We start from the raw sequence: 72,089 nt of genomic DNA on the forward strand, positions 1-72,089 counted from the left end.
AAGTTATTTCGTGCCCCAGTAGAACTGAACCAAGGACTGAATTTGATGTTCGTGTATTCCGATGTGGTGGAGTATAACGTGGTGGGACACACCTCTGTGCCGTTACTGCGTGCCATTCCTTTCAAAGTGGATTCTGCCACGAACGCTGACGAGGAAGGTGGAAACACTGATCACGTCCACCGCGAATTTTTAAATCCTCACAATTTACCTGTCAGCAAGTCGTATTTGGACACGGTCAACATTGCTATAAAAGGAGATCTGGGACAAAATATTCCATTCACCAAAGGAAAAGTCACGGTGAAACTCCATTTTCGAAAACGGTTCTCTCACGATTCGTAAGTCATGTATCCAGTGTACCGAGGGGTTGCTAGACAGCGAGGACACGGTTTAGGAAATATGTTAAAATCGGCCTTTCGTTCGGTGGCTCCGGTGTTGAAACCGATGGTGACACGCGGATTGCACGCCTTGAAAGATGCGGCACTGACGCAAGGCAAAGAATTTCTCCAAAATGTCATCATCGACAAACAAAACCCTAAAGAAGCCTTCATGAGGGCAGGCAAAAATGTCTTGCTACAAACGGGCAAAGACCTTTTGGGCCGACGAGACACAACTATAAATGCCCTGCACGCTACCGAGTCAGGCATTCAGCAAGGACAAGGCCGAAAGAGACGACGAAGAAAACACCCTTTCACCAGACTTCACACGTCTAAAGCTAGAAAGACAAAGAAAAGAAGAACCGTTCGAGACTTAGACGTTTTCGATTATTGAGACACAGAGAAAAAAATGATGCACCGAGAGTCATGCGCCTGTTCCAAGTCGGAACTGGATCTGTTTGCCATGCCCCCCACCATGATGACCATGCAAGAATCCCAATGGGTGGAATTTCATCCCGTCTCCTCATTGACAGATTCCGCTCCCATCGAGTTTGAAATCAAGGGACAGCCCGAAGATTACATTGATATGAATAGCAGTTACTTGTACTTGAAAGTCAAAGTTCTAGATAAGAATGGAGGTGGTATAGACGGTGACGAGAAAGTGGCTCCCGTCAACAATTTCATGCATTTCTTGTTCAGCTCAGTGGACTTGTACTTGAATAACAAACTGGTCAGCAGCAGCATGGATACATACCCTTACCGTACCTACCTGGAAAATCTCTTGACGTACGGAATAGATGCCAAGAATACTCATCTCAGTGCTTGTGTGCTATGGGAACCTGACGAAGCGGACAAGTTTGACACAATAGATAAAAGCAATGACGGCTTTGAAGAAAGACGAAACAAAATCAAAGATGGAAAGCTTTTAGAACTGATGGATCGTTTGCATTTGGACATGTGGTTGCAAGAGAAATATTTGCTGAACGGGGTAAATGTCCGCTTGAGACTGAATCGTAGCAGTACCGCTTTCCATTTGTTGACTGATAGTGCTGACGTCAATCCCAAAAGCAAAATCAAGGAGGTCAAACTCTACGTACGACGCGTGGAAGTGTTACCTAAAGTAGGAAACGACATCAGTCAGACGTTGAGCAGAACGACCGCCAAGTATCCTATACGACGCGTGGAAGTGAAAACGTTCACCATTCCCCGTAACAATCAATCCATAACCGATGATCATCTGTTTCAAGGACAGTTGCCCAAGCGTTTAAGCCTTGGTATGGTCAACAATGAAGCCTTCAACGGAGCCTTCACTAGAAATCCTTTCAACTTTCAACACTTCGACGTGAAGAAAATCGAAGTCAGTCGCTATGGCAAGACCTTGTGTACCAGACCTTTCGAACCTGACTTTGAGAATAAGAATTACTTGAGATCGTACTTGTCCCTGTACGAAGCCACTGGACAGTTAGGGACCAACACCAGTCACGGTATTACGTACGAAGATTACGCAGGAGGTTATGCTTTGTGGGCTTTTGATTTCACTCCAGACCAAGGCAGCGACGAGGGACATTTCCACCCTATAAAATATGGCCAGATTCGTGTGGAACTTCAGTTTAAAGAACGACTGGTGGAGACAGTGAACGTCATCCTGTATGCAGAATTCGATAATACCATAGAAATCAACAGTCTGAGAGAAGTCATTCTAGATTATTAGAAGCTATGGAAGACTGTTATCCCTCTTTACCTAGTGGAGAAACTTTAGACATGGAATGTGAGGAGACTGTGGAAGAAGAAGAAGAAGAAGAATCCCAAGACGAAGAAGTTATCATGATGAAGTCGAGATGGCCAGAACAAGAAGCCCATTTAGTCTCCTGTTTTGCGACATTCCTGACAGATGTAATGAAAGAATTGATCAAGGAAGAGTGCTATGGATGTCACAACGATCATCCCAGTCAAATTCAACACGACAAATGTCTGATGTTGAGCCAAGAAGAAAAATTGGACGAATATCTGGACAAAGCTTGGGGTGTCATCGAGATAGAATTCGTGTTGAACGAGTGGTATAAAGGCTTGGATAAACATTCTTCTCCTCCATTAACGTCTCTGGAGCGCCGTCGCATCGAATCTTTCTTTGACCAGAATAAGAAGTCGGAGCCAAACGCCTTTTACTTGTCAGACATTTTCAAGCAAAAAATCAGGATCGAATTGATGATTTATCATTACCTGTGAAGAAAAAAAAACAACACAAATCAATGGATACCTGGGAACTTTATTACCTTTTGAACCACAGTTCGTACACGGCTTCTTGGAATCCTGTCGTCTGTGCTAAAGATGAACTCCCTCATCGCAAACCTCAAGACCATCTAGCTTACGTGATCAACACGGACGACAGTCATCTCCCAGGAACCCACTGGGTAGCCGTTTACTTTCCTCAAGAAGGATGTGTGGAATATTTCGATTCGTACGGATTGCCCCCTTTGGAAGACGATATCATTGACTTTATGAGAAGAAATGCTCAGACCACCCGATTCAATAATGTGAAATTACAAGGCACAGATTCCTTAGTGTGTGGACAATATTGTGTGTATTTTCTGCATCATCGCAGCCTGGGCTATTCCTTAGAACATTTAGTGACTCAGTTTGATCCTCGTTCTTCTTCAAGAAACGATGTGAATGTAGATCGATGGTTTTGTGACCATTATGCTTATCTTTTGTCTCAAGCTAGGAAACGTAGTGTCCATCAATGGCCTAATGACTTCCAACAGTGGAAATCACAATTTCATTCACAACGTTGTCAGCCCTGTTCAAAGTAGAGTGTGAATTAAAAAAAATGTTTGTCATTTGAAAAAAAATGTTTGATGTTATATTGTTGGATTATTTTTAAAAATGTTAGAGTTGTTGGTTAGTGTTAAGTGATTTTGAATAAAAAATGTTGTGTTTTGAAAAAAAATGCCTTTGTCTTTTGTTTGGCTATAGGAAGGTTGATTCATTCTCTTTGACTTCTTACTGTCCCTCTCATGACACTCAATGAACGTTGCGGCTCGAAAACCGTGGAGGGATGTTTTCCTTCACGTCCACGCTTTGACTTTAAGAACCGGGGCAGTTTCCAGTCAAACCATCCATTGTCGACTCATCCTCCTACGAAGATGTGCTCCAAACTATCTAAGCTCAACGAAGCCTACGTGAATTTGCATAGGGTCAGACACAGTCTGATACCGAAGCCAGAAGAGATAGAGAATGTGAGAATGCTAAAAGTCACTGAAGACCTGATAGAAGAGCTCTTCAGAGAAGAAGTGAACAGGGAGAAAGAAGAATGGACAGAGAAATACAGACTTCAGAGACAGCAGCAACAGCAACAACAACAGCAGCAGCAGCAGGAACCTGAACCTGACAGAGGCTTTGTCGATTGTCGTATCGACACCAAAGAGTTCTTCTTCTCTTTCCGAAGAAGCAGACCTATCGTCAGAAAATCTATCCTCAGAGGACGTCGCATTCTTAGAAACTAAAAGATTGCCATAGCGAACAAAAAAACCCCACCCCTTTTCAGGGCTACCCCAATACTCTAGAAAAGAAATAACAATCGATTTGCCAATGTGTGTAGGTAGAGTAGTGTGAATATAAACACTAGCTCTTTTTTATAGTGAGAGGGTATGTGTTTGTATATAGGATTGTGTGTTTGTAAGTGCTCACGTACGTTGGTGTGGATAGTAGATTAAGATCATGTCTTTTTTTTGCTGTTAGAGGTGTGGGGAGGGTAGATTTGGGGATGGATTGGATTGCTTTGCGTATGTGGATAGTATATTGAAGTGATTAATGAAAATTTTTTAGAATAGTGATGGGTAGTATAAAAAAGTGAGTGAGTGTTTCTTTTAGGTCCGCGCGTTGTTTGGTCATGATCTAGGTAAGATGAATTTTATGTTTTTAGGGGATGTTTTCCATCACGTCCGCGCTTTGACTATAAATTAAAAATCACTCGGCAGTCTAGCTACCCTTGTTGATTGATCAACACCAGAATGAACACCAGAACTGTGAAACTGCTAGAACTCCAGATGCACCTGGAATATGCCAGGCACATAGTAAATGAACTGGCCGCGGAGGCCATAGTAGAAGAGGCAAGGATAAAGAAAGAAGAGGAGGAGAGAAGACAAAAGGAAGAGGAGGAAAAGAAAATAGGAGAGAGGATGGCTTACAAGATACCAGAGACAGAGGATTGGGGTGATGAAGCTAATCATCCTCCCTCTGCGCTCCCAGTCAAACGAGTCAACTGGAAAGATTGGTGTAGAAGATGTGTGTGTGGTGCCAGGCCAGGAAGGTGCCAGCATTAGATAGGTGCATCTGGAGTTCAAAAAACAAACAGCCCTTTTCAGGGCTACCCAAACCTTTAGAAAAGAAATAACAATCGATTTGCCAATGTGTGTATGTAGAGTAGTGTGAATATAAACACTGACTCTTTTTTTATAGTGTTTGTGTTTGAGTTTGTAAGCGCTGATGTAGGTTGGTGTGGATAGTAAATTTGGGTCTCATTTTAATGCTTTGCGTGTGTAAATAGTAGATTAGGGGTTTGTTTATTGATGCTTCACGTATGTGGATAGTAGATCATATGAAATGAGAAAAGTAGGGGATGTTTTCCATCACGTCCGCGCGTTTTAAGTGATAATCTAGGTAATATCAATTTTGTTCTAGGGGATGTTTTCCATCACGTCCGCGCTTTTCGTATAAGAACCCACAGTATTCGTCGTTCAAACCATTCTACAGAGAAGATGGCTTCAAACCACCTCGATAAAATGCAAACATTGCAAGACGTACTGGACAATTTGGGCATGATGGAACAAATGCTAGTGAGGCGAAATGAAGATCACTATTCTTATAGCCCCCATCGAGTGAAGATGGAGATTAACAACTTAAGAAAAGTAAAGGAAATAATAAGTGGTGTGATGAAAGAAATAAAGGAGGAGAAGGAGGATGAAGAGGAAAGGATAAGGATAAGAGCATGGAATGAAAAAATTGAAAAAGAAGAAGAAAATGAGAAGAGGAAGAAAGAAGAGGAGGAGAAAAAAGGAAGAAAAGAAAGAAAAGAAAGAAAAGAAGAGAAAGAGTGTAGGAGAGAAAATAAGTTGGTGGAGAAATAGAAGAAATTAGAAGCAGAAGAAACCCAAAGGCCCTTTTCAGGGCCACTCATAGGTCTCGAAAAGAGAATGACTTTCCATTGTCTACCCCTTTTTTAATTTTTTTTAAAAAAAAAAATCCCATGTTAAATTCCCCTTGTCCCTAAAGTAGTAATTTTTTTTCTCCCATGTTAAATTCCCCTTGTCCCTATACAAGCCCAAACTCTATTCCCATGTTCAATTCCCCTTGTCCCTAGACAAGCCCAAGCTCTATTCTCCATGTTCAATTCCCCTTGTCCCTAGACAAGCCCAAACTCTATTCTCCATGTTCAATTCCCCTTGTCCCTAGACAAGCCCAAACTCTATTCCCCATGTTAATTCCCCTTGTCCCTAGAGTGGCCCAGCAATTTTTCCCATGTTAAATTTCCATTGTCCCTAGAGTGGCCCGGGGGGGGGTCTGTAATGCTAATTTCCATTGTCCCTAGGGTGGCCCCTTTCACTACTCACCAGGCCGACCAGTCCTAACACTATCCTCTTAATGCTGAGCGCCAAGCGAGGCAGCAGTTAGTACCATTTTATAAGTCTTTGGTATGACTCGGCCGGGGAACCCACGACCTCCCGCATCCGAGGCGGACGTTCTAACCACTAGGCCACCGGAGCGAGTTTTTCATTATGAAGGACATGGCCACGTTTGTCACTGATAATCCAAGTATTGTCTGTTTCTGCTAATACAAAAAAAACAAGGTTACTCTGAAAAAATATCTTTGATCGTCGAGATAATTAATAATTGTTGCCGCTCGTTTGTCGTTCATTGTAGCATCGACGACTGTGTCGACACCATAGGCGTTGCATAGGATTTTGAACATAGACCGAACATGAGATGCACCATTCTTGCTAGATTCTTTCTTGGTGTCATGAACAGTATTAATCAAACTTTTATTCGTCGGGTCAAGCATCGGTAAGTCGGGGGATATTCTGTCAAGATTAAATTTATTTTAGAGAAGGCTTAATTTTAATCATGGATAGTATCTCGTTAATATTATAAATAAGAAAAATATATATTTAAATTGAGTTCTGTTGAAATCATTCATAGAGTGTACGGAGAAGGAGTTTAGGAATTTTTGAGGAATGTTTGAAATTTGGTGTTAGGGTTAGAAAAAACACTCAGTTGTGTGTGCAAGATGGCGGTAAAAAATACAGAGAGTTCAAAAGATATTATGATTTTAAAAAACAATTGATAATAATGATAAAGTTATAAGAAACGCTGAAGACTATCTGGCTAGATTTTCAAAATAATAATTTAGAGAAACAATCATTAAACAAATGATATTATTATATACAACTGGAACAAAAAGAATGTGTGATACATCCTATCATTAAGAATTATGAAGCATCCCGTGATGGTGTAATATTCATTTAATTTGATTTATTTGTGTTAGTATACTCATTGTGATAACAGTTATTTTATCACTCTAATACTTCTATCGTTGATGTGGAAAGTCTACAATTATGTATATAATAATTATGTGCAGTTTCCACAGTCGCAGTGATGTAAGGTATTTTTGTGTTTAGTAAAATGTCATGATACAACTGCCAATTTATCAATCTGAATTTTCTATCATTGGTGAGAAATGTGGACAAGTGTCTATAATAATTTTTTTCCCGTTTCCTCAGTCGCAAAGTGTATAGGTAGTTTCGTGTGTCCAAAATGTCATAATACAACGATTATTATACTCATTGTGAGAGTTGTATTGTTGAAGGGAGGTATCTTTGTCAAGCTCAAACTCTCTCCGGCAGAGTAATTCAATAGTTACCTCGCTTGTTGCCACGTATTGATCTCAACAAGGGAGATAACTCTGTAGCATATCTTTCTCCGGTACAGCTTAATTTTTTTTATCATCTTAATTAATTATTAATCATCTGTATTATAATTAATATCAGTGGAGTAACATACTTTTATAATAGCTCAAATTAGTAGAAGGGCGTTTGTACTTTCTAAATTAAGGCAGAAAACAGGTCACACGCCCCGTTACATGTACAATACAGTTCAGTTATTTCTTTATCTTTCTGTTATACAGAAATATTTTAAATCTGACTCTGTCAAAGGCTGAAATATATACAATATACGATTATTTTAATGCGATGTGGAAAATAAATCAACGCCGTGGTTGTTTGTAGGAAAATCCAGCATAGGTAACTTTATTATAATTTCTGAAACATATACTAGTAACATTAAAACATAGCGCCCTGGTAGAGCGGCTGATTCTCATACTTGGGGGGGGGGGTCGGCGTTCGAAACCCGTGATTGGACATACTGTCTACGGTGGCAATAACCGCCGTTTATCTATATAAGTGGGTGCTCCACCCCTTTGAAATTTCATGTACACCTCCTCACCACGTCGAACAACATGGTGAGTGCGTTTTGCTCTCTCCCCTGTGATTGAAATGGGGGTGCATGAAATTGAACAGCATAGAGAACCTTCTGAATATTCTAAAATTTCGTTTCGTTTAGAAGATTCTCTGGGGATATATCTATGAAAGAATTTGTGGAGCCTCCAAAAATAAACCTTGGGTGATGTGAGCTCTCAATCTCACTGAAGGGTACCCCAAACAAAAACATTCAGGAAGAATGTCGGTCAAAAAGAAAAGCCTCGTGGGGTGCCGAGAACACCATAAGAAAGATCTCACAAAAGGACCCTAATGAAGGGAACCCATGAATGATAACTGCTCATTATGCTACGGTTTATTTTCTGTAAAAGAAAAATATTTTAAATATATTTACTATATAATAAATTATGAAATTATTAATTATTAATGATATTATTTCTGCAATAATTTTTTTAAAAAAGACGGCATAAAAATTCAACCTGATACACAAAAAAATTATTTGTGATTTTGAAGATAGATATACACTACCAACAGAGGACAGATTCATAAAGATTATCCAGCAAGCTATGTTCCAGTCTTTGGCTACTGTAAAAGACACGGAAGTTAAAAAATTCGTGTCTCTTTCGAAAAAGAGATAAATTCTGATCGAAAAAATTAGATCAGAATTAGCTCGCGAATAGGAAACGAAGAAAATTATTATCACGCGTGTGGGGCAGTTAAAGAAGTTTATGCCAGATCGTGAAAATGAAAATAGTAAAGTAGATTTTCAAAGTAGTGACGAAAGTGAAAATAGTAAAGATTTTGAAAATGAAGGTATTAATAACAACGTCACTGATGAAAATGAATGTTACGGGAATGTCGTGGTTAATTATTCCATAACTTTTATTCTACCTGAGAAATAAAACTTTTTATTTGACTTGACTTGTACAATTGTTTTTTATCCTAGTTTATAGTAATATCCCATCAATCTGAAGAATTAGACAATATTTTTAAGCTGATCTAATTCAATACAGGAATGTGCATAATTCATAATCTGATCTTTATCGCACGTAATAATAATACTATGTTCTCACTGCAGTTCATTTAACTGTTCCTGAGTCAGCAAAAAAAAAAAAAAATCATTGCCGTATTCGTCAATAATTATATTAACACTAAATTGTTCTGCATTGACTAGGGGTGGTGACATTATTGTTCTGATGGCGTTTTCACTGTGTCATTATTGTTCTGATGGCATTTTCAAGTACCTCTTTGTCGTGTATGAAAACTCTCACATGTTGGTACATTATATAATACCTCTTGATTAAATAATTAATTGTAAAACACTCTACATGATCAAAAATCGTTAACATCTTACATATAAATTTATATCCAAATTTACATTTCTTAAATCAATTAAGTGTCCGGATTGGTCAGTAAGTTTGAAATATATTCTTGAAAAAAATTATTATGACATCGTAGATAAACCGGATTGATTGGTTCTTGTACGATTAATTATCCAGTAGGCAATTGCGGTGTAAATGTATATAAAATATATCCTTGTTGAACTTGACTAGATTTTTCAAGATCTATTTGATAGCTGCCATCAATTGCATCACAAACAAGACTGACTGCAATCGTTGAAGTTATATTTACAATTCCTGGTGAAATATGTATGCTGCCACCGTATAGATCATTGTTATGTCTGAGAATATCTGCCAGTGGAGTTATTTTTCTCCATGCTTCAAGTATTTCAGGAAAGTTTTCGTTAATTAGATCGTCAATAGATATCTTTAGTTTATCGGTATTAAATCCTGGTAATACAAATTTTAATAAATCTGTTTCAGCTATTTTATAATGATTAATATATAGGTGCCTGATACTTTTTTATACATGTTTTCTACCTGCGCGACAATGACTCTCATTCGTCTGCCAACACCTTTAAATTGTATTGTTTTGTCGGACAACACTTACGAGATACATCTATACGTGTTAGCACCAGCTGGTAGTGCTCTCAAACGCGTTAGCACCAGCTGGTAGTGCTCTAAAACGAACTACGGTTTGTCTAAACAAATATAGATACTCCAACAAATACTAGTAAATCTTGAAACGTTATAAATACATGTCTTGGGGCTGAAACGATAGAATGTGATTTGCTATGTAAACAACCCAGAAGAGACCCCTTCAAGCGATACTCGCTATGTGTAGTTCAATCAGGAGTGTCTCAATAATCGCTATAAAAACTGTTAAAATCGTATGACACATCAAGCTCTGTTGAGACTGGATGCATGGGAAAGCGATGTGATTACAGAGACTTATATTCGCGTTTTAATTGGGATTATCAATGTGTTGTGACGTAATAAATACTAATTATACAGAAAACATTTAAAGGAAGTTTGAAATGCACAATGTGATGCTGATTCTTTCCTGATACCGACACTACAATCGGTATAATCTGCAAAGGTCTGACGTTTGCTATCAGTGGTTCACTGGAATCTTGGTGTTAATCTTCACTGACCATAGTCCTACATGTAAGACATAGCACATTTTGATTTTGTTGAGGTGCTATGTCTTACTGTCCAAATAACGGCATTGTATAGTGTGTTCCGATGTTGTTGACATCGGAATGAGTAATCAAAGTTTCAGGAACATCTCACACATTTGGCAGCCTATATCGACATTTTCCCACTAATTTATGTGTAATTAATATACTTAGTGTGCTGTCTTTATCCTGGTGGAATGAAAATATGACACTAGCAAATGGATGCATTTTCACGTTCCGTTGACATACATTTGAATTTGTTGCAATGCGACGGTAGTCGAGGTATGCCGAAGTAAGTTTAAGTAGGTTGATGTTTAGGATATGTTTCTTGAATGAAACGAAACGTTGCTTACAGTTGAAATAGACATAAAATATTTTTTATTCGTTTCGTTAAAAATAATGTTTCAACTTTATCCGATTTCGGCATTCTCGGCTTTCATTGCTTTCCAGCCCAATGAAATGTAGGCCAAAAAATCTTGAAAAACGGGCCCATTTCTTTTGTGAGAATTTGAATTTATTAGAGAAAAGGCATCATAGTAAGTAAAGTCTGACTAAAACAATATAACTTTACTTTGTAGAAAAGCGTCATTATTTTAGTTGTCAGTTGTGTGAAATATTCCTGAAAATTTTACTTTCGTAACGATGTTAGTTGACATCAAAAACACACTACACAGCGCCATTAGTTAGGCTGTAAGACCCTGACGCCCACAACATAAATATCAGCGTCGAGTCTTACAGGTAGGACTACACTGACCAGTGCTTCATTTTTTGCAGCTTAATGTTTTAGTAATATATGCAAATAATGCCATTGACAAAGAAGTGAATACATACGGGTATTTAAAAAAAGCTGTCATAAAAAGAAAATTGCGTGTACTTTTTTTCTTATTATTATTATCATTGAACAATAGATTTGGAAAGTGAAACTACTCTGAATCACGAGCCCAACATTTTTATTTTGATGTCAATTTCCAGATAAATACGGAAATGATTTGAGATGCCATTTTTGCATGTATCTTTGTATAGATCACTAAAAATATTGTCCGTGCATAATTCTTGATAGTTACACTTACACTGTACGGCTATTTAAATTGCTGATTTTCACGAAGTTCATTCATCCGGCATTATTAATAAATCATTACTAATATGTATCTTTTAGCAATATATTGAGCATTAAACTTGTGTAAAAATTGTATTAGACACTATTAATAGTAATGTTATTTTCTTTTTTTTTTTAAAGATGTCACACATTTCACAATTTCCAGCTATGGTATATACGATATTACGTTTCAGTTTTTCTATTGCGTTCCGGTGTTTCGGTGCATACCGTCGTTTCGGTGCGTTCCGGTGTTTCTATGCACCGCTGAGCCTCAGGAACCTACACCCCAACATAAATGGTGGCAAGGGTTGGATGAAACTCGGATTAGAAAAGTATGTGATTACAGCAAGTGCTGTATGCGTTGTTAAAGGTCTGCTTGCAGGTATCCAATACTTGTATTCCTCAATTTCAGGTAAGTCATTCAGTTATTAGCTAAATGATGGGTCATCCCCGCTGAACTAACCCATGCAAAATTTGCAAGCCGGTTGGTAGTCCGAGTTTCCTCTGACCCTTGCCACCCCATTTTTTGATATTTGGACATTTATGTTGGGGTGTAGGGTCAGAGCGCATTCCTTATTGAAAAGTTGGAATTCGCCGACACCATTTGGTGTCGGCATGGGGTAGCCGCTTTCTAGCCGACCCAGCACACTTTAACGACCTTTCATCGAGATATACCTGCATGAAATCGATAGGAATATGATTTATTTTCTCAAAAATCGTGAGCATAGCAGTCGTCATGTCTTTAATCCGCTGACAGACTAGTCGAAAGTACGTCGTTGCTGAAATTTGACCTGGATCTGGTCATTTGCATTCCGAGTCACATGACTATACAAATCTCGGAACCTACATGTCAATGACATCAGAGGTCATATAGTCACGTGATATCGAAATAAACAAATTTCCCAAGTTGTTGTACATAGAATTTGGACATATTATATAGAAGTCACTTAATATTTGTAAATAAATATAATGCACACTTAATTCTCAACATATTTATTCTGAGAGCAACGAACAGAAACCTGTCGGTATCGCAGCAGGGTGGAGAAAACCGTTTTCAAGAAGTACCCAACACGTGTCAGCGATGTTTTTGTCGGTGTCACGTGACTATCACATTGACACGTGCTCTTCATAGTGAATCTGGTTTTCTTCAAAATTTATGCAACATTTACAGATTTTCGTCGTTGTTTTCACAATAAATATTTTGAGAAGTTTGTTTTTTAATTTTTCTATAAAAATTACATTACTTTTATTTATATGTTCGATTTGTTTTCCTACAGCAACACTAGAAAAGATCTGTTGTTGATATCACGTGACTGATGACCTCTGATGTCATTCAGATGTCGGCTGCGAGAGTTGTGTAGTCATGTGACTAGGAATACAAATGGCCAGATCCAGGTCAAATTTTAGCAACGACGTGCTTTCGTCTCGTGTATCAGGGGATTAAAGACATGACGAATGCTAGGCTCACGATTTTTGAGAAAATAAATCATATTCCTATCGATTTCATGCAGGTATATCTCGATGAAAGGTCGTTAAAGTGTGCTGGGTCGGCTAGAAAGCGGCTACCCCATGCCGACACCAAATGGTGTCGGCGAATTCCAACTTTCTGATAGGGAATGCGCTCTGACCCTACACCCCAACATAAATGTCCAAATATAAAAAAATGGGGTGGCAAGGGTCAGAGGAAACTCGGACTAGCCGGTTGGAGGAGGCGGAGAGCAGGCTCAGTCGGGGCCCAGAATAACCACAGGGGCTCGTTACAAAGAAAATCAAGCGATGGGGGTTCTAACCTGAGCAGCAGAGAGGGTGAACAGACCACTTAAGGGAGTGGTCACCCTTGTGTTTTACCAAAAAAAAATAGTGACCACTCATAGAGGTCAATTACCACGTCTACGATTATTGTTTGTCCCAAACAGAATTGTAGACGAACCCTCTCTGCTGCTCCCCTTCTGCTGATATTAATTAAATTATTATGTTATAATAAAATGATACATCCAGAATCTCATACTGCAAGAACAGCTCGAGAACGATTAGAAGCAATTAAAAAATTTCTTCCTGTCAAAGACTCATTTAGAAAAAATCTACAAGCGCAGCAAGAAGCACAAGTTGAGTATGAAGAAGAAACTAAAAAACTATTTAAACCCGTCACTGCAGCTACTGAGAAAGTTACAACTGTCATCAAAGAAGATCTTCTTCCGGTATCAAAACAAACTGCAGCGCAGACTGAAAAAATAGCGAGAAGAACTAAACAGGCAAAGAAGATTTTACGAGACCTTCCAACTGACATAGCTGCAGCTCAACCTCCACCTGTTGGTGAGGAAATACTTGAAGGTATTGGAGAACTTCGTACTGAAGTCGCCGATGTGAGAAAAAAACTTGCATCTAAATCCAAATCAGCAGGAGAAAGCTTAAAATTAATTGCAAGATTTAACGAAGGAGTTGTTGAGGAAATTAGAAAAACTGAAAGAGAGAAATTACCTAAGATGATATTAGATAATATATCTGATAAATCTAATTTTTTAAAACCCTTTTATGGAAAAACTGGTGATGATAATTTCATTAAATGGATATATCGCGTATATTACAATAAAAAACAAGCTAGAGGTCAAGAATTTAAAAGATTTAATGAAGAAGTAAATAGACTTAGAGGGAGACGGGAACAACTAGGACAAGGAGAGTCCTCCCAGTATCAGCTTCCTCCACCTCTGCAACAAATAGAACAACAGCAATCTTCATCGCCGCAGCAAAGGTTGAAGTCGGAAATTAAAAGGACTAAAGAGTCACTTAAATCACCCTCCTCGAAGAAAATTCCTTCACCTTTACGTAAAATTTCTGCACCGGATATAACATTTGCACCGATAGATTCACCACATGGATTTCGAGAAGGTGACTCACCCCCGGTCACCACTGAAGTACTTACTCCGGTAATGCAACCACCAGTATTTAAAACACCTCAAGATGAACCTAAAACAGGATCTGGTTTATGTCCTGATAATATCGTCAATGACGTGTCACGGTTAGAAGTTCTCATAGGAGGAAAACGTGCCGGAAATAATTCACCAGAAATAATTAATGAAGCAGCTGATATTTGTCGGCGACTATTTCAAGGTGGTATCATGGATATTGGCGTTTACCGAGAACTTATTGATGAGCTCGTTGATGATTAGTCACCGCGATTAGATAAATGGTAAATAAAATAAGATGATTGTGCATGATAATCATCGTAAACCCACACAGCTTAGAGCGGTAAACTCACGATTACCAATCTATAGTGTTATTTACGGAAATGGACTTGGTGATGTCATTCAGGGATTATTTACAAGGATAGCTCCAAAAGTAGCACCTGTAGCAAAACAATTATCGATGAAGGCTATTGATATTGTTCGTGATAAAGCTCCTGGTGCAATTGTCAATGTTGCTGGTAAGGCGTTCTCGGCGATCAAGGAAAGACTAGCACGATTATTGCGACGAAAACAACAACCACCGGTGAAACTGGCAAGTACTGAGGTGATGCCTCCAGATGTTAGTAAAATAATAAATCAAGCTGCAAATCAAAAACTAGCGGCGATATCTGAAGAAGCAGAAAAAAATATAACAGCAAATTTAATAGCAGGAAGCGGTCAGCAAGGTTTTAATTCACGATTTTGATGAGTTATGGGCTTTTAACAATTCCGGGGAAAGAGCAAATAGTTTTGCTATTTATCGTAGTGATATTATTGAATATTTTCAGGAAATCAATCAAGAATGTAAAAAACAACTAGATCAACTAAATCAATATTTTAACGAACATATTTTTGACATATCAGCGTCATCGCGTGAAAAAATCATCACGCGTGTGGAAATATTAAATCAGCTTATATCAGATATGGAATATTTTAATAACCGAATAGTTCAAGCGATGCTTAGTTTAGAATTTTCTGAAGGAACTCATGCAAAAATATGGTTAGATAAATATAAATTAACAGAAGCCGATGTACCAAATTTTAAATTTCCCGGGTATAGTGTAACCGAGTTAAGAAAATCTGTCAGTGATGTCATTGATGAGTTTTTTCCTAAAATACTCGATGCATGGAGAAAATTAATTCCACCAGCAGCTGTTCTTAGATATGATAATGATCCACATGGCGGCGGAAGACACATATCTCCGGGAATCGTTAATATAACACCGACGGTCGCGGTCAATCTGGTTTGTGACGTAATCGATGGCAGCTATCAAATAGATCTCGGAAGATCAAATCAGGCTCAACAAGGATACATCCTGTACACGTTCACACCACAAGTTCCCCCTGGAAGTTTAATCGTGCAAGAACCAACTAATCCTGTGTATTTGCGGTGTCACAATAATATGTTAACACGAATCAATTTTAAACTCACAGACCACCTTAATCGCTTAATTGACATACGTGGAGAAGAACTTGTGATAAATCTGTATGTAAAGTCGTAAGACTTTTATCGTAGATCTTTATGTAATGGAGGGTTTTTACACACGAGGATTTCTTAACAGTTAGAAGAACATTTGTAACAGAGATCAGATTCAAATTTGATCAACTTAAAAAAAAAAAAAAAAAAAATATTTTATTATTACTAGCACAAATTTGTGTTTGGTACAAATTAATCGGCCTAGGCAACTAAAAAAGCTGGTCGATGAAAGTAAAAATTAACATTTCTATCACAAAAAAAATAAGATTTATTAATTTTCCTGATTTTTATTATTTTTTTACTGAAATTTTACGAATTACTTGATTTTGACTACCAACTACCCCGTCAGAAACATAAAAATGCACGAATTACTTGATTTTGACTACCAACTACCCTCTCAGAAACATAAAAATGTACGAATTACTTGATTTTGACTACCAACTACCCCGTCAGAAATAAGAAATTCTAACTTTGTAAAATTGTTCCTAATAAATTTTATTTATTATAAATTAATTTTATTTATTAATAATATTATTTTTACTGAGATTTTTATTTTTCTTTACTAAAATACAACGAAATTGCTCAATTTTTCTGATTTTGACTACCAACTACCCCGTCAGAAATCAAGTAATTCGTGCATTTTTCTTTGATTTTGACTACCAACTACCCCGTCAGAATCAAGTAATTCGTGCATTTTTCTTGATTTTAGTATAAAAAAAATAAATCTTCAGTAAAAATAATATTATTAATAAATAAAATTAATTTATAATAAATAAAATTTATTAGGAACAATTTGACAAAGTTAGAATTTTCTTGATTTTGACTACCAACTACCCCGTCAGGATCAAGTAATTCGTGCATTTTTCTTGTATTTTGTAAAATAAATATCAATTTTTTCTTATTTCTGACGGGGTAGTTGGTAGTCAAAATCGCGTATTTGTGAAAAAATATTATTTTTCCCCGATTTTTATTTATTTTTTTTTCTGAAAATTTGATCATTTTACACCACACGTGGTCAGCGTTGACATGGACCCCAGTTACCAAAACTTTCATTTTCATTATCACCAGTAACGAAGTTACTTTGGATCGTTTCACCAGTAACGAAGTTACTCTGGATCGTTTCACCAGTAACGAAGTTACTCTGGATCGTTTCACCAGTAACGAAGTTACTCTGGATCGTTTCACGATCTAACATAATTTTTCTTAATAGTCTTATGCGAGTACTAATCGTTTTCTTTGCCTCATACTCGTGGGATAATAACGATTTAATTCCTTCTACGGCGGCAGAGAGAGGAACGAACTCCTTCACATGATCATCTTCTACGGTAGCTAGCGACTGAAACATTGCCGCCTGAATCCGCTTCATGAGCCTGTATTCAGATGATAGTGTGTGTGTCCCCTGGGTTTTACGTTCTTGTAAAATCTCAAAGTCAGAAACTATTTTTTCAGGATTAAGTTCATCAGATATATTAATTCCATCTTTTTTCAATTTTTTAATAGCAACAATTACATCATTGATATTTTCATGGTTCATTATATAATATATAAATCTTTAAAATAAAAAAAAAATATCCCTAGAACCCCTATCGAGTGTTTAGCGAGTTCGTCGGGATGTTTCAAGGACAGCACAACCAAGAACTCGTAGCTTGCCACCGCAATCTACCAAGTTCATTAGGCAAATATTCCCTCTACGAGAGCCCCTAACCCGCCAAACAACGGTCTAGAAGGCCCAAGAGGGAGGACAGCACAATCCTCATTAAACTCGTAGCTTGCCACCGCAATCTACCAAGTTTAGAGGATATACACATAACATATAACTAACTAAGGACGGCACAAGGACAGCACAATCCTCACTAAACTCGTAGCTTGCCACCGCAATCTACCAAGTTTAGAGGATATACACATAACATATAACTAACTAAGGACAGCACAATCCTCATTAAACTCGTAGCTTGCCACCGCAATCTACCAAGTTTAGAGGATATACACATAACATATATACAATGGAATGGATATATACAATGAAATGGATATATACAATGAAATGGTTATATACAATGAATGAAGAGCCCCTATCGAGTGTATTAGCGAGCTCAGATTATGCATTGGACGGCACAAACATATAACTAACTAAGGACAGTACAAACATATACGCTCAGCAAAATCCCACCCACAATAATTAATCCAGTGGGTGATACGAAAATATGTATCAACCACAAGTCAATATTGTGGTTGAATTTTGCTGGGGGGGGGGGGTTTGCGGTTCCCCCACTATTATAAAAATCGCAATTATGCGCACACCACCGACAAATTGTCAGCCATGGGAGTTCGATCCTGGACCGCGAGCGTCACAGTCCAATACCATACTGATTGAGCTATCAAACCTTGTTACGAACATATGTTTCGGAAGTTAATATATAGTTAGCTATATAGCTAAGGAACCAATATTTACACTAAAACAGCGGTTTCTGAATAATAACAGTTTCTGAATATAAAACAGCGGTTTCTGAATAATAACAGTTTCTGAATAATAACAGTTTCTGAATAATAACAGTTTCTGAATATAAAACAGCGGTTTCTGAATAATAACAGTTTCTGAATATAAAACAACATTTTTCCTAAGCAGACTGCGAATCAATAATAACGGTGGCATGAACACACCTGCAGATCGATTACCATGACAACGGTTTCTGTTCTGTACCTACACAGCTTCCTTGCGGATCAATAACATTATCATGATTTCTCGTAATGTTGTATGATGGGAAATATTTAAAAACCATAAATAATACTTCTACGAGTAATTAATTACGATGTAATTAGTTAAACTGACTAATTACGATCATAAAAAATCAAAAATCTACGAAGAAAACTATATATTACAAAGTAATCTCCCTTTTATATAATCAAAAATTCAGTAGTGTATGGAGGACCTACTGTGACATAAATTAAAAAAATTAATTCAATGTGGTGATGATAATTATTGATACTGAAAGGTAATTTTCTGTTTATATTTTTTCGAGAAGGCGGTTTTATATATATTTTCTGCCACTCTTTGTACTGATTGCGAGTGAATATCAAAATATTTCGCAGCTGAATGCATTGAACGAAATATTATTTCTTCACCAGTTTCTATGTTTGTGGAAATTACCGCCCTTCTAGAAACTGTCTTACATCTTCCAGTATTACCACGTGTATTATTCTCGCTGTGAGAGATAGCTTGTAAATTGGATAAATTATTGTTTTGAGTATCCCCGTCAATATGATCAATAACAAGACCGTCATTGATCATCCCATTATGACATTCATACGTAAATCTATGACATAGATAATGTTTTCTCCCCCCAACAGTAAACATTAGATAACCAAAATTATTAATATAACCAACTGATCTCTTCAACTTGCAGTGTCTGATGATACCATTAATATTTGATTCATAGTTTGTTATGACAGGATGTGGGACAAATATATTTTGCTCCATTATAATAATATTATTCGTTTAAATCATTGTTTGTCTGAAATCTTGATATATAATCCTCCACGGATTTTATAGCTTTTTGACCGCTATTATATTTTTTGTCATAATATCTTTTAAGTTCTCTGAACCGTTTTCCGCCGCACTTTCCACATAATTCTGTTTTTCCTCGCACTCCAATACCACACCGTAGACATGGTATTGGTCCTAGACTTCCTCGTCGTATGTTTTGTGAGTGCATCCAACAAAATTCCTTTCTGCAGGGTTTGTTGCATCGATTTACTGAGCCGATCATCAACCATCTGCATTGAGACATTGTATATATATATATAATTTTCTTTATTTAAATATTTGTTTTAATTATATGAACGAGTTTGAGAGATTATCCCAAACTAGGCCTGTTAAATATAAATTCAACCTTGACAGATTATCTTCTGACTTGCCAGTACGAGATTTCGTTGATCCGAAAAATAAAAGTTTGATCTCGAAAATTCACGACGCCAAGAAAGAATTTTACACGGATGGTGCATCTCATACATGGTCAACGTTCAAGATTATACGCCTTGACAAAGTCACGGACGCCACAATGAACGACAAGCGAGCGGCAACTATCATTAACTACATCGCTGAATACGAGGGCAATCAAAAATATTTCTTCAGAGTAAAATTTATTGTATTAACAGAAACAGGTAGTTGGATCATCCGTGACAAATATGATCCTGTCCTTGGCAATAATAAAACTGTCATATTAAGTAAAAATTCCAGTCCGGGTCTACTGACGGGTATTGACAAACCGTATTATGAACGAGCGTATCCTGTAACAGCGGTTATTTATGGAATCTATGAGATAAATAAAAAACCCAACGTTGATAAACTAGCGCCGATGAAATTTTCAAGGTTAAATTGTGTAGCCGAACGAGTAATAGAACACTTTACAAACGCGATGCGTGGAAATGGATTAACTGATTTAAGGCGTGAAAAAATAAACTCGTGGGCTGATTCGGTTAAGGATACCGGTGCTACAATAAAAGATGTTGCTGAGTTAGGAAAAATATTAAAATTTCCAATAACTGCGGCGACAATAACGGGAGAAGTACTGTACCAATCGAAATATAAATCGAAAGGAGCTCCAATAAATATTATTGATCATAACGCGCACGCATGGACTAACGCAGTAACAATATTTCCACGTGATCGAACTGTTAGATTTTACCCCACAGATAGTATGTTTGATTTTATCAACGAAATAAGTAAAACCGATCCTGTATCGGTATGGTTATTTAAAAGTAATGAAGAAGGTGAATTTGATCAGTTTGTCAAACCAAACGGTGAAATATATCGAACAGAATCCCTCCATGACGAGATGAAAAATCTCGCGAAGTTTTTACAGTGCAAGCACGCGGAAAATACTGACAAATTACTAACTAATTGTTTTACCGTTCCATCTGTTGCGGCTCATTTCGCCAGAGAACGAAATTCATGGAAACCAACACGATTTGATTTACTCGAGAACGTACGCGCAAGTTGCGTTGAATATGGACATGGCGGATTATGGAATACCAAATACAATTACAATGATGTTATTTCGGTTGATATGGTTGCATGTTATCCAGGAAGTTTTCTGGGATACGGAGATTGTTCTGTGTACTTTGAAAGATTTGGTCACCCAACAAACGAGATGACGCGAGTGGCAATTAATGGACCATTACCTGATTTTGATCTGACTGGATTCGCCTGTATTGAATCGTTCGAGTTTAACGAAAATCTTCACAAGATTTGTTATGTTTGGTTTGGTAGACATTTTTGTGAAAAACGTTGGGCACCTATAGTTTTGTTGCGATATATGCTAGATTATATGATACTGACATCGTTGGTGGTCAGTGAGGCAATTATATCATATCATGCACAGACCAAAGTTTGGTTGCCCATGTCAGATTCTGAAGTTATTAGCGAGTTTAAGGAAAAATATCCTGATGTTTCCGAAGATGATATTCCTAATAAACTCAAAACCGCAAAAGATCTCGGTAGAAAAATTATAGGTAAATTTACTCAAGGTAGTGCATATGATTATAAAAGACATCACGCACGATTAATTTTAGATGATGCCGAGTACGATTTTATAATCGCTGACACAACGGCGAAAAATATATTTGTAAATCGAGAAGGTGTTTATTTATCCGACGGAACAAAATTGGGTACGATCGTTAGTTACATAAATGACGTCTCCCCGCAATATACTCATCTAAGATCTTCCATGTTGGCTTATGTTTCTATAAATTTATTATCGATGATTAATAGATTTCCTGAGACCGCAGTCAGAGTCGCAACAGATTCGTTTTATATTTCAAGTAAATATTTAGAACCTGTTATGAAATTTACAAGTAATGATGAACGATGGGGTTCGTGGAGAATAAAAAAGGAACTATTACACAATTACACAGAATCAGCAGATGTTCCAATGAGAGATTTTTATCGTGAGGGTAATAAAATATCAGAAATGTCGAAAGCACCATCGTTGAGTGATCCAATAACCAGATATAAGACAGTATATCTCAATGGACCTGGTGGATGCGGCAAAACAACTCGAACGATTAATGTTTTTAGAAATTCAGATATAATCGTGCTGACACCCACACATAGACTTGCACGTGAGATGAAACAGCGGCAAGTACAATCGTGTACGTATCATAGTTTCTTTCGGTGGCGCGGAGATACATGGACTCCTGAACGGATGGGAGAAAAATATATACCTAAAATAATTATTTGGGATGAGATATGCACGGTCTCATTGGATACATTAAAAACGTTTCTTGATTGGTTGTTGACGAAAAATACCGCCATAATAATGTGTGGCGATCATGGTCAACCGCCGCCTTTTGTTGGACCATCTCCACATGATTGGTTAAAAAATTTCGTTGATTATTACGAAGAAATAGATGATGATCATAGAGCTCTTGATGCAAATTTAAAGGAGTTTAAAAAATTAATCAGATTACAATCAAACAAAATTCAGTGTGAAATAATACGTGGAGTGATCTCAGAGACCTCAATGAGTGATTTTTTGAAATTATGGAGACCCACCGATTTGATCGTAGCAAGTAGAAAAATAATCAGAGACGCTTTACAACAGCAGTTATTTCAACTACATAAAGAAAAATATTCAGAATTACCCGTACCGTTGTGTTATAGACCATCAGATACACGAAAACAGAATATTAATGTTGATATTCCAGGACCCTTGACAGAGTCAAGGAAACAGAATCTGGTATTAAATGATATTGTCGCCGTTGATATCAGTGTGGTCGAAGATGCAATACACGCTGACAAATCTCCATGGGTGTTGGGATACGCCATGACAATCCACTCGTCTCAGGGATTAACTATTTCTGATACACGAGTCTGGATTGTAGACGATCGCATCGAGTGGTCAAATTTAGTTTATTTGGCGGTATCGAGGGTCAGAAATATATCTCAATTACATAGAATTATAATTCCTGAAATCGTTGATAAATTTAACATCATCGATGATGATATAATAAGAAAAAAATTAATCGGATACAAACAATCTGACAAAAAAAATAAACACGACTTTGATCTTGATGTTGAATTTATTATTGAGTTAAAACAGCAGCAGAATAATCATTGCGCCAGTTGTAATTGTATAATGTTATGGCGGTATTCGAGAAATGATTCAAGACAATTTACCGTAGATAGAAAAGATAATAGTCGCGGTCATACACGAGAAAATACCATGTTAACCTGTCTTGAGTGTAATCGACGTAGAGGCGCTAGCGCCTTGTGTGCTAGTTAAGTGATCGCGGTGGTAGTTGTGTATCCGCGGGAATTATTTGTAGTTGTTCACGTGTAAATCCACGCTGAGGAGCAGCTGAATCTAATCTGTAGATTGCAGGTCTGGAAACGCCTGCGTTTCTCCCAGTGGATCTTGTCACGGTAGATATTTTGTGTGTGGTAACACTCCAAATAGGATCAGTCGCTCTCGCTTTACCACCTTCAAGTTCACCAGGCTCATATAAATATCTGACTGTGACATCACCTAATATTTTTTGTTTTCCAACATCTTTTCGTTGTGTTGGTATATTTTTTTTGTAATTGCATTAATGGGTTTCATGTTGGTTGTTCGTGTGATCTCATTATTTAATGCAGCTATCACGTTTGGTAATCTTGCAACCCATTCGCGAGATCTTTTATCCTGAATAAATTCCCTCGCGTATTGATATCCAAATAACCGCTCAGCAAGTGTTCGATTAAATCGCTCAACAATTGCTTGATCACGATGAATTGCAGTATGACCTCGTCGTATTTTGGTATTATGTCGTTTCATCAGCGATGATACTGGACCAAGAAATTCCTTACCAGGATCAACCTGTAGTAGCTGTGGCCATCGCAGACCACCTTGTGGTCCGAGTCCTCGTTGATAAATTCGTTCAAACGCATCGGCTACTTCAGATGATGTTTTCGCTGATAGCGGCTCTGCTTCTTTATATCTACTTGCAACATCAACTACGGTTAACGCGTACTTGTACGTTTTTCCACGCACAGTATCATGCGGTAAAAACAGAATATCAGCTTGATGAACTTCATTAGGAACACTGACATCGAAATACGCGTACTGAATTTGTTTAGGACGTGGTAGATAAATTTGCCATATTGCCTGCCTGGACAACCACGCTTTAGCAGTAGAATGTTTAACCGCTGCTGCATCAGCGAGTTTACCAATTGCTGCTTTGCCTCTCCAGTATCCAACTGGTGAATAATAAATTAATTCCATTATTAATTACCAGCTCCAAGCGCTAATTTACCTTTCATCGAGGATCTTACTAACCAATTAGCTAATGATTCTCTAATATTTTTATTTTTTATAGAATTTAATGAATGAATTAATTTTACATCTGCAATATGCCTATCTTGTAGATTTTTACTCTTATAAGCTACATCATGAACATGACAAGCTCGATCAATAGCGTTTATTGGTTCCTCGCCTGGTTTTGGTTGATCCTGATTATCGAGCCTGATATCGAGTCGAGTACCAGGACCGCAATAATTATATCCTGGTAGATGTTTTTCTCCGCTGTATTTAGCCCATGGAGCACCTGGAAACTTTGACATCAAATTAGCAATATCACCACCGCGCTTATTAGGTAAAAACGAAAATTTCTTTCTACCGCATACAGAACATTTTCCACCATACGCTATTTTTTTATTTTTTGTTATAACCGTAGCTAAATAAGTAGTTGGAGTTTTAACTCTACAGCGTAAACAATATAAATTCATGTTATAATATATATGGATATAATTGATTTCTCAGCAACTCGGCAACGAGAGCCAGTTAAACACCATCCTGCGCTACCGAACTCCATCAGAATGATTATCATAGGACCATCTGGATCGGGTAAGACGCAGTTATTACTTAATCTGATAATGAGATGGTTGAAATGGGATAAATTATATTTAGTAGCACCATCCGTTGATGATCAACGATGTTATGATGTACTTAAAGATTTCAATGAAAACGCAACGATTACTGGATGAGGATAATGATGTTATAGAGTTTATAACCGATATTGATGAAGCACCATCCGTAGATTCCATAGACGGATTTATTAATAATTTAGTTGTATACGACGATGTGATGCTAGATAAACAATCAAATCCAGCCAGAATATTTTCCCGAGGTAGACACAAAAATACAGACGTGATCTATGTTACTCAACGATACACACAAATTCCGAAGGTGATCAGAGACAACTGCAACATTTTAGTTGTGTTTAATGGCGTAGACACACACACGTTGCGAAATATTCATCAAACTTGGTGTGGTGGTGACATGGATATAATTAAATTCAAAAATTTCTTCTCACGAGCGCAAGCTACTCCACATGGATTTATAACAATAAATCTACATGATCCAAGAACAAGATATTGTGTGGGTCTTGATAAAATATTTGGGTAACAGGGGTGATGATAAAATTAAATTAAATTAAACAGATATCATTAATATAATGAACAACTGTGCGTGGCTGCGTCAAGGAACAACAGATAAATGCAACAAAAGGTGCCGTGGAGAATATTGCAAGAAACATAATTATCTTATAAAGAAAAACCTTCATGCTGGTCCACGAAGTTGTGTTGGATGTAACAACGGCGTTAGAGGATTATATCAGATTTGCAAAAATTGCGGTGGAGATCGATATCGAAGTTTGATGAACTATTACAGAAAAAGAAAGAACATAAATCCAAAAATAGAAAAACCACCATCAGAACTTGAATATTACTTGAAACATAGAACAAATTCCCATGATTCAGATGAAGATTCCCATGATTCAGATGATGATTCCCAAGACTGATAGCAGCAGAGAGGGCTCGTCTACAATTCTGTTTGGGACAAACAATAATCGTAGACGTGGTAATTGACCTCTATGAGTGGTCACTATTTTTTTTGGTAAAACACAAGGGTGACCACTCCCTTAAGTGGTCTGTTCACCCTCTCTGCTGCTACCTGTAATAATATAACATATATTATTACAGGTTAGAACCCCCATCCCTTGATTTTCTTTGTAACGAGCCCCTGTGGAATAACTGGCCCCAAAAGTTAGTTTTGCTACACCACTGAAGTCTTCTCAATTCATTATCTGCTCACAATCTTTTATTATTCATTAATATTGGTCCCTGGTGTCTATTATGTATACATGAAACTGAAACTAATAAAACGAATTTCAAAGTAAATTGGCTCTATTGACATGTCAGTGGCATTTATGCAGTTTGATGTCATACAAAGGAAAAGAAAAGCTACCGGAGGGAATGCATGTGGAGGCTATTCGATCATATTATCATTATCACATTCTGTATGAGTGTTTTCCCCGAACAGCTTCCAAAGGATCTGTTATAATGCTCTTTCTGTATACATAAAAATGAAACTAATAAAATGAAAGTACATTAGAGCCATTAACCTATCAGAGGTATTTATGCAGTCTGATGTCACTTATAGGAAAACAAAGCTAACTGGAATATATATGAAGGCAGTTCAGTCACATTGCCACATGTATGAGTGTGTTTGGGTTTATTGAGCGAACAGTTGTCATTACCTGTGACGACGATGAAGATGCTTCAGCACATGACCTGTTACATCTAGTTCAGTCTGGTAAGGAGGCTTATTTCTTAATTATTTTATTTCTGATAGTGACATTGTCAGTTCAGCATTACCGACAACTTAAGATATTGTTGGTGAAATTACTGATCACCCAGTAGCAACCGTAAAAAAAAATCGCCACACTCGCCAATCACTTCAAACAGGTGTGACAGCTATGGCTTTAATTAGAAACCAGATCCCTGCTTAATATAAATAAACAATACATCAGAGAGTCTGTTTGGATTAATAAAATTCATTGGCATTGTGCAACAGGACAAACCGTTATCCCCGAGGCATTATATACCAAGGTTAAAACATAGCATTGTTCTACAGGTAATAAACCTCTTTGTAGACGATAACTATTGATTGTGGGTGCTAAATGATCGGTACATTGCGTGCTCTTTTAATGAAATCCAGATGGATACCTTTGATTTCCGAACACACATGTCGAGGAAATCCCACAATTTATATTATGAACAATTATCACCTAGACACCTTGAAATCTTCGTACACACACACACACACACACACACAAAGATGGTTTTAACGCATTACTCTTGACATGTGGTAAAGCTGCTTTACACGCATGCGTGGGTATTCAAATCTGCGGTCAAAAGCCGATGAATAAACGTGGTCTGTTTTAACAAGGACTTGTACTTAAAAAAAGGTGAGTGTTCTAAAGGATTTAACGCGGCTGACCACAGTGATCATTAAAAGTTGGATTATACCTACCATCTGTGTACAAAGGTCATTCTAAATAAATTTATTAATTAATAGCGTGCGGTCAGATCATTCGCAGCTACATCGGTGCGGACGCATCAGACCGAGTAGTGCATTACACGGTTAGCCTCTATCGCCATATAAAATATTAAAGAAATGGGGATAACAATTAGTTGGTCTACGGTTGTACATGTCATTCATGTGCTAACGGGTACCCGTTAAATTTCGCAACGGGTACCCGGGTTGGTTTTTCGTGATTTTTGACAGCCCTAGTAGCAAGTAATTTTTTGGCTAGTGGAAATGAGTACAGTGATGACTTATTACCAACAGTTGTACTCAGGACAAGCAAGCAGGGCCGACAAGGGTGGGCAACAGGTGATATATCCCTGGGGCTAGGCCCTTAAGGTACAATCCTATTGTACCCTGTTATGACAATAAGATATAATTAAACTAATTAAATATTGACGTTTTACACTAACACTTTGATAAACCCATGCAGTTGTTGGTTTGAAGATAACCCCTATCTGATCATAAATGCTAATTGATCAAATATTCACTTGTCATATATATTTCAGATCCCAGAGCACTTACCTCATTTAGATGTATCCATCGTGTTACGTTCATCGTATTGCCTTGGCCTTTTTTATACTTCTGGACATCGTTCGGATCAAAGGCATTTGTGGTAAAAGCTGTATGGTATATAAAGACACACATATACACGTATAAATGCCAAATAAATAAACTAAGATTGCATTAATGCCAAGTATAGTTCGCTACTTTCTCCTAGATCAAGATGCCATTTTTGTTGTACAGCTAAGTTTTGTTTTATCTAATTTCTTCCTGTCAAAATAGCTTTGGTGCTAATATCTCTATGACTATAGCACTTGTCAACATCAAAAGTTGATTGACAATATATATGAATGTTAGGTGTCAGATAAAGAAAACACCATGATTCTCGAACGCGTTTTTTTTATTAAAACATTTATTGAAGAAAAAAGCAACACATTGGTATTGATGTTGATGCAGGTAAAATGAGAAAGTATTCGAGATATATTAATGATTCTTGATATGTATAATAGTTTGGTTTCAATAGAAATATTATCAACTTTAATCAGGATCACAGAACAACACAGCAGGTGCAGCAGATTTCAGATGGACGTCTGTTTCCAAACCAATAATTTCTTGTAAAGGAGAAAGTGCAAAATTTGAATGGGGATACCAGTATGAAAAATATGAAATCGGAGCAAGAACATGGTTCAGAGATACTGGTAAAAATGCTCATCGAATCGCTTATTGGAATCAAGCTCAAGGTTTTGTGACTGAGGATGAATTCAAAGACCGTGTTGAACGGATTGGAGAAGATGGCCTTCTTTTGAAAAGTGTTACAACCAAAGATAATAATATATATACTCTGGAAGTAAGATTTCCATTAAGCTCAGATCCCAGTCCAATGCAGAATATTACTCTTACTGTGTACGGTAAGTTCAATATTTTAATCTTGGTCTCGTTAATTAAAGAAAATTGTCAATAAGTAAAATAAAAGAAAGTCTGTATCCCAGAAGGGACTATGGCTAATACAGTTCATGTCATACTTATAGATTCTTGTGCATAATGCAGTGGTGCATGGCATGTAAAGCTGTACCTATGTTACTTTTTGCCAATTATGTCGATACCATGTAGAGCTGATTATTAAAATTTCTGATACAGAGTATGAAACCGATTATGTCATTATTATTTGTTATATAACAATGACTGGTTCAGAAACATAAACCTATTAGTGTAATGCAAGCAGGTACTTTGCCGTGTGAGTTATAACAAGGTTGTTTATGCGGCAAGTGAATTTGAACTTCTATACAAAAACAAACAGGAACCGGATAAGAAGTGCATTGCTATTTATAGAAAACAACAATCACACAAACATAAACTTGAAAAACTGTATAACTAACACTGATAAAATTTATGGTTTGCCAATTCAAGATATAAATGAATGAAAATGTATTAAGCTACTATTTTAACTTACATTCAGTGATGCAGGTCGCCATTACTAGATTTCAATAAATGACTAAACAGTGTTAATAATGATAGCCCAATAATAGTTAAAATTAATAATACACATGCTTTAAGACTAAAGTTAGATGTCACTGTATGCTGGCTGCAGTTAATATTAAAAGCCTAGTTGAGGTAGGTTGTATTTAAGCGACAGTTACATTTCTCCCTTCTCGTAACGATCCACGATGATCAAAAAAAATCCGGCCTATGCCACTAAACAGCTGCTTGCTCGGAATGCTTGAAGCTGGTGCAGACAAATAGTGTCTAGCTAATTTGGCCAAGTATGGGGAACTGAAATCTGTGAGCGTTCCACCAGCTCTATATGTCTTCTCATGGCATCAAGGGGCTGGCCAGATACAATTCAATCATCACCTCAATGGCATCGTCCATGTGGGTTTTTTGTTGATGGTATGGACAGGTTCATCACAGGCCACAGAAAACACATCCCAGAGACACAACATTGATGGTCGAGTAGCGTTTCAGGTTCAGTTTTTCTCTTTTTTGGTCAGGGGGTCCTTCTTCTTGTCAGCTGATGCAACTATGTTTCAATCGTGGATCCAAGATGGTGGCCAAGACATGATTCTTATTGCTGGCAACGTCAGCAGAGCGTGTGTTCAGTGACGTTATCATATCATGGCGCATTGTCTGAATACCTTGACTCGCTTCATGCTCACGAGCCAGCAACATTCGGGGCATTTTCAGCATAGGAAGAATGATGAATACTGATGTTTGGCTATCACTTACTTCCTTTGTTGTTGTTGTTGTTGTCGGGTTTAACGCCATTTTTTCAGCACAAGATAGGCTATACATGGCAGCCAGTATAACTGGTGGAGGAAGAACCCTGGAAAACCCAGGGAAGAAAAACCGACCCACGAGAAGCTACTGGTAGGCTTTCCCACATACCCACACTAGCCGAGCCTTGGACTCGAACCCACACAGGCAGAGGTGAGATGGCAGTGATCCGGAACGGTGAGCGCTTTAGACCACTCGGCCACTCAGGGCCCCTTACTTCCTTTGTAATGTCCGCAAATGGACAGAACGTGTTCACAATATTGTTAATGAAGACCACTGTTGGGCTGTTAGGCTAGGCAGGTCATAGAGAGTAGCGTAAGCTCCCAAGACTTGTTTTTGTTCATATAACGAAACCAACCTATTTTATGTAGAATTCCAGCATGTCTGGACATCCTGGACGAATTTCTTATGGGAAATGTCAACTTTTTCCTGCTGCTCTTCGAGCTGCAGTTGTGCTAGGATGGAGTGCAGGAACTTGTTGACCATGGATCACGAGATCACCAAAACATCTTTGGCAGCTCGTTGCAACAGAATACCATCACTGACAACAAACTGCAGTGTGTGTGCAAAACAGCTGATGCTATCGATTTCAGCCAGACACATTGTTTTAACCATGTTTGCACCTCTGTCACGCAGAAGAACATGGATATGAGTTTTTGGAATGTTGTATTCCTCGCATAATTTGTCCAGTTTGCTCGCCAAATATTCTCCTGTTTGTGATTCATCGAGAAGCATTGCTGCTAAAATCTTCTGTTTCCGCTGAAAGTCTTCCGTCTGACAGTGTGCTGTAAGACTCAATAAGGCTACGCCAATAGATGGGTCTGACCACGCATCAGATGTCAAACTAAGGTCAGATTGGGCAGAAACTAAATCACGCACCTTGTTTTGTATCGCCTTATGCATGTCAGGTATCAAAGATGTGTAAAAGTACTTCCGACTTGGAATTTTATAGCGCGGTTCTGCCTTGGCAAGCAGACGTCAAAATCCAATGTCTTCAACAACAGAAAATGGTTGCACATCTACTGCCATGAACTCTGCAATAGCTTTGTGTCAACTAATAGCTCTTGGGTCATTAAATGCAAATGGCTGCTTCCAGTCCAGAATGGCGTCAATAGTCAGAGTACAAGGGGTTGCAGCAGCTGCTGAGGTTAACTGCGCAGCATCCTTTTCTTTTTTATCTGCCAGAAACAGGCAGTGTTTGACGATGTGCTTGCAGTGCAAGTGCTGGACATGATTTGATATCGTATAGTTTTTGGAATCCTTTCCACCTGTGGAAATGCATGCTTTGCAAAGTGTGCAGTTTGCTTTGGACTCGTCGACTGCATTTACTTTTAAGTAATTCCAGACTAAACTGCATGTCACACGCTGAAGCAGCTTGGGTATCCGGGGTAACATTGCTGGCACTGGCAGGCCAATATCATTGCTGCTTAATATTTGTATGTCAGCATTCAGCTGCTTCAGCGTGTGACCACTATTCATTGATTAGCAGCATCGCAGGACTGGTTAAAGAACAGATTAACTATAGTGAGTCACAGTTTCGTAGTAGATGGAAATTTCAGTAGCTATCTAATCTGCCTAGCTATCTGTGGTTCGAGTCTAAGATTCAGCCAATGTGGGCATGTGAGAAAGCTTGCCAGTAGCTTCTCGTGGGTCGGTGGTTCTTTCCGGGGTTTTCCGGGTTCTTCCTCCACCATTAATACTGGCCGCCATGTATAGCCTATCGTGCTGAAAAATGGCGTTAAACCCCACAACAACAACAACAACAACAACAACTGCATAGCTATCTGCTAATGTTTATGCTGGAAGTTCAGCAACACGAGGCCTCATTGGCTGGCTGGCTGCTGTGATTGGGATGAGTGCATGAATGGTATTGATAATTTGTTGTGTGCAGACAGTCAGCGATAGTTTACAGCAAGTGTGTTAAAAAGTATTTACTTTTAAGAATATATTTTCTTTCAGTTAACCCCCAAATCAAATGTTTATTCCTTAATTTCAACTATTTAATTCTGATTTAAAATTCAAGATGAATGTTATGATTGAATTTATATTTTGGAAATTTGTTTACATCGGCACCGATTATACCAATTGTTTTAATAATCAGCCAGATTATGAGTATGGCCGATTAATCAGTACAGCTTTAACAGCATGTGAATAATACGCAGTCAAAAGATTTTGCTGTAAATATAAAATAGTTATTCGATGGTTATTGCAATAATTATACATTCAGGTATAGTTACAGCTTTTTTATTTAAAAAAAGCAATCTGAAACGCTTATTTAAAAACTAATTTTGTATTCAGTTTGCATGATGGCCCACTTCCCTTTAACTAATTTTTCAAACTTTTCTCACAGTTATGACACACAAGAGTCAGTCAGTGGTAGATTGTAGATAATGTACAAAGTTGCAAGAAAATCATTCACATACGTAATTCATATTTACATGTAACAACAGGGTGGCAAATTTAGATACTTCACACTGATTTATGTTGGTTTGATGATGTTAAGAAACCATGTATCATGGTATCTAGTTTCGCTGTATGTTTATCATGAGGTGTCTGTGTATATGTATATGTGTGTATATATATATATATATATATATATATATATATATATATATATATATATATATATATATATATATATATATTCTCAGAACCGCCACTTGAAGGATGTTGCAGACCAACAATACACAGATTAATGAATGGAACTGGTCTTCAGGCTGATTTAAACATGCAGGCTTGCGGTACACAGCCGCTACACTTGGAATGGAACAGTGTGCCGGGAACGATGGTAAATGTCATGGATTTTAAATATCAGTCATGATAACCATATTTGCTGCTATATTTGTTAAATTATAGAAAGACTGCAATTAGAAACCGTATATTTAATACACATAGAACCATTCTTTGTCTCGTCTGCAGGCAATTGGAACTGTTCTAATGTTTGAGTCAACGGAAGTAGAAGGCGTATTCAGAGTGTGCGTGAATGGAACTGCTGTACAGAAATGTTATAAAGGTCCACAAAACTCCCTTTGTCAGGAACAATACATAGGTACTGATACTTTAGATATAATATTTTGTTTTATATGTTTCATGGTTCAGAATATTTTTTATTATGAGCACATAAACCTGCTAAAATTTATTAGGAATATTTGTTTTACTTTCAATATGCTAAATATGGATGGATGGATTTGTAGCTAATTGAATGAATATAGCGAGTGTGGAGAAGGTTTACAGTAATCTGGCAATATTGGGGGGAGGGTGACATCGGGATTTAGATATTCCTTGATAAAAGAAGCGCAAAACATGAATGAAGAATGCAAAATCAAAAAGAAAAATTAGAAGTTTTCTCAAGTAAAATAATTATCCTTACACACTGAACCAAATAATTGATTATATACAAAGATAGGAACATCGACAGATATGTACAAATATTTATTAGAAAACTTGAATATTCATACAGATTAAATTAATCTGAATACTCTGTATCTTTTCATATACCTGTGGTTGGATTAGGGATTTGAGCGACTCTAACCATCACGTGGTTGGGCAATGGCGTTGATTTACCGTATATACTCGCGTATAAGCTGAATAATTTAGGAAACAATAAAGGCCTGGATGAAGGGGGGGGGGGGGCTCGGCTTATCCGCAGGCCAATGTGTAAACTTGACAGTTTTTAGGTCTATTTGTTGACTACTGTAATGGCTGTAAATCGTGGGACACAAAACAATAATTTTTTTCCGTGTCCTAAGACATAGGCATGTAAAAACAAAAAAAAGTAACTTTCGATGACCCAACAATTATTAAACTATTATAAAGTACTATGATTGATTTTGTTATTATATTGCATGTGCATATTTTCTGATTTCTACAACATGAAGTTAAATAAAGGTAAATACAGACTTCATAATTCATGGGCCGGTTGAGTTTACCAGGGAGACCATGCTTTATTATAATATACACTACTTACACAGTGCAAAGCATGCATAGCATCACTTAAATCCTTACTTATTCCCAAACATAGATGCAGATTTTTCTTTATTCATTGTTTTGACCAAATTGTATTCTTCCAGAAAACATTTCAGCTAGTCCTTAACTCATTCAACCCCAGAGGTTTTTGTCGTTTTTGCCTGAAAGGTGCGTAGGAAAGACATTTGGGGGGCTATTTCTGAATACATCGTAATACATCGGCTTTCAACATTTTCCATGAGACTAATGCCTAGTTGTATTAGAAACATCATTTTTCATTGATTATTTTGCTTGTGCATGAGCAGAAGGGTAAAAGTTAGAGTTCGTTTTTATTTTTTTTTATTTTTATTTTTTTTGCTTAATGGACCCATCATTTTCGAATGGAGACCGCAATTTATTCCAAATGCCCACCTTATCATAGTTTTTGCAAAGAATCACCTGTCTGTGTGCAGTTAAGACCGGTATGCCTTATATCTGAGGCCAAAAGGTCTAAAATCCGGACACAAAATTGCATTCCAACCTTGAGCGAATTTTGGGTGAAAAAAAACCAGGTCCAAAAAATGAGGTTTTTCCCTCTGTATTTCGTAGTGCAACTAGAACTTCCAGATTATTTGGTATCATTTTAGAGCTATATCTGTCTGCTTTTTTTTAATACCACCCACGTTGGTGTATCTTAAATGACCTTGATGCTGCAGAGCTCAGAAGTAGGGTACAGCCTCATCACGCCTACAGATGGGATCGGGGCTAAATCAGTTAATAGTTGTATCATTTACGTTGAATCACTTGCTCACGAGTTACTCATTTTCAATGATATAAGCGATCCTACAAATTCAGGTAATATTTGTAAAAAAGTACACATGGTTATTTGTACAAGGCACATAACCATCGTAATTTACATGTTCGTGAAGGGTGGTATTAGTAAAGGCTACAATTATCATAGAGATCAACGTCAGTTTTAGTTCTGTGTTTTAGCTGAACAAACATAACTTTCAACACAGCAGCTTGATGTTTCAGTGTCTCCTATGTTGATAGTCAGCGAATTTGTCTTTTGTTTTGTGACAGCAGTACAGGCCAGTTAATCATTAAAACCCTGAAACTGGCTTGTGATAAGACGGAATTTTGACTGGTAACATTGGTATATAAGGTATAAAAATGCCAGTTGTTCACTCATGTAAGTTTCTTTCATGGGAATGGAGCTATAGCATATGGAGTTACAGTATTTGTAGTGATCATTCTTTGGATTGAAATTAATTGTGGATGATTTTATTGTTGTGGTCTATTTTTTTGTTCTGGTTTATTTTTTTATTTTTGTATTATTGTAGAAGTAAAAAATAATCAGTAATTTACATGAATAATGTTTAAACATAACATTCTATTTAGTGAAGAAGTGAATTCTTTATCTTAAAATAATTATTTTGTCACAACAATAATTCATATGTGATACAACAGAACATGTAGGATTTTTCTTGTTTAGAAGAAATGAAAATCGAAGACATAATATAATAATCAGGAGTTCTCTGCAAAAATTGGAAGATATTATGAAATCGAGAGGTAGGTGTGGAACGACCCCAAAAATCGGGAGTTTTTTTTCCTCCCAGCATGAAAGTTGACAGGTATGGTGTAAGGTCGCTTACAACTCAGCTTTTACGGTATTAGCATAATTTTCAAAGGATTATTTCCGAAATTTGAGCGCAGTGGTGCCCATGATTCGACTCTAAGGGATGTACTTAATTCAGCGCATACTCAAACCTACAATGTACATGCAGTGGTGCCATTATGTAAATGTGTTCAGTAGCCTAATTGTGAGCGTTGAATCGAACCGTATTGTTTGTTTGTTGTGTTGAAAAACTGGGATTACATTTTAATGAGTTTAGGTATTTACAATTTCAAAGCAAAGTAAAAATTTCATTACTGATGCACTGATATAAAATATCCACTGCAATAATACATAAACAATAATCGAGTCAAAAGGGAGAGGTAGTGTTACAGGAACTCATGATTGTTAAATTCTTGTCATCGTTCGATCAAATTATACACAAATCTAAATTAGACAGAAACAACAAGAAAACAGAAAATTAAATAAATTACTTTTCAAACAAGTTTATACCATTTCTTTTTAATAATCATGCCCGCCAACCTCAAGATAAGTATACATGTAATTTTTTTAATACAAGTTTGCCTAAATAAATGCATTTAGAACTTAACCTTGTGCATCTTGAGATGCCTCGGAGTTTTAAGTCGGCTTATACGCGGATCATGCACTTTTTAGTGTTTATACCTGTTCAGTTTTGGGATCAACTTATAAGCGAACGGGCTTATACTCGAGGATATACGGTATTTCTCACTGTGTTTCATAAAAGAGACTTCCAGCAGACCGTGTGGCAAATATTTTTTATGGCCAATACTGGGACTTGCATTCACTGTTGGTACAGTAATGTTTGGTCCGTGTAATATTTACAGGCTTCATGTCACAAGGAATTTTCATTTGAATAGCCAAGCTTTTGATCTATATCTTGACACCTTGCCTGATCCAGTGGGTGTTTGTGGCTCACATGCCATTTGATTTTCATTAGCTGTAGTTGCATTCCACCACCACCAATCACAATTACTCTTATATGGTATTGCGGTACCAATTGTTTTCTATATACCTCAATGCTAATGTTTTGTGAAATAAATATACTTTCTATCCTACCTCAGCATGTATGTGACACACTGTCATAGAGAACACTATTAGATTGTCAATTTGACAAGGACAAAACCAGGTACTCCACTGCATTTAAGAGAGTTAACTGTACTGGAATTAGACAGGGGTAAGAGTTATCTAGTCAAAAACAGACACATTTTCAGCCATGTATACCACATTTAAAAAAAAAAAAAAAGAATACAAAATATGATCTAGATATGAATTAACATAATCTCACATGTTGCCAAGAGGCTCAACTTTTTTTTAAGCCTAACAGAAAATACAGCTCTTACATAATGTACCAATCACAGCTATATATTGTTTATTTCTGAATACAATCTTCCCTACACCTTAAGCTCCGCCCACCTGGGGTTGTTCAGTTGGTACCATTAATAGTGAGGGGCCTTGGCAGACACAAATGGAGATACTTTTTTCATCTGGGATACTTCTCCTGACATCCTGGACTGGAAATATTAACATTGTTGCAATTTATGTTGAAATTATTCACAATGATGTATTATCCCAAATGTTAGTGGAATCATAATTTGGCTTTTTGGTTACCATAAAAATACTAAAATGGCATGCTTTGTCATTTAAATTAAATAATTACTGCAGATTTGGTAGCATTGTTACAGTCTTTGTTTAAAATGTGGGTATGATTGTAATAATGAGTGCGTTAGGTATATGCATGAGTGTCAAAAACTATTAACAAAAAATAGTAAATGTAATTTGATACTAACCGTTCATTTAACCAAACAACATAAAGAGATCCAGTATCACCTTATTATAACAAAAGAAAATGTCATAATTCTTGTAAATATAAAACACTTTGAGCATCAACTATAAATCAGTTGTATACAATGCATTCTTTATTCGTTATTCGTTATTCGCTAATTCCCAGACAGAAATATACGAGCTTGCTCTTAACATTCAGTATTCAATTAGCACCCATTTCAAATTAGGTTTATTACATATATAGACCTAGCCGGTCAATGTTTATTTTAGTAGATAGTACACACAAACAAACAAAAACACACACACACACACACACACAAAGACATTCCTGCATTTGTTTAATGTCTAGATATATCATTAAACACCATTAAATAGGTGATGTAATGAAAAAATCTCAAATGCAGAGAGCTTAGGATAAATATTGAAAATCAACCAATGAATTTAATATGACAATGATTTACTGTGATAGTATGCTTTTTCAGAGAAGAGGAGTGCACCTGAAGAGCAAAATTTGCCACAGGTTATCATGCAGACCATTGGAATTACTGTTGCTGTACTTGCGTTTGTGAGCGCTATCATACTGTTCCTGTGTAAGCGTAATTTGAAGAAGTGTGCTTCCAAAGGTACTGCACCACATATTTATAGTTACAGTCTCTATCTAACATAATTTCATGTTTGATCTCATTTAAAGGAAATGAAATATTTTTGTGGGTATTGTTAACAAATTTAGTAATTATGGGTTTACAAATTAGTTTTTATGGATATTGTTAACAAAATTTGTTTTCATGCATATCGTTAACAAATTTGTTTTTATGGGTCATGTTAACAAGTTTGTTTTTATGCATATTGTTAACAGATTTGTTTTTATGGTTATTGTTATCAAATTAGTTTTTATGCATATTGTTAACAAATGTGTTTTTATGGGTGAAATCTTAATCATACATGTACTGGTTCCCTTTTTTGGAATGCTGATGAAACTTATTTTGTGCATTCTCATTGGTACAAGGACTGCTTGTTCATTTGCTTATTTGTGGTCATAATTTCATATATAGTCTGAGATTGACAGTCTTTGATAGTTATTGTCTGTACCTTGATACACTGATACACATAGGACATAGCTGGGTAGGGTGCCATAGCCGATAGCCCTAATGATTAAGAAACTAAACAATTGTTTTCTTCTATACTTCTGTTTTCGACAGTATGTACAGCAATGTATGAAATGTTAAATTTACCTCTTTTTGACTATAACATTGCCTTGATAATCACCCAAACTTAAAATAAGTATTGCTCTATGGTTTATTTTGTTTGATCAGGTGAGCAAAGGTAAGTTTCAAATCTGTTCATAGTGTACAAGATGTTTACATACCACATACCACACACTGCAGATGCATCATTTTACAATCTATTCATTTGAGCCATAACTAAATGACATACTCTTCCCTACAAATAAAAGAAAAATCACCATGTGACAAGCAGAAGTTTCTCATTTTTACTTTACTAATTTCTTATGATACGTGTAAGTCCCCAGGTCATAAATTCAAATGTTTGATTGAGCCAAAGAAAACAAAATATGAATCCATTTTCTCTAGCAGGATATGGAAACAACGGGGTTGACGAACAATTACTCGCTGCAAGAGAACGAGGTTGGCATTGCATAATTAACATACAATATTTTATACTGAGAGCAGAATTTCTTTGCTTGAATATCTTTAGTTAATACTTCCAATCATAAATGTTTATATTAGTTTTTATTTAAAATGAAATAATAGAAAAGATATCAAATTAAAGATTCTTCAGCAAGCTTTAAAATTCCTATCACCAAAGTAATCACATGAAACTGTTTTCTAACGAGTAAAATCTATATTTAATCAGACCTATCAACAAAATGACATATGTGGATATAATTCGAAATAGACTCGTATCTATCTAGCTATCATTATTGTAATTATTATTAATCATTAGCAATTCTAGTTCTCACTTTCCACGTACAATAAGGCGTTCAGTTTGCAAGATACTTAATGTGACTTTTGTCTGCTTATCCACGTGCTGGTAAGGCGAATCAGTGAAATGTATATGGACTTTCTTGTGAAAGAATGCTCCAGCAAAGCAGCATCTATTCTATATATTTTTATAGCAATAAATTATAGCACTACTTTTTTATTTCATAAAATTTGACCACTAGTGTGTGTATGGTAATCTATGATATTTATTTTTGACTTTAATGCATCTGTTCCTTTAATTCACAATATTGTTTCTTTTTGTTTACTTTCAATTTGTAGAAGAAAAGCTGAATAAGGGTAAGTATTTTCAATTGAAACAACTGAGCAATGGTTTGACTTCTGCAGTTACACTTACTACTAACTATTACTACTATTATTTTCTACTATTTTATAATGTCTATGGCAGCAGAGGAATGTGTTCTTGAAAATACAATTGTAATCCATTCATTAAGTGCAAAGGTTTCATAGAAAGAAGTGTTTAGATTACACATTATTTATTTTAAAGATATTACTTGCTTGCTGTGAGGGAAACAATTCACATTTAAAAATAATTTGTTTGGTCATAGTAACTTGGATTGTATATATGTAAGAAATAGTGAGTTTTAAAAAACATAGCTTGAATTTCATGCCCCCTAATCTTGTTCTCAAAGCTATATTTCCTGGAAAAAAGGACTTGAAAATAGAGGAGTTCAATAATATCAACAATAGATCTCCTACAAAGTTATTTTCTTTCCAAAAAAGGCCATACCAACCATTCTGCTTAAATTTAAATTTTGTTGGCTTTTGACAAGATATTAACAACGTTCCTACATAAACGGTCAGCTTTACAGCAGCTATGGTCAACTTCTATGGTCAGCTCTACAGCTGGTACCCCGTCGACTCTGATCAGCTGAAAATAAATCTAACACAGTATACTAAGAATGACACGCACATATACAATAACACGTAATGACGTTATATACGGTAAGCTATACAAATTACATTATTGGCGCAACATTACAAAGCAATAAACAGGTTCAGAAGTGAAGCTACTTATGTCCGTTAAGAATCCAGTGGTACTAAATGTTTCTTAATGCAACTTTATTGCTAATATAGATCTCCTGTTAAGTTACATACAAAATATTTGCATTATACTATGCAAGCAGGAGTTACATAGAAAATCTACAAAAATAAACGTGGTAGTACAATAGTTATAACCTATGATATCCATAATAAATTAATAAATAACTCGCATACCTATACAGCTGATCTGCAAGTCCTTAATTAGACTGCTCACTGTAAAGACATTTCTGTTTTGTAAAGATTTCGTACTGCGGTGAGGTATTTTTACACAGATGATGTAGCCCTACATTATCTGTGCACTTGATGAATATCAGTTTTTCTCATCGAAAGAACTTCGCATGTGGCACAGGATGAACCGAACTGCTTCAAAATATTGTACAATATACATAAATCACCTTCAGGTATCATTGTACACAAAAAATGAAACCCGAGTACATGTATTTAATAAATAAAGGGATTTATATGATTCTGTGAAAATATATACCATGCTTGTAAACAAAATTAAATTTCTAGTGTTTGAAATGCAAAGAAGGTGCATCAGTGCATTGATTCAATGTAAAATTTGATTCATATAAATTAAAATCATTGAAAAGTTTTTAAGCCATTATGATATGAAAATGTATTAGTGTATTGATACAATGTACCAGTGATCATGTTTAAATTTTTATAAAGAATTAGCTTGAGTTTGTAAGGTCTGGATGTGGAATACGTATGAAATACAGTTCGTTTTCTTCAATTAAAAATTCACATTTAGTTAATATTTTATATAAGGGAAAGACTTTTCCTCCTGAACAGTTATGTATATGTTTATTGACTTTTAATAACCTGAGTTCTCTTTTTGTTTGATGTCTGTGTATTGTCATTCTCTTCCTTGGTTCATTTTTTGTCTTACCTATGTAAAAGACTTCACACTTAACACATAATAATGCATTAATCATATTTCTTGAACTGCAATTATATCATGTTTAACATTAAATAGCTTAACATTTTTTAATTTTATTCACTTTCCTTCTATTATATTTGGACAAGTTTTGCATCCACTCATACCACATTTAGTTACTTGGGTCTGTTTTTCAATGAAGTCAAATTTAAATCTAGTTAGAATTTGTTTCAAATATTTGGGTTGCATGAATCACATTTTACATTGTATCAATGCATTGATGCACATTCATAACATTTGAAACACAAGAAATTTAATTTTGTGTACAAGTATGATATATATATATATATATAGGTTACTGCATTTGTATGGGAAAATAATGAACAAGATTTTTGGATGGAAATACTGCACGACCTTGGGAGTGCAGTATATCCACCCAACAAAACGAGTTCATATTTTCCCATACAGTTGTAGTAACCTTTTTATTATATGCTCAATTTCTTATTCTACCTAATTTTATAAACAAAGATACACTACAAGAAACAAAGGAACTGAATGTATGCCATATTCCAAATTAAATACACAACCGCAGATTCATCATTACACAACAACAACATTATTAATGCGCACATAACTCCATCCAGATAAATTTGAACTCAGTCGCACACTAGACATAGATTTCAAAAGAAAATGGCGTTTTGGTCTACTTAAAATTGAAATTTGGAGTCATATTATGAATGAATGTGCATTGCAACAACTTTTCCATTTGATCTAGATTGAATAGATTTTGGTTTTTTGTCGATTCTACGAAATTTCGTGATTATGGAATGGATTTATCTGTGTCAATTCTGCATGAAATGCATCGGATTGAAGCAGCAAGGAAGGAGCGTGTTGACATCTGCAAATATGTTTCTGTTCTGTCATTGAATGTTTGAAACCATAATGTGGGGAAAATATGAAGTCTTTCAATTGCAATTATCAAAAATATACTATGGAATATAATGTTTACTTCATTTTGAGTGCAGTAAGGAGGATGTTGTTGCACTTGGAATATAGTTAAAATTACAGTACAATTTAAAAATGTGTAATCAAGCTTGAGAACCCATGACATGACTCATGTAATTCGGATTTGCAGAACTAAGAATTTCAAAGTACATTTTAAGGAAATTCAGGATGTAAAACTGTAAGTATACTTTTTGCCATTCTTTTTACCAGCTAAAGAAGACAGTTTACGCCTTGATACTTGGATGTTATTTGTGAGGACCCTGTGTGCGTCTATAGCTAGCTTAAACCCAAAACACTGTATCACAAAAGCTAACGTGGAATGTGCAAAAGCAGCTGGTATGTGGCAGTGCACGAAACATCTCGTTTTGTTCAATTAGAAACAAATTTAATCAACCGAAATGTAAAGTGTCTACTACGAGAGTGTACATGATTTGTTTACAGAGTAGTTCCTAATACACTGCTGGACACATGTGAGTTGAATATGAAGTTGCGCACGAGTGCAATATCATAAAATACTGAACGATTCTGACAATGTATAGTTAACGGAGACAAAAATGAGCATATATATGTGTGTGTCAAGGAATTTTGTTAATATCTGGCTTTAAAAACAACAATGTAATTAATATTACAATGACGTCAAATTGTTTAGTTACAAAGTAATGTAAATAAATGATGTATTCACGTGAAGAGCATCCATAAAGATTCATTCAATGAAATATTCCAGAATGATATGGTAAAACAGGAAAGGTCGTTATTAATAGTGAGTGATGAGAACTTCACCACTGAACCAATTGCACGTTCACATTAATAACTAGTCTACTTTTCCTTTACAGTATAGTGCTATGACTCTTTCTGGTGCCATTACGACATTCAGCTTGCCTGCCATAGTGGCCAGCTTGAAAATTTTCTTATCACTATTTTTCTTTGAATGAATGGTCATATCAGCATTGGGTTTTCATTGAGAGACATTTTTTTTTATATCTAATTGGTCAAGAATGAAAATGATGCAGATCCGACTCCTAATATGACTGCCTAAATGAATATAGAAAAGCTTGTTATCATTACTTATCTTATCAGATGGACATTGTGATTTCTCTGAAAGAGTTCTTATGATGTCTTGTTGGTATTAAATAGAAATGGTGCTAATCTGAAAATGAATATTGTCACCATGGTATCTATCTTGAAAATACTGTTATCATTGCTTCTGTATAATTGGAAGGTCATATCAATGTGGTTTAGGTGAGATGACACAATATGATGCCTTGTTGGTCCTAAATGAAAATGGTGTCAAATTGACATCCAGTATGTCCACTACAGCAGCTAATTTCAAAATATGCCATCACTTAAGAATATCAATAATGGTTTCAGCACTCTGCAGTTAAAAAGTAAGAAATGGTCTTATCTTGAATACCTGTAAATTCTTTGCAGTCAAAAGAGTGCAGTTTCCTTCGAGGAAGGTGGCATATGCTTTGTTGTGAAATTCATGAAGGTGGCATGTGCTTTGTTGTGAAATTTGTGAATGTGTGCTTTGATTTGAGATTTGCAAAGGTTGTTTCTGCTTTTGGAATATGCGCGTATAGTTAGTGAAATATAGATTGATATTAGTTTTCGAATGTTTCTATATATACTTTTCAATCAAATGTAACAGAATACTATATTAATATAACTAAGCTGATAATAAGGAATTATTCATTGTAAGTCGGTGTGTATGCATGCGCACATTTAGGCATATCCACTATCATTATAAAACAGAGAAAGGTTGATAACAAGAAGGGGAATTAAAGCAAAGTAAAATAATAAATTATATACTACTCACAGAATTGGAGCTAAAATTAGAAGAACAAATGTAATTAAGTTTGTCTTTGATTTGAGTACGTAATATGCAGTTGCACTTACTATACAATAGTGGAAACCTGTTTGCTGCATAAGCTTGTTTTCATAGATCCGCTTATTATAAAGATTCTGCCATATTACTGCTGACAAGTAAATGTAGATTTTACCAGTGGTCTTAATGTTCCATTAAAATAGCATAATGTACCCTTTATGTGGTCTTACTATTCCCTTAAAATGGTCTTACTGTTGCCTTAATGTTGTCTTACTTTTCCATTAAAATGGTCTTAATGTTCCCTTAATGTTTTTGTACTGTTCCCTTAATCTTGTTTTAATGTGCCCTTAAAATGATCCTAATGCTCACTTTAATTTAAGTTTCTGAAATTGCGACGATCACTGAAGAATGAAGTTAATTATATAGCATGTTTGGTGTGTGTGTGTATGTGTGTGCGTACCTGTTTATCTGATCTTATAAATGCAACATTTAAATATTTAGCTCAGTGTCATTCATACTGCACTTATACTTTTTGTCATTACTTTCAGTCACAGAGAAAATAGCAAGCATTCTTTATGTTACGTACAAGACCAGTAAGGAACTTGCACTTGATGAGATATCAAAAATACAGCTTGAGAATACTGATTTGTACTTTAATGACACCGTTCAACATAATCCAACTTATAAACAGTGTTTATACTATAATGGCGAAACACGAAAACTGTTAATAGTGGAAGGAGATTTGGGAAGTGGAAAAACGTCATGGTGTCGAAAATTAGTGAAAACATGGTGCAAGTCTTTTGAATGCCATCAAAAAATGAGGATTGATGAAAGCGACCAAAAAGAAAACCAGGACACCAAAACTCTGGAATCGTTCCCATTGTTATTTTTTGTGTCCCTTAGAGATGTCGAGACAGGTCAAACTCTGACAGATATTATTCAATGGCAATGCTTGAAGAATGGACAACTGGGCGATGATTTAGAGCTGCTTATTAAAGATAGGCAGGAGAAAATTATATTTTTAATTCATGGTGCGGATGAGGCAAAAGAAGATATTCAGATTTTGAAAGATTTTTTCGATATCAATAGTTTAAAGATAGTAACATGCCACAACAGGGCACACGTTGAATCAAGATATAATATCCAAAGAGATCGTGTTCTACCAATGGCAACTATTGCTTTAAAAAAAACTGATAAAGAGAATGTAGAAAAGTATGCGAAAAGAATATTTACCGACCTTGACTATCCACAAAATGCATATGAAAAATTCATGGAATTGGTAGAGTGCAATGAATTGAACCAGTTGATGGAGGCATTCTTTGTCCAGTCTCTAATTCATATCTGGTTTCAATGCGACACTATGCCTTCAGACAGGGCAGGGGTGTGTTTGTATTTAATTCAGGACAATTTGAAAAAGTGCAGAAAGAAATTAAATTCATATGCTGATTTGAAATTAGGTTTAGATGAGGTTGGGACATTCATACCAAGAGCGCAAGGAATGGTTTTCATCATAAACCATGGACAGGTTCTGAAAGGTCTGGGTAAAACTGCCTATCATTGCTTCAAAAACAATTCTACAGGCATGTTCTCAGAGCAAGATTTGATGGCTAACACAAAGAAAATTGACAAAAGGCTTGCTGAAATATGTATTGCAGCAAAACTTGTATCGGCAGCTCCTGTTGGGGAGAGCGGAGATGAGAAAAGATTGTGTTTTCGTCATCCTATGATTCTGAATTTCATGGTTGCTTTTTACCTGGCTTGTGAACCAAACTTTGAAGAGAAAGATACAAGTTGCAAAGACATTCAACAGTTTTTGACTGATTTAAGAAAACCTTAAATGTATTTATAACTAAACCAGGCACCTTCATATATCACACCAGACACAGAGTTTTAATAATATATTAGAGACATAACGTTCAATATCACTCGTCAAGGATTCTCTTGAAAATAAGTCTTGTGCATATTAAATTACTTCATATGTGTCATGGTAACTGTAAGCCAGACACGATGACCATTAGACATCTTTTTGAAAGCAAAACGATTTCAAACATTAAAATTAATATTGTTTTGAATCAGTTGCAAACAATCAGTTGTTTAAGTTAAACTATTTTTGATTCTGAAATGATGCCTTGAACGAAAAAGCAGGGGAGTCCAAAACAAAACACTATTAGCTAAGTTCAGTCGAGGTTATTTCTGTACAGCAGCAAAACTTCTACATTTTCTAGACATGAATCTTAAAATGTCAACATCTTCTGGACATGAATCTTAAAATGTAATATCTTACAGCTTTAATATTAACCTGTATCAATCCATCTTATGATATAAGTTAACACTTCAGTAGTTATTCGCAGGACTGCCAGAAAATGTGTTTAAAGTTGACTGTTCCAATGCCCTGTAGGTCAGATCTGTTCAACCTTTCTGATACCATAGGTCACTGAAAAATGTTTTTCTTGAAGCCGAGGGCCGCAGCAGAAACTGAAAAGCAACGACTATGTAGCTGCTCGAGCTCTGGCGCGCCATTTAAAATCAGCCAGCGTTTTGGACAGCACAGCTGTAGGTGGATTAGAGACCACTACTGATGGAGACAAACTTATTTTTGGTAAAAACGATTCTAAGAAATTTCCGGATTCAGATTCATGTTGTGTATATTTAATTTGTTTTGTTTGTTTTGTTTTTTCTTCTCCATTAGTATATGTTATATATACTTGGCTTTTATATATATATATATATATATATATGCAATAAACTGACTAGAAACATTGCAAAACTAGTATCTAACTAGCCTTGGCGCTTTCGACTCTTAATGAGTCTTTTTCAAAGGCAAATACAACACAGAGACAAGACAAACAAATAAAACAGAAACACCATTGTGTTTGCAAAACTTTCCATGACTATAACTTGTTGCAGATGCTGGAAAATATTTTATATTGACCTAGAAACCGATGAACCATAGCGACATCTTTTATTGTTTGTAAATGTATGTAACACGCAAATTATATCCAGGATATTTCATTGTTATAGTAGTATTTATAGGTTTTCAGGTGACTAATAAGCAAATTTAGAGAATAATTTAATAGAAAATGTGTTGACTGCAAAAAGATAATTTTATTTAGGAATGGTTATCTCTTTCTAGTATTCTTGGTTTAAACCACTTGGTTTCAAAATTCTAAGGTGGCGTATCCAGTAAGATTCTTTTTCTTGGCTGGTTTCAGAACTCCAGTTGGGATTGTGAGCAGTTGCAATAAGTGTTATATCGCTGAAAGTGTGGAAATGAGAGAAGTGTTCTGTACAGCTTCTTTGTTATCCAATCAGATCTGTGAAGATTTATTCTTTTGTGTATCATTTCAGTTTCTCTGACTTACTGGATGCTACAGATCTTACATGTGATGAGATAAATGAGATTCTATGTTTTGCACGTTTTGTTTGGACCAACTATGTTCAGTTTTTCTCTTGTCACTGTGCTAGAAAATGTCCTGGTCTCTATCATATGTTGGCAGGTTTTGCACCTTTTATCGCAACAGGAGCCAGATTGACTAGTGTGGTCTTGGTTAGTGATTGGTGTTAGCTTCCCCCTAACTAGGATGTCTTTGAGGCTTTTTGGTCTCAGGTAGGCTACTACAGGTTTGTTTGGGAGGATTAACTTCAGTGCGTCACATGATCCCACGATGGGCCAGTGTTTCCTGATGATTTTACCTACTTTGGGGTTGTCTGGATGGTAGGTCAGGATAAATGGGATCCTATAAGCCACAGGGGCAAGATTGACTAGTGTGGTCTTGGTTAATGATTGGTGTTAGCTTTGCCCTGACCAGGATGTCTTTGAGGTTTTTTTGGTCTCTGGTCGGCCACTAAAGGTTTGTTCAGGAGGATTAACTTTAGTGCGTCACATGATCCCATGATGGGCAAGTGTTTCCTGATGATTTTACCTACTTTGGGGTTGTCTGGATGGTATCCTATCATCCTTTTCCTTATCTCCATATGTTAGTAGGTCATTGGAGTTTGTTTGTTTTGCCCTTTCAAGGTTGTCTCCACAATCAGGTCTTTCTCGTAGCCTCGATAAATCAAATGTTTAGATAATTCAGACGTTTTTTGGAATGTTTCATAATCAGCAAATTCTGCATATCCTCAGTGCCTGGCTATATGGGATGTTCCTAATGCAGTGTTTTGAAAGACAGCTGGTTGGGAGGAGATACTGGCGTTTGTTGGTTGGTTTTCAGTAAATGTCTATATGGAGTTTCTTTTCTACCAGTCTGGTTGTTGTGTCCAGGAAAATGAGGTTTGAGTTGGAGACTTCTGCCATGAATTTTATTGAAGGATGGATGCCTTTGTTATGAAATCATCTAGATTTTCTCTTCTATGTTGCCACTTCATTTCTATATCACCGATGAAGCGCACCCACTGGTATGGTACAGGTTCCACCAATGCTAAGAGTTGACCCTCCAGTTTTCCCATAAAAATATTAACATACAAAGGGGCCATTTTTGTACCCATTGCAGTTCCATTGATTTGGAGGTAGTTGTCTTTATTAAATTCAAAGTTATTGAGTTTTAGGACATGCTACAGGAGTTGGACTAGGAAGTGCGCGGGTGGATTGTCTATGGTTCTTGTTTCATCGATTTCTAGTTCAGTATAAAATATCTTCCAGAATCCGCAACAAGTCATAGTTGTGTAAAGTTTTGCAAACACAACGGTTTTTCTGTTTTATTTGTTTGTCTTGACTATGTTTTGTATTTGCCTTTGGAAAAGACTCACTAAGAGACGAAAGCGCTCATGCTAGTAAGATACTAGTTTTGGACTCTTTGTAGTCAGTTTATTGCATTTATCTTGATCAATCCCTGACACATATGATCCATTGTTGGATCCAGTGCACTTGAAAGGACAGTTATTCGCTATATGATTTGTATTGTTTATATATATATGCATAAAATAAAAAATTGCTGATTTTATTTTGTAAACAACATGGAATCTTCTAGAATGGAAAATTCCATTTAGTCATATAAAAATTTCCAGAAAATGCTAATTGTGACCTAGGTAAGGTATCGGTGTTATAATCTTGTTTACCTGAGAAATTACTCATTCCTGCAATAACATCTGAAGCAGAAATCAGTCTTATTGTGTTCAGTATTTGATTTTGATTTATTTAATGACACTACTATTCACTGGAACTAAAAAGAGCTCTTAAATAATATTTCTGGACAGAAACTGTAATTTGGAAACATTAATTTGGAATTATAGTGAATTCAGACATTAATATCTTGGATTATATTATTGTGACAACTTATTACATGATCACACTTCAGGCTGTTGGTACATTAGTACACTCAAGACTACAGGCACATCAACTCCCTAGAACTTTATTCATTAGGACTTGTGATAGAACGTTTGAACTATTAAGAATTTAGTGTGCAATGCTGTAAGTTCTTTTAAATTTTACACTTTGTATTCTAGGGAAATAAATTATTTGCTGAACTTTACATGCCCTATTGGTTTTTGCTCTTTTTTATTTGTTGAAAACCACAAAGTTGTAATATTCCTAAACCAGGTTTGCTCTAATAAGATTCATATTGCTAGTTGCAATGAAAGTGCCTGGAAATATGAATTTACTGACAGCGACGTGATTATATCCCAAGTCATCTTTCTTGTTTTTTTAAATAATTAATATGATGTAAATATGAAGTGTATGCATTTGTTTCTGACTGATTCTTCTCATTTACCCATGCTGGTTTATAACGATATGTCAAGGGAGGTAACTATAATATATCGGAGACATATTGATAATGGTAGATTCATTCCAGTGACAGAATGGTTGTAAACTAGCTGGAGGTGACTATATGTGTGTCAATAAAATCCTATACCGAGTCTGATGATAACACTCATGTTCCAAGTTTTATTGACACTGGGACCCAGTCTGGCTCCCTTAATGATGATAACACTCATGTTCCAAGTTTTATTGACACTGGGACCCAGTCTGGCTCCCTTAATGATGATAATGCGCATGTTCCAAGGAAACGTGTATAATAATATACTCAAGATATCACATGGTAATTTTGAGCAATGCAGTAGCTGGGTTTTGTATTTATGATATATTTCTTTGTGAATTTACTAGGTACCACAGTATCTGGCAAGCTCCTCAATCCCACATGCATTATGTCGGATGAAAATGCGAAGTTGTAAGATATTGTAATGCAGTCATCTGTACATTGTTATATTCTCTTGCATGAAAAATATTTCTTCATGTTATTGAACTACATAATTAACACACTCCCTCCAGATGAGTGCAAAAATCAGTCAGTAAAATGACATTTTCAACCAGATCAATACCAAATGAAATCATAGGAATGATAGTAGGCCTGATCAAGAGAAAGCCAAATATGTTAAAATACGAAATAGAAAAATGAACTGTCGTTTTTCCTCAAAAGTACTTACTTCTATAATTGCAAAGCATGTGTGCTGAGCATACAACTGACACAATGTTTTTATGCAGAAAAATAACATTACACACAGCCTGCCATAAGCAAACAGACCTTTATGACATTTTTACTAATAGTGATAGTTATACTGTGGGATAATTAATCTATATCTCATGATTTAAAATGCTACACCATTGCACAAAATGCAAAATTGTTTAGTGCTATCACATGGGTTTGCGACATATCTCGGATATGTCTCTCATATCTTGGATATGTCTCTTCTTCCTACTCAACAGTCTAGTACAAGGAAACCAAAGTAGTATTGTGGGGCACCCTAGCAACAGTGGAAATCCCAGTTGAAAAGGTCGTGGGCACGTCTGGCAACAAGGTTTTTACAGACACGTCTAGCAATAAGGGGAATTTAACATGGGGAATATTGGGCCTGTATAGCGACAAAGGAAAGTGGGGTTGTTGTATAAGGACGAAAAAATAGGAATGGAACAGGTGAGGTGATATCATGGTACTGAAGATTGGTAACAATATAGCAAGAGGCTGATCTGAATACGCGCTACTCTAGGGAGAGACAAATACAGGAGAGATATAGACATATATAATACATACATACATACACACACATATATACACTTACATACATACATACATCATCATTGGCGACTCGGTCTCAAAAGACCATGCGAATAATGCCCTTGGGGTGTTGTCTGTCTCTGTTGGCATTGTCTGCTGTGGCTGTGCAGGCCAATACGTGAGTGACAGTCCCTATTGCAGTTGGTGCAGACATACTGGGAAGTCTGCGTTACTATGGTTGCTGTCGTGTTCTTCTTTCTCTTTCGTTTCTCTGCCACCAACTGGCCTTTCCTTGCATCAGCGACTGATATGCCATTGTTTACCGTCAGTCTCCAGGTGTCTCGGTCCTCGGCCAGCTCTTCCCAGCCATCGGGTGAAACGTTGCATGTCTTCATGTCCCTCTTGCATACATCCTTGAAACAGAGTGAGGGGCGTCTGACTCTTCTCATGCCAGTAGCCAGCTGTCCATATAGGATGTCCTTTGGCAGCCTTCCATCCTCCATGCATTGGACATGTCCCAGCCATTGAAGGCGGCGTTTGCTCAGCAGGGAGTACATGCTGGGGGTACTTGCACGCTGCAGGATCTCGCTGTGTGGAACACGGTCTTGCTAGCTGATTTTCAGGATGCATTTTAGGCACCGTATATGGAAGGAGTTGAGCCAGTGTTCTTGCCTCATGTAGGTACTCCAGGTCTCACTTCCATATAGAAGGGTGCTAAGAACGCAGGCCTGGTAGACTCGGACCTTGGTGTGCTCTGTCAGCGTGTTGTTTTCCCACACCTTCTTCGTTAATCGAGCCATGATGGTGTTTGCCTTTCCAAGCCTTCTGTCCAGCTCCATATCAATCGAGAGAGTGTTGCTGATGGTTGACCCTAGGTAGGTAAAGTTGTTGACTGCTTCCAGGTGACACTGTTGATTTTGATGGAAGGGGCAATGGTGGTATCTTGCACGCTGACATTTGTTTTTTCCAAGCTGATGGTGTAACCAAACTGCATGCAGGCATCAGCAAAACGGTCTCCCAGTCTCTGAGGGCTTCCTCAGTGTGGGTCACAAGAGCTGTGTCATCTGCAAAAAGCATCTCCCTGATGAGCACAGCTCTCACTTTGGTCTTTGAGCGCAGTCATGCCAGGTTCAACAGCTCCCATCGGACCTGGTGTGTAGATATATGCCATCCATGGACGTGTCGAAGGCGTAGGACAGGAGCATAGAGAAGAAGATCCCAAAAAGTGTTGGTGCTAGCACGCAGGCCTGCTTCACGCCGCTGTTAATTGGGAAGGAGGTTGAGGAGGATCCATCACACATGACTGTTCCCTTCATATCTGCATGGAAAGAGATTATCATGCTGAGGAGTTTTGGAGGCAACCAATCTTACTCAGAAGTTCAGAAAGGCCCTTCCTGCTGACCAAGTCAAAGGCCTTGGTGAGGTCGATGAACATCATGTAGAGTGGCTGACCTTGCTCTCTGCTCTTCTCTTGGAGTTGTCGTAGGGAGAAGATCATGTCTGTCGTCGACCTGCCTGCTCTGAAGCCGCACTGTGATTCCGGGTACACACGGTCCGTCAGCAACTGCAGCCTGTTGAGTATGATGCGGGCGTACACTTTACCAACGATACTCAAGAGCGAGATCCCTCTGTAATTATTACAGTCAATGCAGTCGCCCTTGTTTTTGTAAAGGGTCACAATTGTGGCATCGCGGATGTCTTGGGGGACTACTCCTTCCTCCCAGCAGAGGCAAAGTAGCTCGTGCAGTGGTTTAATCAATGTTGGTTTTCCACGTTTGATAGCTTCAGGCGGGATGCTGTCACTACCTGGTGCTTTGTTGTTTGGAAGTGAGTCGATTGCTTTGCTGAGCGCCTCTAAGGTTGGCACTTTGTCGAGCTCTTCCATAGTGGGCAGATTCTTTATGCTGCTGAGTGCTGCATCGGTGACTGACGTTTCTCGGGAGTATAGCTCTGAGTAGTGCTCCACCCATCTGGCCATCTGTTGCCCATGGTCTGTGATCTTCTCTCCCGTCAGAGATTTCAGGGGAGCGACCCCTTTCACTGTAGGGCCTAGAGCCTTCTTGATGCCACTGCACATACCTTGGATGTGTCCGGACTCGGCACTGCGCTGGATCCCTTCACACAGTTGTTGCCAGTACTCGTTCGCACACTGTCTAGCAATGCGTTGGGTGTTACTTCGGGCACTTCTGAGAGCAGCAAGCGTCCGTTCATTAGGGCATTTTTTGTAAGCTATGAAGGCTTTTCGTTTCTCCTCAATTTGTGGTTCCATCCTTGATAGGTGTGCATTGAACCAGTCCTGGCTGGGTCGTTCCTTCTTGCCAAACGTTGACATAGCTGTACTGTAGATGGCACCCTTCATGGCGTTCCACTTGGCTGTAGCATCGTGCTCAGGCAGGTCCAGGAGAGCCTTGTCCAGGGCGGACACATACTCCTCCACCTTGGCAGGGACTGATATCTGCACAGTGTTTATGCGAGGACGTCCTTTTGGTTTTGATCGGTGTAGCGTGTGTGGCTGTAGTCGCACTCTGCTGCTCACGAGATCATGGTCGGAGTCGCAGTCTGCACTGTGGTAGGTTCTGGTGGAGAGTACGCTGTTAAGGGCAGAGCACCTGGTGATGACCAAGTCGAGTTGGTGCCAGTGATGAGATCTGGGGTGTTTCCATGACACTTTGTGTTGTGACTTACACGTGAAGAAGGTGTTTGTGACGCACTGGCCATGGTAGGTGCATAGCTCCGGCAGTCTCTGACCGTTTTCATTGGTCTTTCCAGTGCCATGATATCCGAGGCAGGTAGGCCATGACTCGTGGTCCGCACCTACTCTGGCATTAAAGTAGCCGAGGAGGAATAGTGGTTCGTTTTTGGGGCATCCTTTGATCTGTTCGTCCAACTGCCCATAGAACTGATCCCTCGCGTCTTCTGACGACGTGAGGGTTGGGGCGTAGGCACTGATGATGTTGACAGGACTTGAAGCAGTGGTGAGGCGGATGGATAAGATACGCTCAGTGCCCCCTGTGGGAGATTCAACCGAGACCAGGAGATTGTTTCTGATGGCGAAGCCCACTCCGTGCTGGCGGGGCTCCTCAGGTTCTCGACCCTTCCAGAAGAAGGTGTAGTTTTCCTCTCTGAGGGAGCAACTAGAGGCGAGCCTGGTTTCCTGGAGGGCAGCTATGGTGATATTTAGTCTGGTGAGTTCTCTATCGATGATGGCCGTCTTTCTGGTGTCGTCCACTTCTCTGAGGTCGTCGGAGATGCCTGTACACATGGTGTGCACATTCCAGCTTGCAAATCGCAGAGTTGGAGTCTTCTTTATTGGTTTCTTGTTTCTTTTGTCTGGTGTGGAAATTACCGTCTGCTTGTCATGCTGAACAACACACTGAGCTCCAGACACCCGCTGGAGCAGGCAGACGATGGCGGGTCAACACCTTATTGTCCGGGGGCTGCGCGGCTTGAGGCAGGCGATAGTTGGCCAGTGGGACACGATGATCCCTCCCACCGTCAAAGCTGACCCGTGGCGCCCCTTCCCTACGCCAATCGGGTGGGATTTATAACCCGTAAACTGTCAGCTTCCGTGTTGTTTCCTCACTCAGTAGCGAGACTGGAGTGTCCTCTCAAGGGCGCAAGCCTGGGCGTGGAGTATGGAGATCCTGGGCTGCCCAGACGTCAGGATTCCCCTCTCGTCCTTGCTGGTGGGGTCCAAAGGAATGCTGAGCATGACATTTGGCACCAGTTTGGATGCAGGAGCTGCCGGAAGGAGGTCGTAGTCGACCCCCAGCCGCCTTAGGGGCTCCACTCCGGATTTTCTGTCTGGGTTTACTCCTGTAGCCTTTTCTTCTCCCGAAGATATCCACAAGGCAGTGGAGCTATAATCCAATGGATGGGACTTGGTGGGTTTTCATTCAGAGTTTCCTTCTCCTAGATAAGCTGCCTGACAAGGCTAGCGAGCTTCATCTGCCCGGGTTTGGAGTCAGAGTTTCCCTTCTCTTAGACTGGTTGCCTGCCAAGGCTAACGAGCCCAGTCTGCCCACCCAGTTATACCGCCGGGCACTCGGTCGCGCCACACAGCAGGCTCTGTTAAAACAGGGGGCCCCGCGTGAAGGTGCTACTGTGGACACAATAGTGTAGGAGAGGCCATATGCAAGTAACCTCCTGCCCCACAAAGCGAGACAGTGGTCCTGCGGCGATCATTACACCTGGGATGGAGAGGCTATGAGAGACGCTTCACTTTCCTTTGGCAAGCGGGACGTCAGGCCCAGGCCTCGCACACTCGCACACATACATACATACATACATACATACAGACATAGATTGATGAGCATCAATCTATCATACGTTAACTATGAAATTGACAAAAAATATTTTAGGCAAGAAAGCAAATCTTTTCGAGGCATATGAGTGGCCCTGAAACGGGCCTTTGGTTTTATGTTAACATCCTTCCGTTAACATAAAGGGCATCGCATAGGTCATCTTCTCTTCCTCAGACTTCTTCTGACTTCTGGACTCTCTTCAAACAGCCTTTTCTCTCCACATAAATTCTTTTCCAAACGCTTGTATTGGTGATCTGAATGATTGTCCATGATGATTTCACATATATGGGTAAGTCCGTACGGAACAGCATCGACGACACGAGAGTAGATAATTCAACATTAGTCCACATCTTGTGACAAGAACTGGTGAAGGGAATGAAATGCACTGTGGTTATTTATAGTGGTAGAGCGGATCAAAATGGATTGAGTTTTTTCACCAATCCTAACACGCGTTACAAAATTCAGTCATAGTGTGGAGTCTGTCTTCGAATCCAAAGAGAACTGACTGTGATGTCACATTCCCTATATAGATACACTAGCGTCTATGCGCAGTGAATCAAAGCAACAAAGTTTTCAAACGTGATGAAAACTAAGAAGATAATGAATTGGGGCAGTGGAGACGAGAAGTGATGGTATAGCAGTGGCTACCAAAGTCAACACAGTCATACTTCCAGAAGAGATTGATTTTAATTGGGATTTAGTCGATTTTCTTTCTTCTTCGCAAGAATTTGTTCTGGTTCCAGTACCTTCGCCACCTTCTCCTTCTTTACCACGCGTCGAGGATTTTAAACAGATACAGAAAGAAGAATTGGAGAACTTTTTACAACATCAGAAAGATGCAGAACAAGCTTTTCTCCTTCAACAGCAACAGCGAGAAGAAGGAAACGACAGGAAGATGCAGCAGAGAAGATATAAGGTCTAAGAGAGAAGGAAGACAGTGAAAGTCAAACGGTGATGGTACTATTAGATATTTTGGCAGAGTTAAGGAGTCTGAAACAAATGTATCAGACTTCTTTATTATGACCCAAGAGAAAAAGACCTTCCCGAGCCAAACAGCCCAACCCTGTTGCTACACCTGAGATACCACCCCTAGTGATTTCTACCAATTCATTGAAAGGAGCAAGTCTAGAAGTAGGCCTTGGCCGTGGCAAACACTTAAGACAGTTAAAACTGATTACATCCCATTCGTGAGTTTGTTTTTTTAAGAAACAAACACCCAACGGTCCTTTTCAGGGTCACCCACTTCTTTTGAAAAGCGATAGCATTCATTTCGCCAAAATCAATTAAAACTAAAGATTCCTTTTTTTGGTCCCAATGATGTACGTGTGTGAATGTGTGAGTCTACATCCATATTCTAAACAATCAAAACCAAGAGACACTTACGTTTTCTCTCTGGTCTATTATGGTACAAATTTTACAAACCAATTCACAACACAACACTTTTAAAAGTTCATAGACTTCTGTGTCGTTGTTCACAGTTTTTTAATTTCTTCACTTTCACAGGTTTTTTCTCCTCTTCTTCATCACTTTCTCATCTTCTTTTCTTCTCTTTTTTCTCTTTCTGGACATGTATGGGTTCTTCCTTTTGGTTGGATACCTCTTCTTCCTGTTACGAACCCCTCTCTTCCTCTTGCTCCTGTTGTTTTTTAGGGCATTCTGAAGACCAATGTCTGTTCTCTTTACAAATAACAGGTTGACTTTTGTCTCTTCTATCACCTGTCTTGCTATTTTGACAGTCTGGACACTCTGTAGCCCAATGCCCATTCTTCTTACAGATATAGCAAGTATCTTGACTTTTATCTTGAAAGGAGAGGTAGTAGTCTGTCGACTTGTCTGAAGAAAACTTTCGTATGACACCTCACAAAGCTCTGATCATAAGTTCGATCTGTGTGGGCTCTTCCATCATTCTGGTCGCTTGAGAGTGAAATGATTACTGGGAGGGAAGACACTGGTTTTACATGGATATAGGGACCCATGGCGTTTAAAATGTAGTCATTTGCAATTTTGCAGTCAAGATGAACTGATCACATCATTTTGTGGAGAAAGTAGAAGAAAGTGAGAGGCAGAAACTTGATTTATCGCCTCGCACAGTAGCTGAAGTTTTGGCTCAAAATAATGCCAGTGTTTTTGAAGATGACATGAGTGAACTAGAATCCAAACCCAACCCAAAAAGTCTACACCCAACCAAAGTCCACCATTAACTCCTCAAAAGAAATACCACATTCGATAGAGGGAAAAGTGCTCCTCTAGAAAATTTAGAACCATGGCTTACACGTACACAGTGAAGTTTAAAGATTTCAAGTCCAACGTACCGTTGAAGAAAGCATAGGGGTTCATCAAAGAGATCTGGGATTCTTTGTTAACCACACTGAAACGGCAATGTGAAGCCAAAGAAAACGACCACTTGAGACTTTCCATTCACATGACAGTTTAAAGTCCCCCATTTGGATCGATCTTAGCAGAACTGAGACCTTCCAAAGTCATCAACAAGATTCAACATGTGCAACAATCCACCAAAAAGTGTTATTAATGGACGATCTTCGCAGCACCAAAACAATCCTTGTCCAAATTAACAACCCTCAAGACCAGATGTGTCTAGCCCATGCTATTGTGGTGCAACGAACATATGACGGCAAAAATGACACGGCAGAATGGAATAAAGCCTGGAAAACTATTCAAAAATCGAACCGAGCCAAACAACGAAGTGAAGCAGAACTCTTGTTACAGCAAGCGGGGCTATCCAAAGACACACCCTATGGCATTCCTGAAATGCAAAAATTGCAAGACTTCTTGTCTCCTGGCTACACCTTAAAAATGCACCCTCAAGAAGTGAGTGGACCCCTGTTGTTTTCAGGCAAAGATTTCAAAGACGGAAAATACATTCACGTCTATCATTACGATGTCCATTTTGATACCATTACTAGTATCACCGCATTCCTTGGATACAGTTATTACTGTGAGAAATGTGACTATGGTCATAATAACTGAGACCAACACAAACATTGTGGATCAAAATGTGAGGGATGTTTGGCCTCTCAATCCTGTCTGGACAAAGGACAAGAACGTGTACACTGTTCAGCTTGTCAGCGCACTTTTGTCAGCCCTGCTTGTTACCAACAACATCTAAAGACCAAGTTTCACAGAAGAAAAGTGCTTGTCAATTCCAAAGATTGTGTCCTACTTCTGGACAAGGCATATGGACCAACAATGCCAAGACACACATATGTTCAGGAAAAGAACGATGTAACATTTGTCACCAAATAGTAGACTTGGAACACGAATGTTACTGTCAAAATTACCATTCCAAACATCAAGAGGAAGACGACGACCAGAATAAAGGCCATTTTATCTTTTTCATTTTTGAATGCATGCAAAAGACCGGCATTCACATTCCTAATTTCTGTGTGGCTCATCGAGCGTGTAAGAAATGCATCCAAGAGCCTATCTTTAGCCATTGCCCTCACTGCAGCAAGATTCCTGGAGGACATGAAAAAATCTTTCGGGGAACGAACACACTAGCCGATTTCACCCAATGGATCTAAGACCCCATTGCGAGATGTGGAGCCAAGAGGACATCGAACATTACGGAGATTGTCTTTGCCGTGCTACGGTGATGGCTCACAATGTCTTGGGATACGATGGGCAATTTCTTCTCAGATACTATACGGAACAAAGTACTAAACGTCTGAAAGTGACTTTGATGCAAGTGGGACAAGTGAAGTTTAAAGATTCAATGAGTTACTTGGCCATGCCTTTGAGTCGAATGCCTAAAGCATTTGGAATGCCTGAAATGGCCAAAGGCTATTTTTCACACTTCTTCAATGTCGAAGCCAATCAGCACGCCATTCTACCCCATTTGCCTGAGGCTCACTTCTTCGTCCCCAACAACATGCAAACCGAACAACGAGACGCTTTCTACGCTTGGTACCAGACTCACGCCTCAGACTCCTTCGGCTTTCAGGAAGACATGTTAAAGTATTGTTGTTCCAATGTGGACGTTTTACGGCATTGCTGTGGACAATTTCGAGTTTGGAGGAATCCTTTGAAAGAAGCCTGCACCATTGCCAAAGTGTGTTCTTTAGTGTACCACCAACGATTCATGCCCGAAAACACATTGGCTGTCATAAGCTTTGTCAAACGTCAATACTCAATCAAAGCCCTATGCTGGAATCATTACTTGTGTAACAAGGAAGACAAATGGATCCATCAGAAGGTATTCGGTGGATGGCTGGGATTTAGAAAACCACAAGATCATGTAGAGTTTAATGGATGCTTATTTCACAGATGTCCCCTCTGCATTCCTCAATGTGACACTAAAAATCAATGTTTACAACAGACCATGGAAGACTTGTATGAGGCCACTTTTCAGCGTCGCTTGAAGTTAAAACAGCAAGGACACAAAGTGGTGGAAATGTGGGAACACGAGTACAATCACCGTTTGAAAACCAATCCCGAGTTTAAACGCATCGTGGAAAGTTACAAGCTGGTGGACCCACTGAACCCTAGGGACAGTTTGTCTGGAGGATGGACAAATGCCACCTGTTTGCTGTACCACGGCGACGAAGAGAAAGGAGAAGAAATCAAATACTTGGATGTGTGTTGGCTGTATCCTTATATGTGCAGATATCATCACTTTCACGCAGGGCACCCACAATCGCTGATGGAAGACATTGATATGAACAACAGTCGACAATACGAAGGATTGATTACATGTAAAGTCTTGCCTCCCACGTACTTGTACCATCCTGTACAACAGGTTTGAAATAACTTTGGTTCAAGCAGTCTTCAAAAGTCTGAAATATTAAAGAATCGGGACAATAAACTTCCACATCTATAGCCACAAGAAGAAAAAAAAGTTAAAGCAGCTAATATGTGAATATGAGCACTTGTTTCCAGATTAACAAAATCTCCATGATAGAGAAATTGTAGATTCTAAGCCTGTAAAACAATACCTTACAAGATGAATCCTCTCAATCATGGACATTTGAAAAAGGAAAATGAATACTCGGGCTCAACAAGGATATATTTTATATACATTTATACCGCAAGTACCTCCTGAATATTTGATTCTACAAGAACCTATTAATTCTGTTTATCTACAGCATCATAATAATTTATTATCGCAAATATATTTCAAACTTACTGACCAATCCAGACACTTAACTGATTTACCTGGAGAATTTCTTAATATAAATTTGTATATAAAATCATCGATTCCTAACTTTGTTAGGATCATAGATTTTTCATCATGCAGAGAGTTTTAACAATTGATCAAGAAGTATTATATAATGTACCAACATGTGAGAGTTTTCATACATAACAGAGACGTACTTGAAAACGCCATCAGAACAATGACACAGTCTCCAGTCATTATAGAACAATTTAGTGTTAATATAATTATTGATGAATACGGTAACGAAGACTTTTTGTTGACACATGAACAATTAAATGAACTGCAGCGAGAACATATTATGATCACGTATGATAGAGATCAAATTATGAATTATGCACATTCTTGCATTAAACTTGATCAGCTTATAAAAATATTGTCTAATTCTTTAGTTGATGGGAATATTATCTAAAAAATTACAAAATATATTATAACAATATTTATTTTACTGATTCTCGTTCAGATTTCAGATAAATTATACTAAAATGAAAATCAGTCTGATTTTATAATTTGATGGGGTATATGATACTAAAAAAAATAATCAAATCAGTCAGATTTTATAATTCGATTGGGTCAAACCTCAAGCAATTCTCTAAGCGATTTAGCAATTAATCGATTCATTCTCCTTTTTTCTGCTCAAAAAAAATAAAAATCAGACAGAATTCAGTTAAAAAACATTACTTTAGACTTTTATTGATAAATTGCTAAATCATTTAGGGAATCACTTGACGTTTGCCCCAATCAAATTATAAAATCTGACAAATCAACTAAAATCAGTGAAAAATTTTGACTAAATTTCACTAAAATCTCGGATTTTTCTAAGAAAATTAACATAAAAAATAATAAAATCAGACTAAAAAAATAATATGAAACAAATTAACTTTCACTTTCACTAAAAACTTCGTCATTGTTTGACATAATCCTGATCTAATATTTTTGATAGCGCCTGAGAGAGACACAACTTTTTAACTTCTGTTTCTTTCACTGAGGCCAGCAGTTGGAACATAGATTGCTGGATGAGTTTAATAAATTTGTATTCTGATGGTAGTTTATATCTGTCTTCAAATTTTCGTGTTTGTAATGATTCAAATCAAATAATTTTTTCAGGATTAAGTTCATTAGATATTTTTATGCCATCATCTTTTAATTTTTTAATTTCAGAAATAATAACATTAGCATTTTCGTAGTTCATTACATAATATGTATTTAAAATCAAAGATTTTTAAAATAAAAAAATATTTACACAACACAACTCCCATGTGAACTCCTAGATGGTCAAACGACATTGTAGAAAGTTCAGAGGGCACGAAATATATATAATCTTAGATCTAAGGACAAACAACCCCATGTAAACTCCTAGATTTCCAAACGATATTCTAGAAAGTTCTGAGGGCACGAAATATATACAGTAAACCTTAGATCTAAGAACGAAACAACAGTAACTTAATTCTAAGGACGAAACAACATTAAATTAATATTAAGGACTGCACAACCCCTATGTGAACTCCTCCTAAGTTGCCAAACCACATTTTAGCAGGTTCAGAGGATACTTATATATATCTTAATTCTATAGACAGCACAACACTAACTTAATTCTATAGACTACACTACACTAAGTTAATTGTATAAACGGCACAACATACAATTTTATCTAATTTAATTACATACACTGCACACTACATATATGGGGCCTTCTATACATTCAAACACATGCACACACTCCCCCAAACTCAACCCGCGAGAGTGCAAAAGAGCACCCAGCACGTGGTGAGTGTGGAGGAAGGTGTGCTTGTCGAATTTCGAGCAATTAATGGAAGGACCTCAATGATAATAAAGATCCTATTCTATATAAGCTTACTAATACTTACAAATCCAAAATTTGCTCATGCAATGGGCGTGGCTTCTTTGCTGTTTGTATATTTCTATTTTATTAATTATTATCGCTGAAAAAATCTAGATGAAGCAAGAAACCTGACAGATTCAGAAAATGAAGATAATGTTTCTTTTTTAAAAAAAACCAAAAAGAAACAACAAAAAAACATTTATGTAAAAGTGAAACTAGTTTTAAAATACAAGTAAGATAATTATTTAATCTTTCTACTTCACACAGTCATGATAGAGTTATTCCCCTTCATAGTCAAGGATCATCTTAGTCGAATGACTAATTGACGTTGAATTTCTGTTTTACAATAGAAGTGTTTCAAATTTTGTGTTTGAATTGCTTTGAAATACCGATTTGGTTATATTATTTGCAACATGATGGGGAGAAAACCAACCCCCAAAAATGTAATTTATTTATAAGCGAATAAAATACAGCCCAGATAACCCTTTACCGCATTACGTATCCTTGACAGAGTTATCTCCCTTCTGAATAAAGATCAAAACCCTGATCATTCAGAAAGAACTGTTGTAACAGTAAATATGACACAATTTTTAAAAAATAAATAGTAACTACCCAGAGCTTAACAATATTGAAAAGCTATTTGTTGTTTATATTTCTTGGAAAACGCCGATCTGGTAATATTATCTGCAACATGTTTTACCGAACGCACTGTAATATCAAAATATTTGTCAGCTGCGTTAATTGATTGAAATATTATTTCTTCGCCAATTTCCACATTGTAGACTTAACAAGTCTTGCAATTTTTGAATGTTTCCCAGTATTTCCAAATCCGCTTTTCTGGCTTTGTGTAATAGCGCGTAAATTACATAAATTATTATCGATTTTTATACCGTAGATAAATTAGTGAGAAAGATAATGTTTATTTCCCTTAGTATCAATCATGAGATAACCAGCATTAATGGCATTACCAACTGGTTTTTGTAGTCGACAATTTCTAATTACACCATCACTATATGCTTCGTAATTTTCGACAATGGGATGTTTCACAAGCTCATTTTGCTCCACTTCTATATACTATTATTTGTCTAAATCATTATTTTAAAAATTTCCCTAGTTAATCTTTCACATTTCTTATAACTTTATTATTATCGGCGTTATTTTTTTCTCCTCTAACTCCAAAACCACATTTCAAACATGGTTTAGGTCCTAAACTCCCTCTCTGTACACTTTGTAAGTGAAGTTCACAGAATTCATTCATGCAGGCTTTGTTGCAATGAGTTTTTGAACCTATCATATATATTTCAATTGAAATAAATATTTGTCTTAATTATACTATGGAAGAGTTTGAGAGATTATCTACAATCCAGCCTTCTAAAGTCAGATTAGATCTTGACAGAAGAACCCCTGACTTGCCGACGTAAGCTCTGGTTGATCCGACGAATAGTCTGATTAAAATTATTCGTGACGGCAAGAATGAATTTCGTGACGATGGTGCATTTCATGTGTGGTCGACGTTTAAAATTATTAACAATAAAAATGTTATCGATGCTACAATGAACGATGATCGAGCGGCGACGATTATTAATTATCTCGACAATCAAAGATATTTTTTCAAAGTAAAATTTATTGCGGAAGTTGACGAGACTTGGATTATCCGTGACAAACGTGACCCCGTCCATGTTCACACTGGAAATATTGTTACATTAAATAAAAATTCCAAACCAGGAATGTTGACTGGTATTGACAAACCGTATCATGAACGAGGGTATCCTGTGACCGCAGTTATGTATGCAATATATCCGCTGAATGACAAACCTAGAGTTAATGATCTCAAACCAATGAAATTTTCGTCCTTGACATTTAATTGTGTAGCCGAGCGAATTAACGAAACACTTCACATACGCGATACGTGGAAATAAACAAAGAGATCTACGACGTGAAAAAATATACAAATGGGCAGAATCAGTCAAGGATAAAGGAGCTACAATAAACGATGTTGCTAAGTTAGAAAACACTAAAATTCTCAATAAGAATAAAAACAAGAACAGGAGAAGTGTTATAGGAATCGAAATATAAATCGAAAGGAGCTCCGATTAATATTGTTGACCACAATGCGCACGCTTGGACTTCTGCGTTAACAATATTTCCACAAGATCAAACCGTTACGTTCTATAACGGTGACGTGTTTGATTTTATTAACGAAATAAGTAAGAACGGCCGTGTATCATTATGGTTATTTCAGAATTCCGATGATGGAAACTATACTCAATTTGTACGGCCTAATGGAGATAATTATCGTACAGAATCTCTCCGCGAAGAAATGAGAAATATTGCGTTAAAATACATTGACTCTGACGATGTCAGGACTAAACAATTACTGAATATTTTTTTCATTATTCCATCTGTTGCGGCTCATTTTGCTAGAGAGAAAAATTCGTGGAAACCTACTCGATTTGATTTTCTAGATGATATAACATCAAGTTGTGTCGAATATGGACACTGTGGATTATATAATACTAAATACAATTATACAAATATGGATGCATGTTATGCCGAAAGTTTTCTTGGAATGGGAGAATGGTCGAAATATTTTAACAGATTTGGACATGAAATGACCAGAGTATCGATAAATGGACCTCTACCAGATTTTGATTTGATTGGATTCGCTTGTATCGAGTCATCTATGTTTGCCGAAGATCTCCATGCGATTTTTTATGCCTGGTTTGGCAAACACTTTTCAGAAAAAATGTGGGCACCAATAGTATCATTACGATATATGCTTGATTCAAAAATAGTATTATCGTTGGTTGTAACTGAAGCAATTGTATAATATAGTTCGCAGAAAGAAGTTTGGTTACCAAAACAAAAGAAGTATTCTGATAATGAAAATCCTGATATGACCGATTTTGAGAATAAAATCGCAAAAGATCTCGGCAGAAAAAAAAATTGGTAAATTTACCCAAGGAGGATCATATGATCATAAACGACATTGCACAAGATTAATTATAGATGATGCTGAACTCGATTTTATGACTGTTGATACAACGAAGAAAAATACGTTTGTAAGTAGAAGGGATGTTAACTTATCGGACGGAACTAAATATGGTACAATTGTTAGTTATATTGATGGTGAGTCACCGCAGATTACTCATTTAAGATCTTCGATGTTAGCGTATGTTTCGATAAATTTAGTATCGATGGTGAACAGATTTTCTAAATTTGCCGTTAGAGTCGCCACAGACTCATTTTATATCAACAAGAATACAGAATTGCTAAAACAGCTACATATATGCGCTTATGCCACATGGGAAATAAAACAAGAAAAGATACTTAGTTATTTTGAATCCGCTGATGTTTCGATTAAAGATATTTATTACAAAAATAATAAAATATCAAAATTGTCATCAGCACCATCGGCATATGATCCGTTGGCTGGAAATAAAACTATTTATCTAAACGGACTAGGTAGTTGTGGTAAAACAACACGTGTGATCGAATTATTTCGTCGCAATACTTTGTATTGTTTTAACATGATTGTTTTTACACCTACACATAGACTCGCCAAAGAAATGAGCGAGCGAGGAGTGAAATCTTGTACTTATCACAGCTTCTTTCGATGGAAAGGAGACGCATGGACTCCTGAACGAATGGGTGAAAAATATATTCCAAGGATTATTATCTGGGATGAAATGTGCACAGTAACCTTGGATATATTAAAAATATTTTTTTATTGGCTGTTATTGAAGAATACAGACGTAATAATGGGTGGCGATCATGGTCAACCACCGCCTTTTGTTGGATTGTCTCTGCATGAATGGTTAAGGAGTTTTGTTGATTATTATGAAGAAATAACTGATGATCATACAGCACTTTATCAAGAATTAAGTGAGTTTAAGAAATTAATCAAACTACAACCGAATAAAATTCAATGTGAAATAAAGCGTAAAATAATTTTTGAGATTTCTATTAACAACTTTTGGAATTTATGGAGACCAGATGATTAGATAGTTGCAAGTAGAAAGATAGTTGGTGATATACTTCAACAACAATTATTTATGTTACATAAATAAAAGTTTTCAAATCTACCTGTACCACTGTGTTATCGCCCAGCAGATACGCGACGGCAAAATACTGAAGTTGAAATTGCAAGATCGTCAGAAAAACAAATTCTTGTGTTAAATGATATTGTTTTAGTTCCTGTCGGTGTTGTTGAGAGCGCATTAACGCCTGACGGAGTAAGGGACAAATCTCCATGGACGCTAGGATATGCTATAACGATTCATTCATCGCAAGGATTAATTATTGTGGATACTAATATTTGGATTATTGATGAATATATCAAATGGTCAAATTTAGTTTACCTTGCAGTTTCTAAAGTTAGGAGAATATCTCAGCTACGCAGGGTTATCGTAATTGTTTTTAAAAATCTCGAAGACAACGAAGTTTCTGTTGATGATTTAATAAGAAAAAATTAGTCATAAGCAGTGTCATAAAATAAATAAACGCAATTTTGATCTCGATGTTAAATTTATCATGACTCTAAAACATCAACAGAATAATGACTGTACAAGCTGTAACACGGTAATGTTGTGGCAGTATTCGAATAATAATTCAAGACAATTCACCGTAGATAGAATTAGTAGCAGTATTGGTCATACATACGAAAATGTAATGCTGACCTGTCTTGAATGTAATCGACGTAAGGGTGCTGACACACTAGCGCTAGTTTACAAAAGCGAATGCGGAGGTAATTGTGTATCTTCAGGAATTACTTGTAATTGTTCACGTACAAATCCACGTTGAGGATCAGTTGAATCTAATATGTATATTGCAGTTCTACCCGTTGATCTTGCCACTTTAGAAATTTTAAGTGCCGTAATACTCCAAATAGGATCAGTCGCTCTTGTTTTACCACCTTCAAGTGCACCAGGTTCATATAAATATCTTAGTCACATTACCTAATACAGGTTGTTTTGAAAATTCATGTCGCTGCATTGGTATGTGTTTCTTTTTGTAATTGCATTAACAGGTTTCATGGCAGTTGTTCCAGTAATTTCATTATTTAACGCAGCTATTACGCTTGGTAATCTTGCAACCCATTCGCGAGATCTTATATCTTTCTTAGTTATTTCCTTCGCTTATTGATATCCAAATAACCGCTCAGCAAGTGTTCGATTAAACCGTTCAACAATTGCCTGATCGCGATGAATTGCATTATGTCCTCATCTGATTTTGACATTATGTTTTTTCATCAATGACGATACTACACCAAGAAATTCCTTGCCAGGATCAATCTGTAGCAACTGTGGCCATCGTAAGGGTCCTCGTTGATAAATTCGTTCAAAAGCAGATGCAACTTCAGTTGCTGTTTTAGTTGATAATGGTTCTGCCTCTTCATACCTACTTACAACGACATTGACAGTTAATGCGTATTTGTACGTTGACTGACGTCTACCAATTTTGATATTATCGTGTGGCAAAACCAAAATATCTGCTTGATGAACTTCATTGGGGGTGCTGACATCAAAATGTTCGTACTGAATTCGTTTCGGTGGTGGTAGATAAATTTTCCATATTGCCTGTGGTGCTAACCTTGCTGCAGCAACAGAACGTGTTACATTTGTTTCATCAGCGAGTTTACTAATCGCTGCTCTACCTTTCCAGTATCCTCTTGGGCTATAATAAATCGATTCCATTATTTCAATAATCGGTTGATTAATTACCAGCTCCGAATAATAATTTAACTTTCATCGCAGATTTTAGCAACCAATTAGATAATGATTCTTTTAAAGATTTTTTTAATGGAATTTAATGCATGAATCAACTTCACATCTGCAATATGTCGTTGTTGTAAATCTTTACTTTTATAAGGTACATCATGAATATGACATGCTCGATCAATATCATTTATAGGATATTCTCCAGGTCATGGTTGATCTTGTTCATCAAGTCAGATATCAAGTCGGGTACCAGGACTGCAATAATTATATCCAGGAAGGTGTTTTTCTCCAGGGTATTTAGCCCATGGAGTTCCTGGTAATTTTCCTAATGACGTAGCGATATCAACACCGCCAGTAAAATTACTAGTAGAAAAAATATATATTCTTTTGGTACCACATTTTACACATTTACCTGTAAGTGCACGCTTTTATGCTTTTTTTTTAAAAATTATTGTTGCTAGTCCACGCGTGGATGTAAATGCTCTACATCGAACACAGTATAGATCCATATTATTTATTATATTTATACAACATGGATGTCATTGATTTCTCAGCGACACGAAGAGCCAGTCAAATATCATCCAACGCAACCAAATTCTATCCGAATGATAATAATAGGTCTGGAAGTGGTAAGACGCAATTATTACTTAATTTGATAACGAGATGGCTCAAATGGGATAAGTTGTATTTAGTAGCTCCGTTGTTGCTGTTGTTGTGGGGTTTAACGCCATTTTTCAGCACAAGATAGGCTATACATGGCGGCCAGTATTAATGGTGGAGGAAGAACCCGGGAAAACCCCGGAAAGAACCACCGACCCACGAGAAGCTACTGGCAAGCTTTCTCACATACCCACATAGGCCGAACCCGCGACTTGAACCCACACAGACAGAGGTGAGATGGCAGTGATCCGTAACGGCGAGCACTTTAGACCACTCGGCCACTCGGGGCCCCTAGTAGCTCCGTCAGTTGATGAGCAGCGATGCTACGATATACTTAAAGATTTTAATGAAAATGCAAAATTGTTGGACGAAGATGGCGATGACATTATTAATTTTATAATTGATATTGATGAAGCACCATCCGTAGACGACCTTGATGGATTTATTAATAATTTAGTTGTATACGATGTTGTGATGCTGGACAAACAATCAAATCCAGCTTGGATATTGTCATCTTTTTTTTTCTTTTTTTTTTTTACAAGTGTTTATTTTAAGTTTTGGACCCTTCAAAAAAGTGGTCTGTTTATCATCCCTGCTGCTGTTCCTGGACAAGTCCATTTTCAGGAAAGGGGTGTCTGCATGACTACAGATGTACGCATATATGTCGTCTGCTTCCGATATTTACAACGTCGAATCAAGCAAAGGAAAAGAATGACAATAACAAATTTGCCTTTCACGTGGATTTAACAAGCGGTTTAATTTCTAGGTTCATGCGTACATAGTGATATAATTCCAAACTCTCAACGTTATGATAATTTACGGAATTATCAGGCAGCTACCTAATAAGAAGAACTTCGTCATTATGTTGTCTGATGGAAATCTAATAGCCGATAGTGTACGCAATATAGCGCCGTGTTAGTATAGAAAGTCCGTTAAGCATGAAAAGGTGCTGGGAATGCTAGTATTAGTACCTATCCAACCTCACCCATTTGTATACACCAGCAAGATACATACGCTCCTCTTCTGACAAACGTATGTTCATTATTCCCACTGTGAAAACGAAGTGATATGGACAGCGTTCTTTTGCATACCAGGGCCCAGCAACGTGGAATGAATTGCCCACTGAACTTAAACACAAAGACACAGTGATCCCATTCAAGAATACTCTGAAAACTCACTTATTTCGACTGCTAGAACAAACTTAAAGACCTAATAATGTTTCCCACCTTAAATATTTTCAGCATGTTTTTTATGTTTTCTAATTTCATGGTGTTTGTTTTTTGTAATCATATCATTATATATGTTTTTTATGTTATAGGTGTTGTCTAATGTAAAGCGCTGTTTATTGTTATTATTATTAAACAAACGGGGATATATAGTCAGACTATAATCTATCTCTTGGAATCGTTTACAAAACTTAGCATAATTCTTTAAAAAGTTTTAATATATGGGTTTATTTTGCAAAGCGTAAAATTGCTTATGCTTACTGAAGCACTTCCGTTGTCAAATCTTCATTTGGAGCGGAGTAGTTTTGCACTTTGTAAAGCTCTTCAGTTTCGGAGGTAAGTAAATTTTGCTTGTAGTTCTCAATCCCACAATGGCTCTTTAATAATGCCTAAAGAAAAGTGATCGGTTTTGACAATAACACTAATAAGTTTGTTGCAGAAGTCCATAGAAATCGATAATTTTCATCTGGAATATTCTTGATAAAAGTTAAGGTGCAGATCATTGAATAATCAGGATTGAATATAATTTTGTCAAGCAAACGTGAGTATTATATTTTAAAACAATTTTTTTTAAATTTATTTTTTTAAATTTTTTTTGAAGGGGATAATAGGGAAGTAAGGAGATAGGACAGATAACTTTGCTTATAAGGAATTTAAATTTTATGTTATACCTTTTCATTTACATTCTACCTATGCCCTGTGTTGATAAGTAACTTCGAATACTGGACGAACAAAAGTGTAGCAGTACTGGATAGTATCGATGGTGGTAATAAGTCACTGACTACTGGTCAGTAACTGTAGGTTGAACATTACATTTCCCATTAGGTCCTATACAGGCTTACACATGTTCAACCTACGGTGAAATGTTAATTTATTTTATACCCCATTCACATGTGTTACAACTCTTTGGTCATAATCTGTGCAACAGAAAGAAGAAAAACCACAAGTTTTGTAAAACTAAGTCCAAAAGAATGAAAAGTTCCATGTAAATTTCAGAATTAGAAATGTACTGGTTGGCCAAGAATCGTGACAGTGTCAAAATGGAGTTGTCCAGAACTCCTTAGAACAATTCACAAATGTTCCAGAATAATATTATAGTACCATAGGCACTTCCTATTTCCACTGAATAATCCAAGCAAATATTTTTCCTCTTAAATAATATATAGGTGCAACATAGAACATGGCTGCAGACTTGATGTTACAACAGGAACACAAGAAATAAGAATTACTCCAAAATAGGAATGAAATCTGCTTGCTCAGTTCTCTCCTTAGGGGTTGTCCACATATGACATGATGCAATTTTTGCCATTTTTTTTACCACTCCTCCTTGTCACACTTCGTCACAAAAATCCCGACACCCTCTATGTGATGTCACAAATCTCTTACCCCCTTTTTTTCCACAATTTTTTGTAATACTGAAAGGTAAATGTAATGTGAATCAGTTAACTATACAGACAAAACAACAATCCTTTATGTAAAATAGTGTTTAATTAATGAGGCTTTTACAAGGACTGCTTGGCTAGTTAAAAGTTTATAAAGTTATTTTAAAAAAATTCATTTAATTTTAAACAAACAACAGAATGAAAATAACACATTAATCACTTCAATTCTTACTAACATTAAAGTTTCAGAAAATCCACAAAAATTCTAAGGGTTTAAAATCTGAAGTATTTTAAAAATCAATTACTTCTCTTCATAGTTATAATAATCCCAAGGCAAATTAGATGCTCCTCCATTGAACGATCAAGAAAGCAGCAGCAGAGGGGGCGAACAGACCGAAACTATTTTCATGACAAACCCCTCCAGGAAACTATTCCTCGATAGAGGGCTTATTTCGACGAAATAAACCCTTCTATTCAGAATACAAAACAACAAAAAAAATGTCCCCGACGATGCTAGCATCCCTCATCGAAGAGTTTCCAGGGACAAACTCGTTGACGC

The 72,089-nt window shown here is 37.0% G+C and overlaps 1 protein-coding gene across 6 annotated transcripts; it reads left to right on the top strand.

The window, feature by feature from the left end:
* The first annotated feature begins 11,750 nt into the window (after positions 1 to 11,750).
* Positions 11,751 to 47,038, top strand: LOC149799026 (uncharacterized). Of its 6 annotated transcripts, none has more exons than XM_089957976.1 (10): positions 11,751 to 11,890; positions 27,812 to 27,918; positions 28,352 to 28,714; positions 32,729 to 32,865; positions 32,997 to 33,126; positions 37,944 to 38,084; positions 39,051 to 39,104; positions 39,741 to 39,758; positions 42,619 to 42,744; positions 44,782 to 47,038. In XM_089957976.1, exons 2-10 carry the CDS (start codon positions 27,837 to 27,839, stop codon positions 46,068 to 46,070), a joined length of 2,340 nt encoding a protein of 779 aa, XP_089814102.1. In that variant the 5' UTR covers positions 11,751 to 11,890; positions 27,812 to 27,836; the 3' UTR covers positions 46,071 to 47,038. The 6 variants fall into 6 exon arrangements, with proteins under 6 accessions (XP_089814102.1, XP_089814101.1, XP_089814104.1 ...); XM_089957975.1 differs by lacking the exon at positions 11,751 to 11,890 and adding an exon at positions 26,332 to 26,528; XM_089957978.1 differs by lacking the exon at positions 11,751 to 11,890 and adding an exon at positions 26,332 to 26,528 and having other exon boundaries at positions 39,054 to 39,104.
* Positions 47,039 to 72,089: the final 25,051 nt, after the last annotated feature.

Source organism: Sinohyriopsis cumingii, chromosome 5, assembly GCF_028554795.1.
Source record: "Sinohyriopsis cumingii isolate HCF-2022 chromosome 5, ASM2855479v2, whole genome shotgun sequence".
NCBI classification, from domain to species: Eukaryota; Metazoa; Mollusca; class Bivalvia; order Unionida; family Unionidae; genus Sinohyriopsis; species Sinohyriopsis cumingii.

Coding starts and splice junctions, on each gene's coding strand:
- LOC149799026 (XM_089957976.1), top strand. CDS start 27,837: ATGTATCCATCGTGTTACGTTCATCGTATTGCCTTGGCCTTTTTTATA. Junction 28,715..32,728: donor TATTACTCTTACTGTGTACG/GTAAGTTCAATA, acceptor ATATATTCTCAG/AACCGCCACTTGAAGGATGT. Junction 38,085..39,050: donor GAAGAAGTGTGCTTCCAAAG/GTACTGCACCAC, acceptor CATTTTCTCTAG/CAGGATATGGAAACAACGGG.